The following is a 52,955-nucleotide window of genomic DNA, read 5'->3' as shown; positions in this document are numbered from 1 at the left end:
GAAAGGACAGACTTCCCAAAAATATGACCACCCACGGCCACTATCTCCTCCTCCTCCACCCCCCCCTTCCTTGGGGTCTCACTTGTATTATTTGAGCATTTGACCATTTGACTGGTGAACAAGTCAAAAGGGCAAAAAGAAAAGACAAGAAAGGTTGACCAGGTCAACAAACGATAGAAGGGACGCCCACGGCTCAAATGAAAGCACAGTGCACGCAGGAAGAAGAAAAAGAAAAGAATAAAAGAAAGAAAGAAGAAAGAAGCAAGAGCGAAAAGGAAAGAGAAAGGAAAGTTCACGCATACAGTTTTCAGAGAGCTCTCCAAGTTGGATCTATTTCAATTCGTAACGCCCGATAAGTGCTTATAGCCTTTGTTCATCTACTCGAAGAGATTTTTGAAATTACTTAATTTCAGATTCTTGTCATTTCTGAGATAGTTGGTTAAATATAGGGTAACCGTTTGTTGTAGCTCCTATCTTTGACTGCTTTTCAAAATTGTATATACATTTCACAAGCATTTGTATATTAATATGTCTAGCTTTCCTGTTTGATTATTTTATGGATGGGTGAAATTCTAGCTTTGCTTGGAAGGTGGGGGCAAAGGGTTAGCAACAACGCGGAACAAGGTTTGAAGCTTCTTGGTCATCACCATCTCCCCCCCCCTCTCTCTCATCTTTCATCGCCAATAGGTCCAATTTTTGACTGCTTTTATACAATTTCACATATCATCACTATCATCCTCGCAAGAACCCTCCATATCTAAGAACAATATAATGTCAGATCCCCTAAGAATAATTAACAAACCCAATTTATAAATGAGTGCATCGGATTATCATATCAAGCAATTAAATATGATCCGCTCTCTTGAAATTATGATTTATTGCATCGACTTGTGAATCAATCTTGAAGAAGAGGAACAGTCAGCCATTGGACTGTCCTTGCTAGGTGTGTTGAACTGGGAATAGTGATCCGATCAAGGACCGGTCTTGACTGAGAAAATCCTATTCGGCTTTTCCAATTCTCAGTCAAACTTCCTCTTTCTCTCTTTCATTTTTCCCTTCATTTAAAATCGGAAGGATGGACTTCCCATAAATATGACCACCCACGGTCACTTTCTCCTCCTATCTGCCCCCTTCCCCGACGCTTCACTTGTAATATTTGAGCGTTTGACTATTTGACTGGTCAACAAGTCAAAAGCAAAAGAAAGTTGACCAGGTCAACAAAGGAGAGAAGGGACGCCCTCTGCTCAAATAAAAGTTCTGTGCACGCACGAAGGAAAAAAAGGAAAAGAATGAAAGAAAGAAAGAAGAAAGAAGGGAGATGCAAAAGGAAAGAGAAAGGAAAAAGTTCATGCATAGATGCCTCGGAGAGTTCACGCAATCGGATTTTCTTCGATTCATAACTTTCGGTAAGTCTTTTATTCATCTAATCGAACGGATTTTTGAAGACCAGCCCGAATTTCAGATTATTGTGATTTCTAAGCTGCTAGGTTAAATTTAAAAGTTGTTAAACTGACAAATCATGGAGTTTTGATAGTTTAGAGTATTGTAAAGTTGTAAAATTTTACAAAAGTCGATTTGGACTTTATGATTGTCCAAAATGAAATTTCGAAAATACGTGTGTGTGATGAATCATACTTGACCAACAGCTTTCGGGTGGAATTTTTCGATTGCCGAATAAATTTGGGTCAGCCAAGTTATGGGTCTTCTAGTAATTCGAAAGGTCTTTCTTTTGACTATAAACTCTCTTGAAACCGAGTTCGATGAAAAGGCTTACGGGGCAAGAAAGTTTGTCGTGCGAGTGGTCATTTGTATTACTAGTGGTTGTTCTATGCGTTAGCAGTTTTTTGCTATGATCGGCTGTCCTTGACGTTTTTGTTCCACCCGTAGTGAGCATTTGTAATTTAGTTGAGTCGATTTGAAGTAATGGTTTAATCTGAACGAAATTCTAAAATTTCACGCTCAAACTCCGCATCAAAGACAGTTTTGAATATTTGCTTTGGACAATAGTTTTATTAGTGCATAGAAGTCATTTTATTAGCGAGTAAGCTTAGTTTAGCTTATTCATAGTTAAGGTAGCGTTTTACTTAACTTTAATGCTACTTTTCGTTTATTTGATAGGATTACGACTTCAATGGTCCGAGTAATCTTTGTTATTTGGTTGTAAGTATTCCCAGGTAAGTGATTTTTTTTTATTTTATTTTTTTAAAAATTTCGAGTTTGTAAACTCATGTTTCAAAAGCAATATGGATTAAATATAGTATAAGTTTTGTTGCATAAAAGTTTGGATAGAGCATTTACTACTCTTTGATTATGTTAATATATAAATTTTGACAACCCAATTAGTTATTTATTACGTATAAAAATTAGGGATCGACCCCGAGTCCTTATACAAAAAAATATATTAGTTAAATTGCATATATTTTTTTTTACTTTTTAGGAGCATTTATCATATAGCTTAACTCATTTATTGCATTGAACCGGTGATGGAAAAGTTTAAATTGATGATTCTGAGTTTTAATTTAACAAGTTGGTCTGAGCTCGTGGTGAGAAATAATTTGGCCAAGCCCGCCATTTTGTAATGGCTGGAAATTTACTTATAAGGAGTGATGAGTTGGAAGATTGGTTTACTTTGGAAAAGATTGGTATTTTTCTTCTGATATTTGTTCAAGAGCTGTTTCACCAGTTCTAATTCTTGTGAATAACCTTTCACCAAACACTGCATTTTGGTTTTATTATGAGAGAGTCAGGTTCTGTGTTGAGTTTGGACAGAAATTGTCAAATGCAAAATGGAGTTTTATTCTCAACTTGTATATACAGCCTTAGCAACTTATGCCCAAATGACTCAAAGACAATAAGCAACTGAACACAAATTACGCTAGAATTTAATCAATGACGTAATATGAGCACACATGGTTAGACAACCTATGTTCAAGACTCAAACTATGATGGAATTTAATCAATGTCACAGATTGTTTTAGGTGTAAAGGCGGAACCAAATCAACAACAATACTTCTGTATATAAGCACAACGTTGGAATATAATCAACGACATTGAACTTTGTGGAACAAGATTGGAATTTAATCGACAATGTTGAATCGAACGGAGATACACGTCGGAATCTAATCATCAATAGGAATCTTGAAAGCTACAACTGTTGTGTTTTTCGCGCGGGGGGCCTTCTAAGTGGAGAAACTATGGTATTTATAGTGAGTCGATATTCCTTAATCGGTTGTTCCTTCTTGGGCATTGCTCTTTGCAATCTTCACATGTTTCTTTCCCCCTAGACATCCTTATCCTTTAGCAATTGCTCCATGACCTGTCGACGATGCTCGTGTGTTGACACCTAAATTTTCCCATTTTTCATTTAGGATTTAATTGTCTACAGAATTAGGAATTAGTCGTTTAAAAAAAAACAAAAACAAAACAAAAAAAAAAAACAACAAAAATAGAAAAAGAAGACATGGAAGGGGCCGGGCCGGATTTCGCCTTGGCCCGGCCCATGCCGCTTTCTCCCTCCTCCACTTTCGGTGAAACCCTAGCAATAGCAGAGGGGAGGGGGATGGAGACAGGAGGGACCGAAAAGTCAAAAAGGAGAAGGAAACACAGGGAGAGCTCGGCAAAGAGAGAGAGAGAGACAGAGTTTGAAGGGGGAAAAAAGAAAAACATAGACCGAGCATGGAGAACTCGAGAGAGAGAGAAGGGAGAGAGAGAGAGAGTTCGAGGTGAAGCGGCGGCATTGCCGCCAACGCCGCTGCCGACAGGAGCGACGCTCGACCGACGCCGACCTCGCCACCGCTTGACTCAGTAGCCCCCTCTCTGAGCGACGCCTCCTCGTGTAGCCCTCCGAATGCACCCAATGCCCAATGACCGCACCCACCTCTCCGTCGCGTCGTCGCACTCGCGCCACCGACACGCCCGCCTTAACGCCGAGGCCATCACTCCGCCTGTTACACCCGCAACGACTCCGACACCTCCGCCCGCGGCGACGACCGCCGCGCTCCGCTCGCAAACCAACGGTACCCGTCGTCGCTGCTCCCGACGCCGAACCAGCCAGAGACAAACCAGATTTGGGAGTAGATCGAACTCCGCTGCACCGCTAGGTCGGCTGCCACCGCCGTCCCGCTCTAGTTGCCGTTCGAACCCCCCATTGCAGCCGGTGCCATCACTCACCCATCACCGCCCTCGACCTGACGCCGTTCGAGCTGCCTCGCCAGCCACCGCCGAGCGAGCCCCGCACCAGCCCTCGCCACGCGCTGCCGCTCCTAGCGGCGTCTCCGCCAGTCACCGCCGTGCCGACGCTGCCGCCCGTCGTACTGCCGTTGTTGCCGTTCGAATCACCTTCGCCACCGACACGCCCCGCCTTAACGCCAAAGGCCGTCGTTCTTGCGCCTTGTTATAGCCGCAACGATCTGATACCTCTGCCCGCGACGACCTGCCGCGCTCTACTCACGAACGAACAAACTCCGCCGCCGCCCTCCCGACGCCAAACCAGCCGGAGACAAACCAAATTTGGGAGTAGATCGAACTCTGCTGCACCACCAAGTCGGCTGCCGCCGCCGTCCCACTCTAGTTGCCGTTCGAACCCCCCGTTGCAGCCGGTGCCGTCACTCACCCATCACCGCCCTCAACCCGACGCCGTCTGAGCTACCTCGCCAGCCACCGCCGAGCGAGCCCCACACCGGCCCTCGCCACGTGCTGCCGCTCCTAGCGGCGTCTCGCGACCGCCGTGTCGACGCCGCCGCCCGTTGTACTGCCGTTGTAGCCGTCCAAATCACTTTTGTTGCCGCCGCCAACGCTGCCAAGAAACCCTAGGGTTTCGGCCAAAAGAAACGGGTCGAACACGGGTCGCAAACCGGGTAGGGTTTCTAAGCTATTTGGGTTGGTTTTAGGCTTTTGGGCTTTTAGGGACTTATGGACTAGTGGGCTTAGGAACTTAAGGAGTTGTGCGCTTCATTTTTAAAATAAAAGAGATTGGACCAGAGTGGGCCCGTTGGTTGGGCCCAATCCGAACTGAAGAAAGGCCCGACCAAGCCTAGCCGAGCCGGTTCGACCGGCCCCTATTTGGACCAAACCTGGGTCGGGTCTTTGACCGGACTCGGATCCGCATTGACCGGGTCGAGTCGAACCAAACCCACTCAGGTTCACATTTTTAAATCAAAAATTAATTTAAAATTTTAAAAATATTTTCTTTAAAAAATTAAAACTAAAAATATAAAAATAAAGTTAAAAAAATTTTAAAAAAAATTAAAAAATTAGAAAATAGTTATTTTTCTTTATAAAAAAATTTAAAATTTTAAAAATTAAAACTTTCGAAAATCCAAAAATGATGGGGTTTGATTTGGACTTGCCATGTATTGCCAATTTAGCGTAATTAGACCTTTATGTGCTCGTATATTGATTATGTTGGATGTTTTATTTGCATATCTAATTATGTTTGATTGCATGTGTTTAATTTTATGGCAATTAGGATCTTGATAGTTATGATTATTACTTTAATGATTGCACACCCGCATGATCACCTCATAGGTTAATGGATAAGTATCAAATCAATTCAAACTGCCTGCCAAAAATCATTTTATTAAAATGAACAAGATTAGGTACCGAAAGGGCACTAATTGGTTAATTAGTGTAATCAAGTCCCCGAACCTAGATTCTCTGGTTGCGTAGGAAGTGAGGTACGCTCCTATGCCTCACTTGGTTTCTAATCGACCCCAATAGGCTAGTGGCGACTCCTTTTGTGCAAAATTTATGAAAAATATCCCAGCGTCACGCAGGGTATGGGCTTGGGAGAGCCCGCGCCCAATCATGGGCCTTAAGCCCGTCCTTTGGGCAATACTCCTAAACTTGTTCCCTCTCCCCGATGGTAGGTCGCGACAGCTTGGCAACTCCGCTGGGGACTTGGTTTTAAACCTTAGATGACTTAAGCCAAAATTAATCTTGTTCAAAAGTATTTTTGTTTAGCAGTGAGGATTCTAGGTAGGCCCCTAACATTGTAGGTGTTAAATGTTTTTTCAGAATGGGAGGTATAAGGAGAAGTGTTTGCTCACCTTTGTCTTGCAGGAAGATGTAGGAATGTATGGTTTATTTTTCATATATGAAATGTTGATTGCTTATAAATTGTCATGCATGCATCCCCTGCATTGCACTACACTTTAACACACACAACCTGCCGCCGAACCCAGGCCGCATAGGATCACTTAGGATGGTGTTGAGGTGGATACCACTCTAACTACAACCACGTAGTACGAGTCGCCCACCCCTACCCCGAAATTTCTTTCTTCACATTGAAGGTACCCACCCCGGTCTGTGAGCATGCGACATGGGTTGGTTCTTTGACGAAGCCGGAGTCATGGGTAACTCGACCCAGCCACGATCTTATTGGTTTAGTCCAATGATCCTATGGCTTCATTTTGAGCCGTATAGAGTAGAAATCGAACCACATTCCATGTGCATGTCTATGTAATTGAAAAAAGAAAAAAGAAAAAAAGAAACAGAGACAAAGGTTGGCACCCATTATAAGTATCATTTTCCTTTTTATTTGCCCACTTTATATTACATTTCATCTTGAAATTTGCGGAAATCAATCAAATGCCCTCGGCGATGTGGGCTTATGATTAAAATAAAATAAAATTGGCAGTCACTTTTGATAAGTGAACATTGAAGACAAGTTCTAAACACTTTGATTTGGCCCTATTGAACACGTGGTTTTGTTTAAATTTCAAGTTACGGGCTCGAAATCATTTTGAAAAAAAAAATTCAAGTTGTGATTTTATATTGGGGCACAAAAATTGAAATTGCATTTTTTTATTATTATTTATCAAATTCTCTCATTCTCTCATTTTGGGACTAGAGTGCAAATCATTTTGTGTACAAATTTCTCAAAATAGAAATTACTTCATTTTTCTAGGAGTAAAATTACAAATCAATCTTTCAAAAATCAATGACACTTTTGCATACGAAACTTTTTGAAATAAAGGTGGACATTAGATTGATGGCCATGGATTGATTATTTTAATGATGCCTTTTCTTATAATAAAATCCTGGAAAATACTAAAACCTCGTAATAATGATTATGGGACATGTACCGTCGTCTCGATTTTATTGTAAGAAGCGATCCCATTGAGATATCATTTTTTCTCATTCACATACTAACATTGTCATCTTTTTGCAGGTTTTGCGTGGTGCTTCTTGACATTAGGACAAGAGTTAATTTTTACTCTTATCTATACAAGAGTTTCTTGTATTTTATCAATGTTCTTATTCTTGTTAAGAAACATGTTTTCTGTTTTGAGTTTTGATTGCGAATCCAATTGTTGCTTTTGTAAATCGCGCGGCTCACATTTTTTATGATGGAATTCAATTTCATGAAAATCATAATTTTTTTTTATAAAAAAAGGACAAAAAACAAAAAAACAAAACAAAACAAAACAAAGCAGAAAAAAATTCAGAAGTGTTTTAAGTGAACCTATACATTTACCTTCCAAAATGAATCTAAAAAAAAATTGTTTAATGCCCTCTCTTCACGTAGTCATTTTTTTGGGCTCATGGAACTCAAGGAGCAAGATTGCGTCGATGCTTCATTGGCGCCAATCTTCCAATAGAGGCGGAACGTAATGGAATTCCGTTCAGAGTAGTTTCTTTATTTGGAGATGCCTTAGGCACCAAAATAGCCCATCGATCTCGTTCACTTTGTATGCTGAGACGAATGAAATGAGTTGCCAAATATCTAAAAGGGCGAATTCGAAGGAAGAGTAAACTGTATTGATTTCAATTATTCATTTCTGATACCGTTTCTAACTTGATTTTCTTTTCATTGTCAAGGAGACATCAAGAGTACCAAGTTTTGTAACGTTCCAACAAATGTGATGGAGCACTATTATGTCATGTTCATCTTAAACAAAGAAATATTCAAATGATGAAACATATGGGCAATATTATCCCTTCCTCCATGAGAGATACATTGGGATGTTGATTGCTTGACTTTGAAAAGGATGTATCTCATTCCTAAACTTGATTTCTCTTCAACATAAAAAATGACATGTCCTTTTCTTTGATACAGGATAGGTTTGAACATAACAAAGGATTGTCAAATAAAGAGTGGCAGAGCAACGTTTGATTTAGAAAAAAAAAAATCTCATCTCCCCACCAATGAAATGTGCTAGAACAACATTGTCATATTCATCAATAAGGATGTATCATTCCTTAGTTGAACCTAACTAAGAATAGAGATAACTCATTTCATCTCCCTTTCTTACAGGGTGATAAAAAAAAAAGGGTTACACCTGACCGCGGAAGCAACGCCTTCTACCAAGGAATCAAGAAAACATCAAACACTTAAAGGCAAATACAGGGGAAGGGTATTGTTGAGTTACCAAATACCCATGAAGGTGAATCCAAGAGATGTTAGCGCCAAAAGGATGAAAGCGAGTGAAGGTTAATAATGTATCGTTTCCAACATTTCAATCCCTAAGGATCTTTGCACTAACATATTCTTCTACATTCTTTACAAGATTATCGGGTCACCATGTTGCAGGTAAGTACCCTTCTTCTCAGTCTTTTTTTTTAAGTAAAAAAAAAAGAGAAAGAAAGAGAATTTCCATTACAAAAGAGAACTTTTGGGCTTTTCTAAAGACAAGAAAAAAAAATGAATGATAATTGAGAAAAGAAAAAAAAATTACAAACCTTTTGAGCATCCTTTCTATCTCAAAATTGTTTTCTTGTCTTGTGGATTATTCATTTTGAATCAAAATTTCCTATGGAGATTGATATACTCGAATGATCTCGGCAAAGTGAAATGGAAATGTTAACCATGCCAAACAAGAAGTGCTTAGGATGAAGAAAGGCAAGCTCATGTCCAAACACATCCTTTAAACACTTTTGAGAGTTGAGCATTATTCAAACACTTTTGAGAGTTGAGTGAAAAGAGACATTCTCTTAGGACGAATGATTTATTCGCATTGAGCGCAAAGATCGAAATGATCAAGGCGTTGCCTTCATCAATCCCAAGCATTGCACTAATCTCTTGTTACCCCTTTGGGCTGGAAAAAAAAATATGATCCTTCAAAGTACCCTTATCGAGAACGACCCTACATTGGGGCAACATAGGAGGTTATGGTCGTGTTGTAAAACGAAAGGTTGAGAAAGATTCTATTACTTTCACTTACATCAATCTTCTTGTGGTAGCTTCAGAAGAATTCTCATCGGAGCTTGACTCATCCCAAGGTGAAGAAGAGCATTTCCTTCTCTACCTAAACACCGATACCCATTGCTATAACCAATTTGGGCCTGATTATTCATTTCTGAATCCCGAGCGATGATCATCTCCCTTCACTGGGGCAAGACATAAGAATTGACCAAATATAATTGACAATCACAAGGAAATGTGAAAAGCATCTCGAAAGTCATAAGAGCTACAAAAGTTCAAAAAGCAAAATGTTTAACAAACTAGGGGGCATGAAAAAACAGTGTGCCTGGTAAAAACAAGGCCAATGCTCATCGATGAAAAAGAGCTAAAGGGTTATATCTTATGCGAAAGAAAAATTATCAAAATCCAAGTGCCGGTGAAAAAAGAAAAAATCATCATCGCAAAGGGCAAAGGAAATTAGAGAAAGGAGCAAAGCTCTCATGTAGAAATGATTAGTCAAGAAACTTTCGAGATGTGCAACGTTTCAAAAGCCAAATGCCTTCGAAAGGTCGAGTGACCCGGTCATGATGCTATGATGATCACTGACTCTTAAAAACCCCTTGAGAATTTTAAGCCTTTCAAGCCTTTCCCGAGCCAACATTACAACCCTCTTCCGAAGTCTCTTCTGATTGGGATGGTTTAAGTGAAAATGAGAATGCCACGAAGAAGCTATTGCTTGAAGAAGTGGAAGTAATCCTATCTTGTCTTATCTTTCAAATTCTCGACTTGTAAACCCGACGAAGATAGCAACAAGTGTTCATTTACTGGCCTCAAAGCAATAATTCATTTGTTTAAGCCCTAAACGAGCCTATATTGCGGTCTTTTCAAAAGACCTTTTTGATCGATCATATTGTGCTCATTGCAATGTTTCTGAAAGCCTTTGATCTAGGGTATGTGAGATACCCTCAGCAACTAGTTATCTCCCACATGAATGGATGGGATCAAGCAGCCATTTTATCGAAAGTGCGTGAGAAGCCCTTTCTGACTAAGAAGCTCTAGTTTGGCATGCTTAATGAGCCTTGTTCACAAGTAGTGATCGTCTTGATAAGAACTTGACTCCTAGAGAATTTGATGATTAATGATATATCCACAAGCAAGATGACAATTTTGCGCCTCATGATGCTGATTGAAATCAAATGTTTTTTCCAAAACAGTCGGACTTAGCTTGATTAGCTTGTTCAATTAATGCTACAATATTGCCAATGCGTCTCTTGGTGACGTTTCTAATGACATTCACTCAAGTTGAGTTTGACAGGATTCCTTAGTGAAGCCATGCAGTTTTTAAAAGGGTTAACGGGTGCCTTCTTAAAAATCAAGGGTTCATGGTCAGCCTTAAACCATGCCATCTCCAAAGGTTCGTGGGTCTATCTTTAAACCACAGAGTTGGTGGCTTTTCCTAAACCACATGATTTGTGGGTCTATTCTTAAACCACACGGTTCGTGGGTCTATCCTTAACCCACACGGTTCGTGGATCTATACTCAAACCACAAGGTTGATGGGTTTATCCTTAAACCACGGGATTGGTGGTTTTCCTAAACCACATGGTTGGTGGGTTTATCCTTAAACCACAAGGTTCGCGGGTCTATCCTTAAACCACAAGGTTCATGGTCAATCTTAAACCATGCCATCTCCAAAGGTTTATGGTCAACCTTAAACCATGTCATCTCCTTATGACCCGGTGGGCTTTCTGTAGCCTGGAGTCCTTCAACCCCATTCTTATGACCCGGTGGGCTTTCCGTAGTCCGAAGTCCTTCAATCCCCTTCTTATGACCTGGTGGGCTTTCCGTAGCCCGAGTCCTTCAATCCCTTCTTATGACCCGGTGGGCTTTTCGTAGCCCGAGTCCTTCAACCCCCTTCTTATGACCCGGTGGGCTTTCCGTAGCCCGAAGTCCTTTAATCTTTGGGCTTTCCGTAGTCCGGAGTCCTTCAACCCCTTCTTATGACCCGGTGGACTTTGGGCTTTCCGTAGCCCGGAGTCCTTCAACCCCCTTCTTATGACCCGGTGGGCTTTCCGTAGCCCGGAGTCCTTCAACCCCCTTCCTATGACACGGTGAGCTTTGTTCCTATGACACGGTGAGCTTTTGTAGCCCGGAGAGCTTTGTAGCCCGTAGTCCTTCTTCCTATGACACAATGAGCTTTGTAGCCCGGAGTCCTTCTTCCTATGACATGGTGAGCTTTGTAGCCCGGAGAGCTTTGTAGCCCAAAGTCCTTCTTCTTATGACACAGTGAGTTTTGTAGCCCGGAGTCCTTCTTCCTATGACACGGTGAGCTTTGTAGCCCGGAGAGCTTTTTGTAGCCCAGAGAGCTTTGTAGCCCGGAGTCCTTCTTCCTATGACATGGTGTGCTTTATAACCCGGAGAGCTTTTGTAGCCCAGAGAACTTTTTAGCCCGGAGTCTTTCTTCCTCTTATTGATAAGACGTTCTTTCATAGTTATGAGTTCTTTCCATCAACCTAATACATGCCTATGCACCTAGGTCTATCGTCAAAATAATTTAGGTGTCTTTTGTCTTTGAAATGAACCTCTTCGAGCTCCCATTCAAAGAGGGGCAGCTTGTTGACACGTAAATTTTCCCATTTTTCATTTAGGATTTAATTGTCTACAGAATTAGGAATTAGTCGTTAAAAAAAAAAAACAAAACAAAACAAACAAAAAACAAAAAAAAAAAAAAAAAAAAGAAAAAAAAAGACATGGAAGGGGCCGGGCCGGATTTCACCTTGGCCCGGCCCATGCCGCTTTCTCCCTCCTCCATTTTCGGTGAAACCCTAGCAATATCAGAGGGGAGGGGGATCGAGACAGGAGGGTCCGAAAAGTCAAAAAGGAGAAGGGAACACAGGGAGAGCTCGATAGAGAGAGAGAGAGAGACAGAGTTTGAAGGTGGAAAAAAGAAAAACACAGACTGAGCACAGAGAACTCGAGAGAGAGAAGGGAGGAGAGAGAGAGAGAGTTTGAGGTGAAGTGGCGGCATTGCCGCCACCGCGACCGACGGCGCTCGACGCCGACCTCGCCGCCGCTTGACTCAGCAACCCCCTCTCTGAGCAACGCCTCCTTGTGCAGCCCTCTGAATGCGCCCAATGCCCGACGACAGCACTCGCCTCTCCGTCGCGTCGTCGCACTCGCGCCACCGACACGCACCGCCTTAACGCCAGACGTCGTCGCTCCAGCGCCTGTTACAACCGCGACGACCTCACGCCTCTTCCCGCAACGACTTGCCGCGCCTTGCTTGCGAATCAACAGTACCCGTCGCCACTGCTCCCGACGCCGAACCAGCCGGAGAGAAACCAGATTTGGGAGTAGATCGAACTCCACCGCACCACTAGGACGGCTACCGCCGCCGTCCCGCCCTAGTTGCCGTTCGAACCCCCCGCTGCAGCCGGTGCCGTCACTCACCCATCACCGCCCTCAACCCGATGCCGTCCGGCACCACCGAGCGAGCCCCGCACCGCCCACCGCCGTGCCAACGTTGCTGCCCGCGTGCCCGTCGCCGCCGCCCGTTGTTGCCATCCGAATCACCTTTGCCACTAACATGCCCTGCCTTAACGCCAAAGGCCGTCGCTCCTGTTACAGCCGCGACGACCTGACGCCTCCGCCTACGACGACTCCGCGCGCGCTCGCTCGCGAACCAACAGCATCCGCCACCGCTGCTCCCGACGCCGAACCACCAAGACAAATTAGATTTGGGAGTAGATCGAACTCCACTGGACCACCAAGCCGGCTACCATCGCCTTCCCACTCTAGTTGCCGTTTGAACCCCCCGCTGCAACCGGTGTCGTCACTCACCCATCACCGCCCTCAACCCGACGTCGTCCGAGCTGCCTTGCCAGCCACCGCTGAGCAAGCCTCGCACCGGCCCTCGCCACGCGCTGTCGCTCCTAGCGGCGTCTCCACCGATCACCGCCGTGCCGACGCCGCCGCCCGTCATACTGCTGCTATTGCCGTCCGAATCACCTTCGCCGCCAACGCCGCCAACGCCACCAAGAAACCCTAGGTTTCGGCCAAAAGAAACGGGTCGAACACGGGTTGCGAACCGGGTAGGGTTTCTAAGCTATTTGGGTTGGTTTTAGGCTTTTGGGCTTTTAGGGACTTATGGACTAGTGGGCTTAGGAACTTAAGGAGTTGTGGGCTTCATTTTTAAAATAAAAGAGATTGGACCAGAGTGGGCCTGCTGGTTGGGCCCAATCCAAATTGAAGAAACGCCCGACCAAGGCTAGTCGGGCGGGTTCGGCTAGCCCCCTTTTGCACCGGAAACCCGATCCGGTCGGAGATCGGACCTAATCCATATTGACCGGGTCGGGTCGAACCGAACCCGACCCGGTTGACCTTTTAAATCAAAAATTAATTTAAAAATTTAAAAATATTTTCTTTAAAAATTTAAAACTAAAAAATAAAAAATTTTCTAAAAAATTTTAAAAAATTTAAAAAATTAAAATTAAAACTTTCGAAAATCCAAAAATGATGGGGTTTGATTTGGACTTGCCATGTGTTGCCATTTTAGCGTAATTAGACCTTTATGTGCTCGTATATTGATTACGTTGCATGTTTTATTTGCATATCTAATTATGTTTGATTGCATATGTTTAATTTTATGGCAATTAAGATCTTGATAGTTATGATTATTACTTTAATGATTGCGCACCCGCATGATCACCTCATATGTTAATGGATAAGTATCAAATCAATTCAAACTGCCTGCCAAAAATCATTTTGTTAAAATGAACAAGATTAGGTACCGAAATGGCACTAATTAGTTAATTAGTGTAATCAAGTCCCCGAACCTAGATTCTCTGGTTGCGTAGGAAGTGAGGTACGCTCATATGCCTCACTTGGTTTCTAGCCGACCCCAATAGGCTAGTGGCGACTCCTTTTGTGCAAAATTAATGAAAAATATCCCAGTGTCACGCGGGGTATGGGCTTGGGAGAGCCCGCGCCCAATCATGGGCCTTAAGCCCGTCCTTTGGGCAATACTTCTAAACTTGTTCCCTCTCCCCGAGGGTAGGTCGCGACATCGTGTAGCTTGCCCTTCAAGCAAATAACCATTTCCTATTTTTAGGTACATTTCTCGCGGCAGTTATTTTCGTTCAGATTCCAATGCTAATCCTACTTAATCTTCAAATTCAGCACATCATTCATATAGCCTAACATGTGGTGAATTGGTGGTTTGCGCACCCATGTGATCAACTCGCATGTTAGGAGTAATTTAAAATCAATGCAATTTGCTTGCAAAACATTTTTTTTAAATAAAAGAGAAAATGTATCGAAATGGCATTGGAGAAATCTAGGGTAATTAGGTTCCTGAACTCATTTAATCTATGGTTCCCATTTACTTTACTTAGGTTTCTAATCGACCCACCAAAAATATATTAGCAACGAATCCAAACTAAAAATTATTTGCATGTTAAGAACCTAAACCTTAAGTCACGAGTTAATATGGGTTTGGAAGAGCCTGAATTAAGTTTAAGCTTAATAATATATTAGCCGAACCCCTAGATGGTTTAATTGGCTTCGCGGAATGACAAGTTATATGTGAATGGTTTTAGAAACGTCTTATGAAAGGTATTATGAAATTGTGTGAATATAAATAAATATATATATGTATGTATACATATTGCACCAATCTGGCTTATCAAATGGGTTCCAAAGTAATTCAAGAAATACTTTACAAAGAGTATTTCTAGCAATTGAGCTGAGTTGCAAAAGACTATTTATTTGGGAAGAATTGATTAGGGGAATGCTATATGTTTTGGTTTGCAAAACCAATTGTGATATGGATTGATCAAGAATCAAGTGCTACACAATGACACGAGTCTCGTGAGAGCCACCTCTAGGATCTTGTAGTTAAGAGCCAAGTACTACATAGTGACATGAGTCTCGTGAGAGCCACATTTAGGGGATTGTACAATTGACATGTGTTGGTCAAAGATTAAGTGCCACACAGCGACGCAAGTCTTGTAGGAGCTGCCTCTAGCATCTTATACTCTTGATATGCGTTAGTCAAGGGATAAGTGCTACATGGTGATGCTAATTGTGACATCCTGAATTTTCAGAATTTGTTTTCGATTAAATAAATTGGGCCTTTCATCGACGCGTCGATAGTGCCATTCTCTGAGCTGATCACTCATGAGATAACTAGATTATCTGGGAAATCAAATAAAGAATCTAAATGCAATAGACTTGAGAATTCGACCATGAATTGATTGCTCGACCGTGTTGATTTGCAAGGGTCATTACGACACTGTCGAAATCGATCAGAGACCGGAGATAGCTTGACTTGACTGAGATGTGTGATCAGAGTGTGGGTGATTCCACATGATCGCAAAATACTCGTCAATCGGCACTAGACCAATTTTTCTATCGATTTGGTACCCGGTGTCCGTAATTGATACCTTTAGATTTTCATGACAATCGAAAGTCGCTAATGTGTCGAAGATGTACTTTGTGACTCGAGATAAATCGATCACAGGTCAATTGCACCAAAAATTCCTAAAAGTTACCTAGTAGACTAGGTCACGCTAAAAGCGCGCCGGATTGAAAATAACCGCGAATTTGAACCCGATTTCAGAAATTGAAAGTTCTGATTTGTCACAAGCTATTTTAGAAATGTCAACTCACTCTTCGAAAAATTTTCAGAGATTCCGAGATTTTTGCGAAAACCGATTCGGACGTCAAGCGAAAATAAACAGAAATTCATACGGGCAGAATTTAAGCAAGTTTTGACTTCCGAGCCAAGCCTTTGAGTGTCAGGGATTCACAGAAAATTATGTAGGATTTTTCTTCACAAAATCGGACCTCGAATTGGATAATCGGAGAGGAAATTGAAGCCAAATTAATCAAGAGGCTGAAATTTTGACATTTAAATTGGCTTATTTGTGGGATATTCTTATTAGAAAGTATTGGAGGGACAAGCATTAAATTGAATGGCTAAGTCTTGATTTTTTTTGGCCCCACCGTGACTTCTCCAACACGCCGTCCAGCTGCCCCCCATTTTCTCGCCGACTTCATCTCCTCCGGTTCCTGTTTTTGTTTTCATTTTCTTCTTCATTTCACAACCACCGAAGACCACAGCCCCACGATCTCTCTCCGCTCGCCCATTTCCACTGAGTTTTGTCTTCCCACCACCATCATCATCATCCAACATACACCATCATCTAATGCCATCACCATATTTCCTCCCCTCAGCCTTGCGTCTTCAGTTTCTTCGGTCAAAGCTTCTCCAAACTGGCTTTGATTGTTGACCCGCCAACTTCCCACCGAAGACTGAATCTGCTTCGCCGAGAGTAGTCCAACGCCTCCACCGAATTCCTTGGCTGACTGAGCAGCTCCTGCCGTTGCCACGTCTACCGACGATCTTCAAGCGGCCACACGTCCGAAGCAGCTGCACCGAAGATCCGCATCCCCTCCTCGTGTCTTCAGTCCATCGAGGTCAACTACAGCAAGTGTGATGACCGCCAATCTCCACTTCTTTGCACGAACAGAGGAGTCCATCGAAATTTGATCCAGCAGCTTCATCGTGCGATCCCCTCTCCACGCGGCCAACGTCCAGCTCTTTCTGCCTCGTGTCTTCATCTTCACCGCCAGTAGCAGCTTTCCTCAAGCGCCAGCGAAGTCCAAGCAAGGCAGCACCATTGTCCACGAAGCCAGCGAATTTTGGTCAGCAGTTGGGCCCGTATCCAGCCCGCATCATCAGCCCACGAATTCATCCACAAGCCCATCTTCAGCACAGTGATTTTAAGCCCATCTCCAGCAGATTTTGAAGCCCAAGCTCAGGCCCAAGTTCAGTTGGTTTTAGCCCATTTGAAGTTCAGCCCATTTTGGGCCCGCGAAGAAAGCCCAAGACCGAAACTCAGCCTTGCTGAGTTGTGTTGGGCTAAGTTTAGGCCTGGCCCAAGTTTGTCGACGCCACCAAAAATTTCAATTTCGGCCGCCGTCGAGTCGTTGTCACGGTGAACCGGTTTCCGCAATTAACCGGTTAGTTTATACTCTAAACTCTGCTTAGTAGGCTAATGACGTTGAAGGGGTGTTTAGATTTATTTTATTAGGAATTAGGTGGTTAGTTAGATTAAATTAGAAATGTAATTATTTAATTGAGCATGTTAGGTGGTTAGCATGGTTTAGCTAAGGCCTAAATAAATTGTACTATTTATCTAGAAGGGTTCGGGAATTTTCGGGTCCGTATTGGTATTTAATTTAATAATTTTGGCCAAGGTTAGTATTTTTACAAATTAAATTGAATTAATCAATTAATTTTCGAAATTAATTATTTATTAATTATTTTTCCGGAATTTAGGCTGAGATAGTCGGTGACCAGAATTTTGTGCTGATTGCAATGATGTGGTTAAATTCTGCAATTGAGTGTTAAATTATGCAAATTGAGTGCTGATTGGATTTTTGTCATTTAATTCCAAAAATTGTGAAATTCCAAGATTTATTCAGAAAATCTCGGGTGTCGAGTTTTAACACCGAAAATGGATTTTAAGTACTATATCAAATAATGGGGTTTGAAAAAGATAGGTATTGGTCTTCTGGTTTAAATTGACCGTGTACCCACACACGACTATTTTCGGGATGTTTTTAATACAAAATATTTTAATTGAGGCATTTGAGTGCAATACACATTTATTGGGTGGTCGTGTGTTGATTAAGAGAAGCCATTCCTGGCTGTTAAGCCAGATGTTACCCATTTATTGGGACTCGGGTCGCAAAGAGATTCTGGACCTACGCCCCTTCGGGGAAGCCATCTAATTGAGAGACGTCACCGTGCTCATGGTGGGAGATGAAGCTTGGCTATGCCAGAAGTCACCGAACTTGTGAGTAGGTTGTATTCGGGTCGCAGTAGATTATGGACCTACGCCCCTTCGGGGAAGTCGTCTCTGAGAGAGACGTAACCGTGCTCAATAGGGTGAGACGACGCCTGGCAATGCCAGAAGACCGCCAATAGAGTTGGCCATACCCTTGAGGGGTGTAATTAACAATTGGAACGCATGATGGTTGAGTTTGATATGTCGGATTATGGGACAAAATTGTGTGACATGGTATGGGACGTGTCATAACGATTTGGCCTTATAATTTAAACTCCCGTAATTTATTGAGTTGAGTGATGCGTTTCAATTGCTGGATGTATCGATTCTATACATAATGTATATGAAATGTGCTTACCTGCAGGGTGGAACTGAGGCGAGGTAAGTCCTCTATGCTAATTGTATGATTGCGTGGTTAGGACTCTTCTTGGCGTATTTCCTCCTAATTGGGGTTTAGAGTTTAGACTCGCTGAGATTTTATCTCACCCCGTTGTGGGACAATATTTTCAGGGGTCGTCGAGTGGAGGACCGGGAGCCAAGATGAAGTGATGAGAAGTGTAGGTCAGCTAGGGCCGTCTCTTTTTGGGAGGTTAGTCTTTTGTAGTCTTTTGGTCATAGACCTTGTGCCTGACATTATGTGAATATAAAAGTCTATTTGTTTTGTGAATTCATATCCTGCTTTTCTATGATGAGATAATTATTGTCAGGGGATTTATTTTCGCTTCTGCATGTGCTTAAAAAAAAAAAAAAAATGGGTCGGCGACTCGTCTTGGGAAGTCGCAAAATTTTATCGACCAGAGAGGGATGGGCATGCGCTCGGGGTTCGGGGCATGACACTAATCTCTTGGAAGCAACCTCAGAGCCATGTACTCTTGATATGCATTGGTCAAAGATTAAGTGTTACATGATAATATAAGTTTCTTGGGAGCCACCTCTAAAGGCTTGAATTGGATGTTGAGCATGAAATTGATGATTGATGTGTTTGTTGAGATTGGTCAATGAAATGAACCATTGACATGTGAATTGATGAGATTGATCAATAGACTTCAACATTGATATTTGAATCATAGTGGTAGATTAAATGAGTAATTATAATTTGCATAAAGCTTTGTTGAAACAAAATAACTTATATTTGTTTTGATATGTATATTATATCTTGGGATTGAAGTTTGAGTTTCTAGTAATACTTATGTATGTAAGTATAGTAGATGCTCGATTTTCTCAAAAGAGATACACTAATCACTAATCTGCGGTAGCTCATCTCATTCGTCTTAAATGCTTTCAAGTTCCTCAGTTAGTGACAGGTTGGACAAAAGTACTATCGATGAGAAACTTTTGGTATAAGGATTTTGGGTATGACTTTAGCTAGTTGCATTGTTTCTAAGTAGATACTTGTTGGATGGGCTGACTTCTAAGCTGAGCATATTCCTTTTTAATGGATGATAGAAACGTTGATATTATAATCAACCCGTTCTGTTATTATATATGTGTAGAGGAAAATATATATTTTTTGATACAGGTTATTTGTTGTATTTGAGGCTACGTCTTTCATATAAAAGGACGGTTGTGCCATTCTCCATTCTTGTTAGATTCGGGTGTGACATCACTCCCGATACTTCTTCGATCTTCCTTCTTCTAAACCCATTCAAGGCACGAAAGTTCTGTCTCTCTTTTTTTCTCGTGTTACGAATCCTTTTTCAGATCTGTTTAGACCGACCCGGTTCTGATTTAAGCTCCCACCAATCTCAGAGTCTTAAACTTTAGAGAAACCCATCCCCAGTTTTTGCTTTTTAACCGCTTCTCTGGAACCTGCTTCCTGGTCTTCTCTCTTTTGGCATTGTTGTTGCTCGAGGTCTCGATCTTTGATACAACTGGCTTTTGTGTAACAGAAACAGCTCAAAAACCAAGTCATCTTTTAAGTTCTCATTAAGATTTTGAAGTCATCGAGAATATGGAAGATTGGGAAAAAATGAACTTGCCGAATGAGCTAATACAGGGCAGAGAGCTGACCAAGCAACTCCAACGCCAACTCCATTTAGCTGTTTCATCATCTTCTTCTTCATCACACGATCAAACCCAAGAAATGCTCATTCGCGGGATCCTAACCTCATATTATGAGGCGCTGTCCATGCTCAATGCGGAGCCCCCGGTTGGAGGATGTCCGCGCCGGTTGTCTGTGTCGCCCCCTTCACTCGGTGGGAGCCCGATGAGCAGAGGAGACTCAGACCGGAATCTTGATGATGGTTCTACTCCTAGGAAGAGATAATGAATAAATTAATCATCTGATATTTTTCCCTGTTGTTGCATGCATGACTCTGCCCTTGATGTTTGCATGTGGACATGATTGTTGCATCATTTTGTGACGGAAACCAATTGTGTTGCAGAAAGGCGATGCAGAAGTGGACAGAGCGGGTCCGAGCCCCAACACCTGACGATGGGTTCAGTTGGAGGAAGTACGGTCAAAAGGAAATTCTTGGATCCAAGTATCCTAGGTGAGTTTAGAGTCGATCAGTTCTCTAATTCTCAATTGTTGAAGCTCCATCAACCCAAAGATTCACTAGAACATTATTCCTTTGTTCAAAGTAGACCCAAACTTCAATGATCTTGCCTTTCCCACTCCTAGTCCAAATTTATCCCCAGCATGTTACATTGGTGGACTTGAGATAAGCCACATCCTTGAAAACGTTAAAGGAAGGAACTCGATACTTGTCCGCGGGTCAAGTGATAGGAGTAGACAGATTTCTTAAGTTAGCTAGTCTCAAGAAGACTCGATGAAAGACGTCATCATTTAGCAGCATAATGATTTTCATCGTGTCAGTCATAATCCTATGATCGATGGCTTGTTTCATGGTCAGCCATCTTTTTCTCATGTTACAATCATCTGAAAACGATTTCAGTTATTAATGGCTAGTTTCATTTGGCAGCTATTTACGTTGCTATCACATTCCTCTTCCTTAACCTACTATAGTTTGACATATAATTGAGCACTTTCGAAGTAGCTCCGCTATGACTGCACCCAAGTTTTATATGTTTCCTTTGGCCTCTATGTCTAGCTTTCATTGATAATTTTCCCAAACTTCATTTTCAGGGACTACTATAGGTGCACTCATGTCCAAGGTTGTTGGGCTAAAAAGCAAGTGCAAAGATCCGACGACGACCCCACTGTCTTCGAGATCATGTACCATGGAAGGCACACGTGCATTGACCACCCTGCCACTGTCGTCCCTCCTTCTCCGCTGCCTGAAAATCAAACTGATTCCAATGCCTCCATCGATGATGCCCCTCTCCAAATCAGGGAACTCCCTGTGTTTGTCTCGGCCGCAACTTCAGGGAACAACTCTCAAGCAACAGTACGTTTGAATTCAGATAATCCCCTTTGTGGCATGGAGTTTGCTCACGAGAACATTTCCTTTGAGAGAAAATTATCAAAAAAATCTTCTAACTTATTGCATTTGTGACAATTTAATCATAAACCTTTCAATTGTGCCAATTTAGTTCTAAACATTTTGACAATTTAATCCTTTCATCTAACTTTGGCCAAAAATTACTAATGTAGATGTTGACCGTCTTATGTGACACAACTGACGTTGATGTGAACAATTTTTACAATTTGTGAAAAATTCTAATTTTTAAATTTTCTTTTTTTCTTCCTCCACCAATTGCAAGGCCTTGGCGATGGCTAGCAACCGGCCACAAGTGAGAAGGAGCCTTGTTGGCCTCAAGCAAGGCTTGCAATTGCTTGGATCAGGCAAGGATAAAGTAGACAATTTTTACAACTTTTTAAAATTTTTATAGTTTTTAGATATATTTTTATTTTCATATTTTCTTTCTTTTTCTTTTTTTCCTTCCCTCCGTCAATGATAGGCCTTCACGACGGTTGATGACCGGCCACAAGTGAGGTGGAGCCTCATTGGCCTTGAGCGAGGACCTTACCGAATCTAGCAAGGTGGAGCCTCGCCTCAAGCGAGGCGTGCACTTGCTGGGATCGGGCGAGGCTTGAGCCGCTAAATACCAACAAGATCTGCCTTGCTCAATCTTGACAAGCTCGGGCCTCAAGCAAGGCTAGCTCTTGTCGGCCCTCTCCTATAGCTGGTCGCTGGCCTATCGGCAGAAGAAAAAAGAAAAAGAAATGAAAGAAAAGAAGAAAAAAAAAGGAAAATGGAAAGAAGAATAATTCATATTTTCAATTTTATTTAAAAATTTATCCACTTAAGCATGAACCATGCCATGTAAAATGGCTAGTGTCCACGTAAGCAATTTCTAGTTAAAATTGGTCGAAATGACTAAATTGACAAATTGTGAAAAAGTTTAGGATTCAATTGATACAACTAAAAATTTATCACTAAATTTGCATAAGTGTAATAGGTTTATAATTATTTTGATAATAATTCCTAAATTTATAATTATTATTAAGAGACGGTAAAGAAATAAATCATCTCTCTCAAGAAATCATTTGCATTGTACTTTCTCAATTCATGGGAAATAACTTGATTTCTCTTTGTTCTTGTGTTCTCATATCCTCGTACATGTTTAAGCAATGAGTCTCAAAATGATTTTTTTTTTTTTTTTTTGCTAACTGCAAATATTTAGAGGTTAACATGATTGGTGATGTTCTTTGTCCCAGGGACACCAGAGACGATTACCAGAGTTGAAGGTAGCTTATCACGGAAGAAAGTCGGATGACAATGAGATGCAACGACTTGTTGAGGTCAACATACCTTTCTTTCTCCCTCTTACGTTATTATTAGTTTCTAGCCTATGTTTGCCTCCAATAGGGTTACAAGTTATGATTATTGGACATGCAAACTTAACTAAATATAATTACGAAGGTTTATGTCTGGAGGTTAAATCACAAAACCCCATTATATCCTACTTTCGTATTTATTTTTCACATAGATGTTAAAAGATTGTCATGAAGCACTTGCTAAAACTAATTACTTTTCGTCTCCAGCTTTTTCATAGTTGTTGCATGGATCTTATCTATTGATTTTGAATAACAGAAAAATGACAAGAAATTTTATTGAGGTGTTTCTAGTGGTTTAATCTTCTCATTAGATAAAAATACAACTCAAATACATAGTGAAGTTATGGAATTAATCCCACTGGGCTATGCCCAAAAAAAAAAGAAAACCCACTGAGGACTTCTCAGGTGCCCGGCCAGGTGGGCTACGGGTGAGGAGTCCACCTTCTGGCCCACCGAACGACGGGTAAGGCCTCCAAGCAGATCAATCTGACGTTGGGCATGGTCCACATGGACTCGAGATATTATTTCAACACCATCAATGTTGTTTACATATTGAATGTACTAACATTGCTATAATTGCCTACTATTTCAGGAAAAATCGATCTCTGATGAGCCCGTCGCTAGTTCAATTGATACATCCATTAGTTTGGGTTTGGGCCTCTATTCTCATACTGCTGACGATCAGAAAGGTAGCTTCCATTCCTCAAAGAATCATTATATGTTAAATGATTTGGGGAGAAGATTTGCAACATGACACTGATATAACCTTAGCCCATACAATTTCAACCTTGCTTTGCCCTAAAAAATGAGTTTTCTAGTACTATTTATTTAGACAATAGCAAATTTCTAAGCTGAAGGTGACTAAAGAGACGAGAGTTTTTCTGTGCTTGTGAGATTGCTATCTCGATGCTTCTGTCAATAATATTGCATTTATACATCCATCAAATTGCTATTGCTTGCTATTGTTGATAGCATAAAGTCTAGAAGTGCTGCTATTTCTAAGGGAGCACATCTTGTGTATCAGGATTTATTTTGGGCTAAAATGGGCTCTTTCTCTTTGAACTGATCCAAAGTTGATAAATGGGGTTACCAAGTGATTTTGTTTATGGTGAAGAAAGGAACTGATTTTGGCTTTCTGTTTTCAAGCTATCCACTTGGATAAGTGTAGACGTATTATCATGAAATGTGTTTGATAAATTGCGGAAAAAAAAAGTTTTATATATCACAGGGCAGATTATGATAATGATTGTGCCTTTGCCTCGTGAATTTGGTTCTACACAGATCTCAAGCCATTATTGGGGATTGACTTGTGTCATACAAGGGCAGGCTATGTCACGAACGAAGGATCACTATTGAGTGATCTGAAAAAAGAAGAAAATGCAATAGTGTCGAGTGCAGTGGAAAAACCAGTAGCCATGCAGAAGCAAAGGGCAGAAAGTGATTTTGTGCCAATGCAAAGCAGTCGAGATACAGAGACTGAACTATTTCCTTGGATAATGAATAAGGACGCCAATCCTCATGCTGTTTTGGGAAAAGTTCATTCATATTCATCACACTCAGAGTCAGAAGTTGGTTCACATTACTCAGAATCGGAAGTTGGTTCACATTGCTCAGAATCAGAATCCGAAGACACTGATGAAGAGATGAAGATTGTCTCAAGTCTAGAATATCATAGGAGAGAAACATCGGAAAGTGCACTTTTGCAAATGTGGAACACTACAGAGCCAGAGGTTGAACCCTTTTCCTTGAAAGTAAACGAAGACACTGCTTCTGACAAAGTTCATTCATATTCCTTAGAACAAGAATCTGAAGTTGATTCATATTGCTCAAGACCGGAATATGAAGTTGGGGATAAAAAGGCGAGGATAAAAGCTAGTCCAGAATATAACGATATTATACACATACCAAAGATGAAAAAGGAAAGTTCTTCACATGCTACTTTGGATGATGCCGATGCCTTAATTGATATGTTAGGCAGTGGTGGAAAACAAGAAGGGAGATCATCAGAAGGATGGGGTGCAGTTAAATATGACTCTATAGTCGACCATCTCATTAAGTCCATAAAAAAATCTAACGTTGAAAAAATTGGAATATATGGCAGAAACGAAGTTGGAAAAGCTATTGTCATTGGAGCTTTGAAGGAATCTGCAATTTTGAGAAATCTATTTGATAGAGTCATCTGTGTTGCTGTTCCTCTAAACTGTGACATGGAAAAGGTGCAAAAGGAGATTGCTGGACAAATATCTTCTGATTTAACTGAAGCCAATGCAGTTGATATGCCACATTCGGAGGTGAATGCATTGGAAGGCCTCAAGTTTTTGCTCATTCTTGTTGGCGTTAACCAACACATGAAGCTAGAGACATTGAGAATTCCGGAAGCAACACTACCAGTTGGTAGCAAAATAGTCTTTGTGACTGGATCAGGACGATTGTGTGATGAAATCGAAGTGGATAAGAAAATAGGCTTGGATGATCTGTTGCTGTGCGAATTATTTCGTCAAAATGTGGGTGAAGTTGTTTATTATCCTAAAAAGGCCCTAGCTAGAGAAATAGTTAGGATGTGCAGGCCATATTCACATGCTGTTATTCTAGTGGCGAGGGCACTGCAAAATGTTGATGACATTTTAATCTGGAAACGTGCGCTTGAAAGACTGAATGTTCGACCTACAAGTCATGAAGCAGGTTTAGAAGCTCTTATGGTTAATGTGTTAAGATTCTGCATTGACCAACTAGAAGATGATAAAACTAGAAGATGCTTGAAAAATCTTGCTCTTTGTAACAATTATGATGAGATTGCATCAGAGTTTGCCATAGACCTATGGGTCAGGGATGGTATCTTAGACGCCCATGATGAAGGCCAAAAAGTCCTTAAAAATCTTGTCAATGCTAGCCTACTCGAAGTTGATGAGAATAGGCAATTTGTGAAGTTTCAAGACCAGGATCAGGATATATTAGTGGACTTAATATTTCAGCCCGAGGAAAATCACGTGTTTCTGATGCGGGGTGGCTTGGATTTGACAGAGCCACCAGAGGTTGAGGAATGAGAGAGTGCAAAAGAGATATGTTTGATGCATACTGGAATTTCTGAGCTACCAAAGGAACCAAGGTGCCCTTCACTTTCGTCGTTATATCTGCAAAGAAATTACAAGCTGAGAAAGCTTTCTTCTTCATTTTTCAATCAGATGCCTGCTCTAGAAGTTTTGAATCTGTCTAGAACCCGCATTCGATGCTTGCCAGAGTCTATATCTCAACTTGTCAGCCTCAAAAGACTCTTCTTGAATGATTGTGTCCTTTTGAGAAGGATATCGCCAGCAATTGGAAGGCTCAAGCAACTAGAGGTATTTGATCTTAAGGGGACAAAGATTAAGAATCTTCCCAAGGAAATTGAATGTTTAATTAATCTAACTTGTTTGGGGATCTCAATTTCTAGAACCGAACCTTCAAATGACTCTAAAACAGTGATTCCTCATGGAGTAATATCTTCTCTATTACACTTGGAAGAACTTAATCTCGATATGGATACCGATGCTGAATGGTGGGATACATGCGCTAAGGTGTTTTATCTCGAAGTTTGCAACTTGAAAAGGTTAAGTGCTTTCAAGTTTTCCTTTCCTACATTGGAACTTTTGAGGCAATTTAATCAACTTAGGAAATCGATGGAGCATCTATCTTTAGCTCAATTCAGACTTTGTGTTGGTAATCATGCTTGGCGCATCATGAATCGGCTACCATCAGATATTGAATTTGAGCTAGAACAGTGCAACCGATTCTTGAGGTACACAAATGGTGATGGTGTCATCATGGATATTAAGGACATCCTACAACAGTCAGATGCTTTTTTCTTAGAAAGGCATGCTAATCTCAAGAAGCTATCTGAACTAGGGATAGATAACATGGACCAACTCAAGTGGTGTGTTCTAGGGGAGTGTAATGAGATTGAAGTGCTTGTGGATGCATCGATACCCTTCATCAAGAGGCTTTAATCAATCTCACCGCAAAAGCATATGTCTTGAATCGCTAGAGTTTCGTATGTGTATTACATGAGAAACTTGAGAAACATTTGGAAAGGCTCAATGCAAAGGGATGTTTATCTTCTCTCAAGTTGTTGACATTGTGTAAATGCCCCGAGTTGACAGTTATTTTCTCAAGCGAGATGCTTGATAATCTCAACAACTTGGAAGAGGTCACAGTTGAGGACTGCCCAGCCATGGCAAGTCTAATTAGCTGCCAAACTTCTACTGGCAAAGTCCAAGAGATGCCTTATTTCCTCCCAATTTTGAAAAAGTTGTCTCTCCATTACGTACCTACACTTTCCAGTATATCCCGTGGGCTACGGATCGCACCAAGGTTAGAAAGGTTGAGTTTTTATGATTGCCCGAGTCTGAAGTCTCTGTCGACTGATGAAGTTTCTAGTGAGCATTTGAAGAAAATCAGGGGGGAGAGGAGTTGGTGGAAGGACTTGGAATGGTGCGGCCATAAGCCAGATCACTTGGACGGTATTTTCATCCCAATTGACACATGCGACATCCCTAACTCTATGCACAAGCGTGTGCGCGGGTGCGATTCCAACTGTTGGAACTGCCCGACAAGTCAGTGGGAACTTCAATTATTTAATGAGTATTGTACCTAATCAATATCGCTAGTTAAACTTTGATAACTCCTGCCTACCTAATGGCATGCTTTATTAGTCGGCTTTTATGTGGTCTATAAGTTTTTTCTTGCCCCCTTCCATTTCTCGCCCTCAAAGAGAGGCCCATGAGATAACAAATGACCGGGCAGGGGCTTGAATGGCCATTATAAGGTCGATTGAAGTAATGATAAATAGTGGAATAGGAGATCTGCACTTGAAGAATTTTGTCCCTATGTGTTTGATTTTGCCAAAAGCAATCAAAATGGACATTAGAAGCTAGCTTCCCATTCCCTAAGTATAGTCCTCACTTGCTATTATTAGAATAGTGAGTTGAGTCTCTTAGTCAGAGAAGCAACGGCCACAGAAGAATCTTTTCCCGTCGGCAACCCATAACCTTATCGGCTATTAGACATGTGATTAGTTACTTCTGGTAAGGAAAAAAAAAGCAACTAGTACCTCTGTTATATGAAAAACGTGAGTATCAATGGACAGGTAACAGGTTATTTCTATATGTGATGAATCATTGGCATCCCACATGACAGAATTACTTAATTTATCTTTACAACTAGATTATTTTCATATGGTTGAGTAATCATTGGTATATCAAGTACGATGATAAGTGCACTTTCATTATGACTGAAATCTTTTTATACTAGAACAGTAAGTTTCAGGGTATCAACTACCACTCATATCTTTTCATGGATGTGGTACGTCTTCATAGAAAAATGACTTTGAAACTATTAGCAATTTCGGTATCTGATCTATAGGAGTGGTCACCGGGCTGTGCTTGGGCCAGCATATTATTGTCTTGGGCACGGGCACTATTCCTAGCACAAGTCCATTTTTTGGTAAATTAATTAAAAAAAATTATGAAAACTTCAATAAAGTTAGACTGATTTATTTTTCAAAATAATAAAATGATTTTAAAAAATAGTAATTGAGCAAAACTTTCAACACGCCTCTCATTTGTTGTGTTAACAGCGGAAATCGCGCTTCCACCATGACCGACGGGATAGAACCTCAGCACACCCATCCCCTCACATGTCTTCCTCAGCATCTGGTACTTTAAAGTACACCTCGTTCTTACGTCTAAAGGGAGTTTTTAAGCTTTCCTACCATAAGGCCTGTATAGGACCTCCAAATCCTGATGCTTGACTTAAGTGGATCTAAAGTATCGATACATTGGCCACAAATATGTAAAATTGGTGGAGACCGTCTTTCATGCACAAGTTAATGCAGTTACACATACACGACATTAGGAGTGAGCATTGGTCTAGGATTAACCCTAAATCGACCTAAGACCAACCCAACTTTGTCTAATCTAGTCTAATTCCTAGGGAGATTGGATTGATCCTTAATCTTGAGATTCCTGGATAAGCATCGTGTGGGTTAATCTTCGGTCTTGGAAGTTCAAGGTCGGTCTAATCTAGACTAACCTTAACTGTACATAATATGTACAATATATATTATATATCTAATATATTATTTATAATGCTTGTGCATATGGTGTTATGAGTATGATTGATAGATTATTACAAAAACTTTCCATCTTCTCCCATATCTTTATGAGCGATCTTAATTGTTTTTTTTTTTTTTGCTTTTAGCATGTGTGAAATTTATATTGTTTTCTTATCTTAAATTTGTTAAGTATGTAGTGATATTTATAATTCAGTTGCACAATGCCATATTGTCGATAGATATGTAAATTGAAATGACAGGTTTGCCTTTTCAAATAATACAAAAAATGAAACAAAAAAATTACTAATTTATCCTAAGTTGACCCTGAAACCGAACCGAATGCATCAAGTTGATTCGGTCCTCAGGCCCAAGCTCAATAGGATCGGTTTTCGTTATAAAAAAAATGAAGACCAATACTGTGCGGGTTGATCCTAAGGTTAAGTGGTAGACTGGCCCAACTAAACCATACTCACCCCTACATCGCATGTGCATGAAAATCCATAGCAAATCGAATTTAGCTAGTTGGACGAGACTCTGGATTAGGGAGGTGTTCATGTTGGCATTATCTAGCATGATGCTAAAGATTTTATTGGAGATGGCATACTAAAAATTTTGTTGGAGATGGTATACTCATTAATAGCTTTCATTATTTTAGCAGTCACATTTTAGGAATCATGCTAGAATATTTACTTTTAAATGTAAGAGTTTGGTGACATAATCCCATTCATCATTAACCCAGTGGCCGATGATGACACAATATGTATAATTCTTAAGGCTGGTACATAAATCTAAAGTTAAGGAGATTCGAAAGCTAGCTGTTGATAGCAGATGCATTAACACCACCATCTTCTCTTTGTATAGTGACTTAAGAGTTTCTAGCATTTGTTGTCAGCGGAACGGGTCTGAATTGAGGTTGTAGAGTTGTGTGTACGTAGTGCACAAAATAAGTGATCTTCGACAAAGCCAGAGGGTTGCTCGACAGCAAGACAATAATATGTAAGCTCCCGCCGCCCCCCACCTCGTCATATAATGGGTATCTTGTATGCAGCACCGTACTTGAAGAGCTCCCCCAATCTTGGACATCTCTTCCTCATATCAGTGTTAGTGCGTCCTCAAGTGGCCCATCCTACTCGACGATTCACCCTTTAATATGTCACCACATATCGTGGAAATTGCCTTCTTGACATAATTGCATCGATCTTGAGTTAGAATGTCTTCCAAACACCAAACATTCTTCTTCGCGAAACCAATACCATAGTTGCTTGGGGGTGGGGGTTTTCTTGGGGGTATAGGTACTGTCCGAGGAAGCTTCTTGGCAAGGACTAGCTTCTGGTGTTCATCCCTACAATTCTTCCCAATCATCAAGTCATTGTGTCTTGTCATCCTCTAATTTTCGACTTGTTGTGGGGACAAAGTCGGCTTGTTTATGTTGTTATTGTGGAATTCAATGAACAAGATTCCCGTTAATTGCAGAACATCAAATTGAGTTGGAATGGTTGGACACTGTTGTAGTTATTGTTCACACAGTGCGATATTTAAAACGTGATTAAATCGTAAGGAGAAAGGGAATATATGAAATTGACAAATGGTTTTAGAAAGCTCGAGCGTTTGGAAGTTGGGGAATTGTACTGGAACGTGAGACAAAAAAGCCCACTTTATAGAGTTCCCAATTTTTTCTTGTTGGATAACGATCATTGATCAGCCCATACACAAAATGAGGCCCGAACCACCACCCAAAAAGCCTGTGCCTAGCATGGCCCGGTGGCCAGTTCCATGTTATCTGCAATATTCGTTATTAAAAAGCCGCAACAGCCTACGATTTGCAAGACAAGTCATTAGCGAGAAATCTTCAACTGTATCTCGTTTTCATTATATTTATAGATCAATGGTCATAAGCCATCTAAATAAATATTAAATCAAAGAGCCGGCCGGCAACTTATTAATGCATTGACACAATGCCCAACTCTAGGCCTAAGTATAAAGAGGTTAAATGCCCAAATCAGGCCATAATAATATAGTTAACCCATCTAGCCTACTTGATAGGATGTCTAAACAAGCCTATTGATCATAAAGGTCGTAAAAACACAATTGACCCATGAGACGCATCGATGGAATGTTTAAAAAGCTCTTGATTGTGAGTTTCCAATGGACAGATTTTAAGTGGGACTCACAGCTTGAATTTAAAGAATCGGGTGCAGTTACAAATTCACCATGAAGTAGCGTGCGCAAAAGGTAGATAGAGATTCTTGAGGGGGAAGATCATGATTTATAATGGAATGACTCATGACAAGACATTCAACAAAGAGAATGTACTTCAAACAAGAATCATACAGCAGCATCAGGGAGGCCATCAGATTTTGGAATAAGATTATTCAAAGGGAAAAGTACCAAAATAGTCATAAACCTTTTGTATTGGTATCGGTTTAGTTCTAAATTTTTCAATTGGACCAATTTAGTTCTAGACATTTTTACATTGGTATCAATTTAGTCCATCCAGCTAATTTAAGCTGGAAATTACTGATGTGGTCCCCGATCTTATGTGGCGCCACATAGACAAATTTTATAATTTTTTTCAGATTTTTTAAATTATTATTTTTCTTTTTCTTAACCCCTTGGCCGGAGAGGTCGCTGGTCGACGACCATCGCCGACCATAGGTTGGTTGGGGTGAGGGGCCGGTGCCCTCGTCGGCCACTTTGGAGAGCCATGACGCCCTCACCGACCAAGGGGTTGGGAGAAAAGAGAAACAAAGGAAAAAAATATTAATTTAAAAATTATAAAATTTGTCTATGTGGCGCCACATAAGACCACCGTAGCCACATCAGCAATGTCCGGCTTAAATTAGCGGATGAACTGAATTGGTACAAATGTAAAAAAGTTTAGAACTAAATTGGTCCAATTGAAAAGTTTAGGACTAAATTGATACCAATATAAAATGTTTAGGACTATTTTGGTACTTTTCCCATTATTCAGATAAAGTTTTGAATTTCAAATTCGAAGTATATTAGATTTTCTATCTTCAATATTTGTCTTTAATTATACAAGCTTTCCAATCGAATCTTGCAAGCCTTTTACTTTCTATACGAGCATCATTGATTTCCATTGAGAAATTTATTGTTTAAATATAATCATCAAACAAGTACGCATCCAAAAATTTGATCCATATGTGCCTAATTCAATAAAAGTAAGTTGCAATTTCCTCATTTGTTTTCGATGATTTGTCCACACATTTCTCTTTAGTAATTTGAATCTAGAGAGTTCGAGTTATATTAGACTTTAATCATTATAATCATTGAGTTTATGACGATCATAACTTGACAAAAATGAATCCAACATGTGTTTTGGCGACCACAGTGGAAGAATACGAAGACTCACTAAACTACTAGGATCGTGTCTGGGCTTATGGATTCTGAAGCTAATGACTTCAATAATTAGAAACACGGGCTCTTTTTGGCTCATCTTCGCAGTTCATAGGAAGAGTGCACTACTAATATAGATAGATTACTAAATGAGCTCATGATATGTTGGTGTAAATATACTCAATTTCATGAGCTTGCTTTTAAGTACACATAGACCTATCGTGAATATTAGTAAATGACATCCGATAAATCTATGTTGGTCGCAAATCTGGATGAATTACGAAGACTCATTGTAAGCAAAAGATTCAGTGAAAATAGTTTGATGTAATGTTAGCATACCGGTGTGCTTTACCATAAAACCAATAGCAAGTTTAAGGATGTAGATCACTAGAGCTCATCCTATACACGCGACATGACCAAGTTAGGCAAAAGCTATGTACTACTTTTAATGGAATCGGCCCCAATAACAGCAAAGCCAAAATCTATTGCCTCCACGTCTATGTTGTATAAGGACCGACTTACACATTAGTGGGAGTGCTTGCACTTCGACGCCGCATCTATTACGTTTTTGAATTTTCAAGCGTTATCAATATTCAATGACAATATTTGGAAACTGATGTTATTTTGACATGGAGTTTGACGGGTTGTTTGGGGGTCGCGTCTATATTTTCGTGTTTGTTGTACTTTTTCCAAATATTAATTGAATAATATACTATTGATCTTATTTTGTAACTCGTTCAATGTATCACAGAACAAAGTCAACCATACTTTTCTGGTTCAATTGCTACCAGTCTCATCTACCATTCTGTGAGGTATGCTCTCTGAAGGTTATCTTCTCAACAAATTTTGGGATATCAACAAACACACGTACAAAAGAGAGACAAATCGACGTGTTCATCGAGCGAAATTGAGCCATGAGCAGCGCCAGCACAGAACGGAGGCTAGAATTGCCAGAATGGATGCTAGAATTGCTAGAACTACACAAGACCAATCTTAATAAGACCACCAACGCCAGCCAGAGTACGGTTAAGGAGCCAGAACGGAGGCTAGAATTGCCAGAACTACACAAGACCAATCTTAATAAGACCACCAACGCCAGCCAGAGTACGGTTAAGGAACAAGGTTGGGGATATCACAATCAGATCAAAGCATCAAATTGAAGAAGTCGGCTCGAAGGCGGGTGAGAATCATCGAGTGCGATATCAGCGAATTTCGGAAAAACGTCCAGGATCTCACTGGATTCCGTCCGGCCGGAGGAGGAGGAAGAGAAGAAAGGGAAAAAGGTCTCGGCGATGGCGATGACAATAAAGGCCACCCTTGTGGAGAAGGTGTCTCACCGCTTGCTTTCCTTTCAGATCAATCACTGCTATTGGCGAGAGAGGTATATTTTTTTTATATACCAAGGTTCAGTCACAAAATTAATATAATAAATGATGCAGTTGCATAACATTCTTTTACCGTTTGTGGCTTATTAAATGACAAGAGTTTATTCGTTTCTTCGTCATCTATGATACATATCTGTTGATGGGTACATATCACTTATGAGTTTATAATACCTCCAAGCTTAAACAGTCTGATATTATCTTCTTGAAATGTATGCTAGTTTAAGGACATGCGTGTTATTTGATTATGGGGAATGTTTTATTGACTGAACAATTAAATTTCAAAGATTTTTTTATCACAAATATACATATAATGACCTTTTATCATTGTCAGTGTTTCTTCATAAAACCAAATTAATGCAATAAATTTCAAAAAAATAAATTAACCCTTCAAATTTGGGGTTGAGAGATTTAAAGTTGAGAAACTGGATGTCACCTATTCAAATCTCACAAAAAGGCGACTCATTAGACTTGTTTGATATATCATGGGCGTGAATGTTCCATCTGTACTCGTGCCTTTGGAATATAAAAAACTAAAATAAAATAGTTAGGTCGATGTTGAAAAAGGTTCCTCCAATTAGGTTACGAATTAGTTAATTACAAATATAGGCATTGTTTGAATATCGTGATAACTAAACGCTTTATTTATTATTTGATTCATTAAACAACAACCTTGCTCCAACCGAGGATGAAGAAAAATATGATCTAATTATTTATATCTACTAATTTTAACATTAATCTATTTGGACAAGAAGAATTCAAATCACCAAGGGATAATTATAAAAGCAGTTCTTAAACTTTGGTTCAATGTACAAAGTCATCCTTGAACTTTTAATTTATTTATTGCAGTTCATAAACTTTCAGTAAATGTTCAATCTAGATCCTATATTATTATATCCATGGATTTAATCTAGTCTAGAGACTAAATTGAACATATACCAAAAGTTCAGGACTATATTAAACAAATTAAAAATTCCGAGACGACATTGCAGATGGAGCCAAACTTCAATGACAATTTTTGTCATTTTCCTAATCATAAAACTATATTCTGTTAGTAAAATTTTAGGTCATCCAATTGAATTTGGGTCCTTGTGCCAAGATTATCACTTAAAAAAAAAAAATCCTCCAGTTGAAACTAGTTACTACACACAAAGAGAAAGAATTTGGTTAGTTTGTCATCTCATTATTGGATTGAAAAGTCGGATCATGTTTTTCTCCATCTCTTGAAGAAAACTTTCTCCAACCATGTCTTTAATTAGTGGTTATAAACATGAAAAATGAGTGATGCTCATAACTCGTAACCTGCCAAGTAAAGTGCGGCAAAAATATAGCAGAAAAGAGTCTAACAATCAGGGACATGGTTAATGAATAATAGTCCAAAAGAATATAGCATCTATGTAATTATTAGTCTTGCATGATTATCTTTATAAACCAATCACATTCTACTCCCTCAATTTATGGAAAGTAATTAAGTTTCTCTTTTGCTCGGGCGATATCTCTTTTCCTCGTCTGTGGTCGAAATTCATCAACAAAAGGCATCCTCGTCAAGGTTTCTCGAGAAGGTATGTACACGATTAAACAAAATGTCTCAGAATGTCACTTTTTTTTTTTTGGCTGACTACACAACATATATTTATGGCTTAATAAGGTTGCTGATGTTCTTTGTTCCAGCGATGCGAGAGACCATTCCCAGAGCGGAGGAAACTTTTTCAATGCAGGAAGTCGGATGAAAATAAAATGCAGCCACTTCTTAAGGTCACGGTACCTTTCTTTCTCTCTCTTTCGTAATTATTACTTTTTGGCCCAATGATTTCCTTCCAAAAGAGTAATTGCAGATTTAGTTAAGGGTGTGTTCATTTGAGTGAAAAAATCCGCGAATTAATTTTCTAGACTTTCACGCGTTAAATTTACTAAGAATGATCAGTCAAAAAAATATGCATGCTTAAAATTAGGAAAATGAATTTCCTAACTTGAAAAGGAGAAAATATTTTCTTAGAAAATGATTTTCAGAAGAGCATTTTCTTTTATTACAAATTTTTCCTCCAAATAAACGAACCCTAAATATAATTACGAGACTTTGCGAGGATTTGACTTAACCACAAAACTTCATTATATCCTTCTTATGATTTGTTTATTATATAGGTGTCAAAGGTTGTCATGGGGCACTTGCTAAGTCTCATTTATCGTTGTTTGAAAACATAAATAATTATATTTGAAGCATATTATTTGAGATATGTTCTTTTTCAATTTTCAGATAGTATTAATCATGCGTTTTTACTATTTTAGTGTTTGTAAATAATATCCTTAGGAACTTGGCGAGACCCTTTTTCTTTCATTTGCTACAAAATATGCGAATAGAATCAAGATTGACAGCGAAAGAAATAATTCATACAAGAAACAAAAATAGTTCGTTGTTATGATCTATGATCCATGCGGAGAATTGCAGAAAGACACAACTACAATCCATCTTACTAACGGTGGAGATTATAATCGCTCCACGCCTCAAATGTTTGCACACCCCTGGTTTTACATCCATAAACTCACAACCAAGCCCTCCAAGACTTCTCTATTCATTGTGAATAACATTGAGAAATGACAGATAATTCTATTTGAGATGTTTCTAGCGGCTTAATCTTCTTTTTAGATGAAAATAGAACTCAAGTTCATAACGACTTTACGGAATAAACCCTACTGGGTTGTGCCCATAAGGAAGCCCCCTGACCTGGCAGATGACGGGCAAGGCTTCTAGGCACTTCAATTTGATGTTGGACAAGGACTCAAGATATTATTTCAACGTTTACAAATAAATGTACTGAATTTGTTGTAATTGACTACTGCTTCAGGAAAAATCAATCTCGGATCAACCGGTCACTAGTTCCGTTGGATCATCCATTAGTTTGGGTTCGGGCCTCTGTTCTCATGCTGCTGAAGATCAGAAAGGTAGCTTTCACCCTTCAATGTTAAATGCTTTGCGGAGAAGATGTGCAACGTGACACTGATATAACCTTAGCCATCCAATTTCAACCTTGGTTTGTCCTAAAATATAAGTTTTCTAGTACTCTTTGCTTAGACAATAGCATATTGCTAAGCTGAAGGTGAATAAAAGGTGTCATTCTTTTTCTTTTTGGGAAACTTGGGACCATATGATTTACCATTACTATTTGAGAATTACACTTAACCTCCTAGCGTTGTATAGAGAAGAACAGAAGAGAACTTTTACTGTGCCTCCGAGATCACTATCTTAATGCTTCTGTCGATAAAGTTGCATTTATATATGCATCAAATTACTATTGTAGATAGTATAAAGTCTAGAAGTGCTGCTATTTCCAAAGAAGCACTCTCTCAGAACTGAACCTAAGTCGATAATGGCAAGACAATTAATTTCTTCTTTTGGTGAACAAAGGAACTGACTTTGGCTTTCTGTTTTCAAGTTGTCCCCTTAGATCAGTGTACTGCATTATCATGGAATGTTTTGACAAATTGTGGAAGGAAAAGTTGATATATCTCAGGGTAGATTATGATAATGATTGTGCCTTTGCCTCGTGAATTTGTTTCTGTACAGAAATCGAGCGGTTATTTGGGATTGATTTGCTTCACACAAAGGCAGGCTATGTCACGAAGGAAGGATCTCTGCTGAGTGATCTGACAGAAGAAGAAAATGCGACAGTGTCAAGTGAAGCGGAAAAACTAGTACCCATGCAGAAGCATAGAGCAGAGAGTGATTTTGTGCCAATGCAAAGCACTCCAGATACAGAGACTGAACTATTTCCCTGTTCTCCTGCTGCTGAAGATCAGAAAGGTAGCTTTTATTCTTCAAAGAATTGTTACATGTTAAATAATCTGGGGAGAAGATTTCCAACCTGACACTGATATAACCTTAGCCCATTCAATTTCAACCTTGGTTTATCCTAAAAGATGAGTTTTCTAGTACCCTTTGTTTGGCTAGTAGCATATTGCTAAGCTGAAGGTGAATAAAGAGATGAGAGTTTTTCTGTGCTTGCGAGATTGCTATCTTGATCCTTCTATTAATAATATTGCATTTATATATGCATCAAATTACTATTGTAGATAGCATGAAGTCTAGAAGTGCTGCTATTTCCAAAGGAGCACTTCTTGTGTATTGGGATTTATTTTGGGCTAAAACGGGCTCTTTCTCTCTGAACTGATCCGAAGTCGATAAATGGGGTGACCAATTGATTTTGTTTATAGTCAAGAAAGGAACTGACTTTGGCTTTCTGTTTTCAAGTTGTCCCCTTAGATCACTGTAGCTGCATTATCATGGAATGTGTTTTGACAAATTGCGGAAAGAAAAGTTGATATATCTCAGGGTAGATTATGATCATGATTGTGCCTTTGCCTCATGAATTTGTTTCTGTACAGAATTCAAGCAGTTATTTGGGATTGATTTGCTTCACACAAAGGCAGGCTATGTCACGGACGATGGATCTCTGCTGAGTGATCTGAAAGAAGAACAAAATGCAACTGTGTCAAGTGAAGCGGAAAAACTAGTAGCCATGCAAAAGCAAAGAGCAGAAAGTGATTTTATGCCAATGCAAGGCACTCAAGATACAGAGACTGAACTATTTCCCTGGATAATGAAAAAGGACGCCGATCCTCGTGCTACTTTGGGAAAAGTTCATTCTTATTCATCACACTCAGAGTTGGAAGTTGGTTCACATTACTCAGAATTGGAAGTTGGTTCACATTGCTCAGAATCAGAATCTGAAGACACTGATGAGAAGATGAATATTGGAGCAAGTCCAGAATATCATAGGAGAGAAACATCGGAAAGTGCAGTTTTGCAAATGCAGAACACTGCAGAGCCAGAGGTTGAACCCTTTTCTTTGGAAGTAAACGAAGACACTGCTTCTGATGAAGTTCATTCATATTCCTCAGAACAAGAATCTGAAGTTGATTCATATTACTCGGGACCGGAATATGAAGTTGGGGATAAAAAGGCGAGAATAGAAGCTAGTCCAGAATATAATGATATCATACACATACCAAAGATGAAAAAGGAAAGTTCGTCACATGTTACTTTGGATGATGCCGATGCCTTAATTGATATGTTAGGTGGCAGTGGAAAACAAGAAGGGAGACCATCAGAAGGATGGGGTGCAATTAAATATGACTCTATAGTTGACCATCTCATTAAGTCCATAAAAAAATCTAACATTGAAAAGATTGGAATATATGGCAGAAATGAGGTTGCAAAAGCTATTGTCATTGAAGCTTTAAAGGAATCTGCAATTTTGAGAAATCTATTTGATAGAGTCATCTGTGTTACTGTTCCTCTGAACTGCGACATGGAAAAGGTGGAAAAGGAGATTGCTGGACAAATATCTTCTGATTTAACTGAAGCCAATGCAGTTGATATGCCACATTCGGTGGTGAATGCATTGGAAGGCCTCAAGTTTTTGCTCATTCTTGTTGGCGTTAACCAACACATGAAGCTAGAGACATTGAGGATTCTTGAAGCAACACCACCAGTTGGTAGCAAGATAGTCTTTGTGACTGGATCAGGAAAATTGTGCAATGAAATCGAAGTGGATAAGAAAATATGCTTGGATGATCTGTTGCTGTACGAATTATTTCGTCAGAATGTGGGTGAAGTTGTTTATTATTCTAATGAAGCCCTAGCTAGAGAAATAGTTAGGATGTGCAGGCCATATTCACATGCTGTTATTCTAGTGGCAAGGGCATTGCAAAATGTTGATGACATTTTAATCTGGAAACATGCGCTTGAAAGACTGAATGTTCTACCTACAAGTCATGAAGCAGGTATAGAAGCTCTTATGGTTAATGTACTAAGATTCTGCATTGACCAACTATAAGATGATAAAACTAGAAGATGCTTGAAAAATCTTGCTCTTTGTAACAATTACCATGAGATTGCATCTGAGTCTGCCATAGGCCTATGGGTCAGGGATGGTATCGTAGACGCCCATGATGAAGGCCAAAATGTCCTTAAAAATCTTGTCAATGCTAGCCTGCTCGAAGTTGATGAGAATTGGCAATTTGTGAAGTTTCAAGACCAGGATCGGGATATATTAGTGAACTTAATATTTCAGCCCGAGGAAAATCGTGTGTTTTCGATGCGGGGTGGCTTGGATTTGATAGAGCCACCAGAGGTTGAGGAATGGGAGAGTGCAAAAGAGATATGTTTGATGCATACTGCAATTTCTGAGCTACCGAAGGAACCAAGGTGCCCTTCACTTTCGTCGTTATATCTGCAAAGAAATTACAAGCTGAGAAAGCTTTCTTCTTCATTTTTCAATCAGATGCCTGCTCTAGAAGTATTGAATCTGTCTAGAACCCGCATTCGGTGCTTGCCGGAGTCCATATCTCAACTTGTCAGCCTCAAAAGACTCTTCTTGAATGATTGTGTCCTTTTGAGATCGATATCGCCAGCAATTGCAGGGCTCAAGCGACTGGAGGTATTTGATCTTGAGGGGACGAAGATTAAGAATCTTCCTAGGGAAATTGAATGTTTAATTAATCTGACTTGTTTAGGGATCTCAATTTCTGGAATTGAACCTTTTAGTGACTCTAAAACAGTGATTCCTTATGGGGTAATATCTTCTCTGTTACACTTGGAAGAACTGAATCTCGATGTGGATGCCAATGCTGAATGGTGGGATACATGTGCTGAAGGTGTTTTATCTGAAGTTTGCAACTTGAAAAGGTTAAGCACTTTCAAGTTCTCCTTTCCTACATTAGAACTTTTGAGGCAGTTTAATCAGCGAAGGAAATCAATGGAGCATCCATCTTTAGCTCAATTCAGACTTTGTGTTGGTAATCATGCTAGCCGCATCATGAATCGGCTACCTTCAGATATTGAATTCGAGCTGGAACAGTGCAACCGATTCTTGAGGTACACAAATGGTGATGGTGTCTTCATGGATATTAAGGACATCCTGCAACAATCAGATGCTTTTTCTTAGAAAGGCATGCTAATCTTAAGAAGCTGTCTGAACTAGGGATAGATAGCATGGACCAACTCAAGTGGTGTGTTCTGGGGGAGTGTAATGAGCTTGAAGTACTCGTGGATGCATCTAATACCCTTCATCAAGAGGCTTTAACTGAATCTCACTGCAAAAGCATCTGTCTTGAATCGCTAGAGTTTCTATATGTGTATTACATGAGAAACTTGAGAAACATTTGGAAAGGCTCAATGCAGAAGGGATGTTTATCTTCTCTCAAGTTGTTGACATTGTGTAAATGCCCCAAGTTGACAGTTATTTTCTCAAGCGAGATGCTTGATAATCTCAACAACTTGGAAGAGGTCACAGTTGAGGACTGCCCAGCCATCAAAAGCCTAATTACCTACCAAACTTCTACTGGCAAAGTCTCTGAGACGTCTTATTTCCTCCCTATTTTGAAGAAGTTGTCTATCCATTACGTACCTAAACTTTCCAACATATCCTGTGGGCTACGGATTGCACCGAGGTTAGAAAGATTGAGTTTTTATGACTGCCCGAGTCTCAAGTCTCTTTCAACTGATGAAGTTTCCAGTGAGCATTTGAAGAAAATCAGGGGGGAGAGGAGTTGGTGGGAGGACTTGAAATGGCACGGCCATAAGCCAGATCACTTGGACAGTATTTTCGTCCCAATTGACACATGTGACATCCCTTAACTTGCGCGTGTGCGCGGGTGCGATTCCTACTATTGGAACTGCCTGACAAGTCAGTGGGAACTTCAGTTATTTAATGACTATTGTATCGAAAAAAATCGTTAATTAAACTTTCACAACTCCTGCCTACCTAATGGCAGGCTTTACTTGCCGGCTTTTCTGTGTTCTATAAGTTTCTTCTTGGCCCTGTTTCTTTTCTGCCGTTCAAAGAGATGACCGAGAGATAAAGAATGACTGGGCAAGGCTTGAATGGCCATCTTCAGGTCGGTTGATGTAATGATAAATAGTGGAATAGGAGATCTGCACTTGAAGAATTTCGTCCCCGTGGGTTTGATTTTGCTAAAAGCAATCGACATGGACATTAGAATGGCGGCACGGACAAGATAGAACTTCTAATTCTGCTTTCCCAGCAGAATCGATTAGAAGCTAGCTTCCCATTTACCAAGTATTGTCCCTCGCTGTTATTAGAACGGTGAGTTGAGTCTCTTAGAGAAACTAGCCGCGCTGCTAAATAAGCAACAGCCACAGAAGAGTCTTTTCATCGGCAACCCATAGCCTTACCGGCTATAAAACATGTGATTAGTAACTTACTGCAAGAGAAAAAAAAAAACTGGTACCTCTTTATATGAAAAATATAAGTATCAATGGACAAGTAACTAGTTATTTCCTGCATGTGGTCAATCATTCCCCAAGACAGAATTATTTAATTTATTTGTAGATGTGGATGATCTTTATATGGATAAGTAATAATAGTTATATCAAGTAATGACCTAGGAAGCACAGATATTCTTTGGGAGTCTTCGTATCGTATCGGATACTTCGACACGTATTCGACACTCTTGGACACTTTTTGACACTCTCCAATATTTGGTCAACAAGTATTGGAAAATTTGACACTTGATCAACTTTCCCGACACGTTTTGACACTTGAGTCCGAAATTCCGACACTCGAGTTTGGAATTTCAACACATAATTCCGACATATATGGGGTCAATAAAAATATTCAATAAATGAGAGGTCAAAATGTGAATATATATATATATATATATATAAAATAATAATAATAATAATAAAATGGGGAAAAGAAAAAAAAAAACTAATTTTCTCTTCTCACTCTCACGTATCATAACACACAATTCACTCTCAAAGTTTTTTATTCCTCCTCTTCCAACACATGCTCTGACACATAAGTCCAGAATATGAATTGCTTATTTTTTTTTCCTCCAAGTTTTATGGATTATTGAAATTGAGTTGAATTTATCAAATTGAAATAATGAATAATATTAACAAATGGTGAATTAATATTTTTTAGTGTGAATTCATTCTAGGCTCTTTTTATTATTTATTTATTTGTTAATTTGAATCAAAATAATTAAATTGAAATAATCATAAAAATGATAATGTATTATACACACACACACACACACACATTTAATATATAACATGTTTCAATGTGTCGATTTTCTATTTTTTGAGAAATAACGTGTGATGTATCATGTCGGGTATCACGTGTTAGTATCGGTGCTACTTAAGTAATGACGATAATTTTTTTTTTTTTTTTGTTGTAACTGCAATCTTTTTATATCAGAATAGTAAGTTTAAGGGTATCAACCATCTCTCATAGTATTTTTTTCCATAGAAAAATAACTTTGAAATTATTAGCAATTTTGATATGAGATCTATAGGAGTGGTCACCACGCCGTGCTTGGGCCGGCATATAATCGTGCTGGGGCCTGGCATTGTCTGGCACGGGCCCATTTTTTTTGTAAATTAATTTATAATTTTTAATGAAAAATTCAATAAAGTCAGCCTATTTTTTTTTTCGAAATACTAAAATGGTAAAAAAATTAATTGAGCAAAACCTTCAACGAGCCTCTCATTTGTTGTGTCAACGGCAGGAGATCGCACGTTGGCCAGAAATATGTAAAACTGGCGGAAACCGTCTTGCATGCACAAGTTAACGCAGTAACATATACACTGCATGTGCATGAAAATCCAGAGCAAACCAAATTTTGTTAGTTGGACAAAACTCCAAATTAGGGAGGTGTTCACATTGGCATTATCTAGCACAATACTAAAAGATTTTATTGGAGATGTCATGCTCATTAACAATTTTCATTATTTCAGCAGTCACATTTCAAGAATCATGCGAGAATATTTACTTCTTAAATGGAAGAGTTCAGCGACATAATTCCATTCATCATTGACCCAGTGGCCGGTGATGACACACTACACATAATTCAAGTCCATAAATCAAAAGTTAGAGTGATTCGAAAGTTAGGAGTGGACAGCATATGCACTAACACCACCATTTTCTATTCGTATAGTATTTTGTAGTTTTTGGCATTTGTTGTCCGCAGAATGGGTCTGAACTGAGGTTGTAGAGTTGTATGCACGTAGTGCACAAAGTGAGAGATCTTCAATGAAGCCAAAGGGTTGCTTGGCAACAAGAAAATAATATGCAAGCTCTCGCTAATTCCCTGCCTCGTCATAATAATGGGTTTCCCGTATGCAGCGCGGCACCTGAAGAGCTTCCCCCAACCTTGGACATCGTTCCTCATATCGACGCCAATGCGTCCTCAAGTGACCCGTCCCACTCGACGTTTCACCTTTTAATATGCCACCACATATCGTGCAAATGGCCTTCTTGACATCATTGCATTGATCTCGAGCCAAAATGTCTTCCAAACACTAAACATTCTTCTCCACGAAACGGTGCCCCAATTATTGGGGGGTTTTCTTGGGAGTATAGGTATCGTCCGGGGAAGCTTCTTGGCAAGGAGCTTCCGCCGTTCGCCCTTGCAATTCTTCCCAATCGTCTAGTCATTATGTCTCGTCATCGTTAAATTCGACTTCTTGTGGCGACGGGGCCAGCTTGAATATTTTGTTGTCATGGAACTTAATGAACAGTTCCCACGTTAATTACATGGTGAATACCACATTGAGTTGGAATGATTGGACAATGTTGTAGTTATTCACCATTGTGATATTTAGAATGCGATTAAATCGTAACGAGAAATGAAATATATGAAATTGACAAATGATTTTAGAAAGCTCGGCGTTTGGAAGTTGGGAAATTGTAGTGAAATGTGAGAGGAAAAAACCCAATTTATAGAGTTCCAAATTTTTTGTTGTTGGCCACAACGATCACTGATCAGCTTATAAACAAAATGAGGCCCGACCCACCACCCAAAAAGCGTGTGCCTAGCATGGCCCAATGGCCAATTCTATGTTATCTGTAATATTCGTTATAAAAATGCCAAAACGGCAACAACCTATAATATGGAAGATAGGTCATTAGCAACAAAATCTTCAACTGTATCTTGTTTTCATTATATTTAAAGATCAATGGTCATAAGCCTTCGAAACAAAAATTAATTCAAGGAGGAAGCCGGCAACTTGTTAGTGCGTTGACACAAGACCCAATTTTGACCTAAGTATAAATAAGCTAAAAGCCCAAGTCATGCCATAACAATATGGTTAACCCATCAGGCCCACTCAATAGAATGTCTAAAGAAGCTTGTCGATCGTAAAGGTCCTAACTACACAATTGACCCATGAGAGCCATTGATAGAATGTTTAAAAAGCTCATTGATTGTGAATTTCCAATGAACACAGTTTAAGTGGGGCATAACACGTATCGATGATTGATTAACTCGAAACACAAAAGGGAGTCGAAGTATGAGTAAGGAAGGATCTATCAACCAAGGGATATGTTGGAAGATACGCGTGAAGATTCTACAATATCATCCGAAGATCAATTATATTCATTTAATATTGGATCTACATCCAATTAGTATCAGATCTAATCGGATACAAATATTGTAAAATATTCACTTGCTTTTCATATACGTACTTTGTATTATAAACAATGTAAACATTGTACATTGATCAATACATAATACAAGGGAAAATTCTCCGTTCTCTTCTCTCGACTATCTCCTTCTCACTTTCTTACATGGTATCGAGCCGTCTCGACCCCCGACCTAGCTTCCGCATCATTATTCGAATTACCTTCTTTTTCTTTTCTGTCTTTGTTGCTTTGCGACTCTTGCGGAAACAGGAGCGATCTTCAGGAGGAATTCGGAATCTGCAAAAAAAGGGAATCAACCTTACAAAACAGAATTTCACCATGACCAACCCACAAGAAATCATCTCACCTTTTGGAGATCGGTCGACACCACCCGCTTCGTCCGGATCGGACTCATCCATTGTTGATCGCCAGGGCTATCCAAGGTCAAACACCAATTCAGCACACACAATGGCAACAAAATCCGGCTCGGTTCAATCCAGGGTTACCTTTCTCGGGTATCCTTATCAATGGATGCCATACCCATGGATCCAGGGGATTAAACCCGGTACATCACAGCCAGGCTACCGAGTGTGCGGGATCGACGGAGGCCTACCAGCCAACACCGGGCGGGCGCAACCATCGGCCCCGGCGAGGGGGCGGATCGGAAAATTCGAGTGCGGGGCCCACTACAAATTCAGGATTCCCAACGGGGTTTATACCTTTTCCATTCGCGGCCGCCATGGGTCGCCCGTAACCCGGCGACGCGCTATATGTATCCAACGCCGACGGACCGAGTTGCAGATTATCGGTCATCCCCTTACGGGATCCGAAAATTACTCGGGTGGGCACGCGCATTCCGTCGAGCCCTCATAACAAAAGACAAAGAGGGATTTATCGACGGAACCGTCCCGTTCCAAGCGATGAAAAATTAGGGCGACAATGGAAAAAGTGCAATCAATTGGTCGGGGACGTGGATAGGCAAATCGCATCGGCCCGGAGATAGCGGGGGTTGCCCCCAACGAAGATTCGAAAATTTTTGGGATAATATAAGAGAAATGTACGGGAAACTGGATCGGGCGAGAATCTTCTCGCTACATCAAGCTCTTACAGAACTGAAGCAAGGAATCACGTTTGTGACAACGTGCTTCAACAAGCTGTCAGGGCTCTGGAACGAGCTAGAAGCAGCGGAGGAGAAACTAATCGGACCCGAAACAACCATACAACAGTATAAGGCGATAAAGGACGGGAGAAAGCGACTCGATTTCTCCTCATCCTTAATGATTCTTACCTCCATTTCAGGTCACGGATACTCGCAATGGAACCAGCACCCTCAATCGGCGAATATTTCAGCTTGTCGTGCGGGAAGAAAGCCAAGGCTTGCTTCGACCCGAAGGAAAAGGGGCGGAAACCTAGCTCTCGCCGCACGAACGGAGAGAACCTCGCGAACCCTAGAAAGGAAACGCGATGAAACCTAGCGTTCGCGGAAGCTAAGCCTTTTAAAGGTTTTGCCGCGGACGGTCACGATCGCACGCAACGATCGGACGGCTGGAAAGGGGCGAACACATGGAGATGCGGACGGTGGAGATGGGTTGCTCATTAAAGGATCCAACGGTGGGAGTTTTTCGCGAAGCCATGGGCCAAATCCGTATGGGCCTAATTCTCGCGGGCCTAATTCTTTTGGGCGAGCTCTTATGGGCCTAATTCCTATGGGCCGAATTCAAAAATAAGGCCAAATTATATTGTGACTCCGCAGACGACCTCATCACACCATAGAGAATTGCTGGAAGCTGCATGGCAAACGATGAAAAAAAGGGCAAAGAAATATCAGCAAACATATCAACTTACGGGACGAGGCGGGTACAAATCATCCAATCACTCAAGCTGAATATGAGCATTGATGCGGACATTGCACACGGGTGGATGTTCAAAAAAAAAGGGGCACTTTATCTGTGTATTTCTCATTATCGAATAAACAATATATCGAGAAATACTTGGATTGTTGATTCTGGAGCCAGTGATCATATTGCATGTGAGAAAACATTGTTTACTACTATCAAAGAACTGGCTAATCCCATTGTAGTACAATTGCCAAATGGGAATACTTGCTCATGTTACTACAACCGGATTTGTTAATCTTAGTTAAAATCATTCTCACCAATGTGCTATATATTCCCCTATTCAGTTCAATCTTATATCTCGTGTCTAGAGCTGTCAAGAAAACTCATGTCAAGTTTCATTCAATGCTGATAGTTGTCAATTTCAGGCCCTTTCGGCGGGAAACGGTGGGATGGGGTAATCAATCGAGATGGACTATTTTTCTGGAGAGGTTCATCCAAGAATCTGGATTTTTTCATTGCAATAAACAATCATTGTGTAATCGACTACCAATGATAAAAATTTCATTTTCCATTCAGATTGGGTCATAGTTCCTCATTTCCCTATTCTCCATGTCATATTTGCCCACTTGCAAAGCAATCTCGCAATCCTTTCCCATTGAGCAAAAGTCGTGCAACTGACATTTTCTCTTTAATTCATATGGATGTTTGGGGACCGTATCATACGCTGAATCATGATGGCTCTCGTTTCTTTCTTACCATTGTGGATGATCATTCAAGGGCTACATGGATTTTCCTCATGCAATCTAAGAGTCAAGTCATTTTGTACTTAAAAACCTTCCTCTCTCTCCGAAAACCCAATTTGGGAAAATTATTCAAAAAATTAGGACAGACAATGGGAAAGAGTTTTCAATCATGAATGCTCTTCATTATTATCATCTCACGGGATATTGCATGAGAGTTCTTGCATATACACACCTCAACAAAATGGAATAGTGGAAAGGAAGCATCGGCATTTCTTCAAGTAGCCAGGGCTTTAAAATTTCAGGTTTCATTCCAGATAATTTTGGGGGAATGTGTATTGCAACATATTTGATCAACCGTATGCCCACCAAGGTTCTTAATGGTAAAAGCCCTTTTGAAATTCTTTTGGGAAGAAGCCATATCTTAATCATTTAAGGATTTTTGGATGTCTATGCTATGCGTCTATAGTAGGACCTAAGGATAAGATGGGTCCACGAGCTCGCCGCTGCATATTTATGGGGTATGCTACCCTACAGAAGGGATACCGAATATATGATCCCTCCACAGGAGAATTCTTTGTTAGTAGAGATGTTTCTTTCCAAGAAGATTTTTTTCCTTTCTCTATAAAGGAATCGACGAGCAAAAGAACTATTCTCGAGACTCAAAATGTTGAAGAATCCATCACTTTGCTCCCGGATATGTTCTACTTCCCTCCTCGGCTCATACAGTCCTGCTCCACGCGTCCATTACCGCCAATGACACCTTTAGCGAAAAACGCGGATCAAGAACCAAATGAGAGGATTACATTGGAGACCCTGCCTATGGATATTCCAAAAATCCGTCTTCTTCGAGGACATTCAGCCAAGACGGTCCGGACGAACAACACGTCCTCCAACTTGGACCAAGGATTACATATGTGGAGTGAGAAATCCAGGTATTCTTTTTTCCAATTTCCTCTTATGTTTCCTTCGATCGGTTATCCGAGAAGCATAGATGTTGTATTGCTCGCATTTACGAAGAACAAGAACCTTCAAACTATGAAGAGGCGAAATCTGACCCGCGATGGCAAAGGCGATGAAAGAAGAATTACACAGCGTGGACAATCGAGACATGGGATTTTGTTAGTCTACCTCCACATCGCAAACCCATTGGATGCAAATGGGTCTACAAGATCAAATATCGATCGATGGTTCGGTTGAAAGGTACAAAGCCCGGCTAGTAGCAAAGGGTTTCACACGAAGGAAGGTTTTGATTACCACGAAACCTTCTCGCCCGTAGCCAAAGCTGTTACGATCCGTTCATTTCTTTACGTAGCAGCTTACCGGGGCTGGCCATTACATCGGATGGATGTCCATAATGCATTCTTGCATGGAGATTTAGCTGAAGAGATTTATATGGACATACCACGGGGTTTACGGAGACGGGGGAGAATAAAGTATGTCGTCTCCATGGAAATCCTTATATGGGCTCAAGCAAGCATCCGAGACAATGGTATGCCAAATTCTCGAGTCCCGATAGGCTGCTGGTTTTCAACAGTCCAAATTTGATTATGCTTTTTTTCACATGGACCAAAGGTACGTCATCTATATACTTGATGATATATGTAGATGATATCTTGATTATGGGAAATGATGAGAAGGCTGTTAAAAGTTTCAAGAAATACTTGCACTCTACTTTCCATATAAAAGATCTAGGGTCGCCAAAGTATTTTCTTGGAATAGAAATTGCTCGCTCAGATCAAGGAATATGTCTCAGCCAGAGAAAATTTGCCTTAGAAATCATATCAGAAGCTGGACTGTCAGGATGTAAGCCGGCGGTGATTCCGATAGAGCAGAATATTAAATTGACTACAGCAGAATATGATGCTGGAATCTCTCAAGAATCTGATCCTATACTGAAAGATTCAATGAGCTATCAGAAACTTGTTGGAAAGCTCATCTACTTGACTATGACCAGGCCGGACATCGGTTATCTTTGTGCAAACTCTTAGCCCAGCCTTATGCACAATCCAAAGCAGTCTCATATGAGTGCAGCACTCAAAGTGGTAAAGTATTCGAAGAAATGTCCAGGACTTGGAATTCTTCTCTCAAGAAATGTGATATGAAAATGACGGCATATTGCGATGCTGATTATGCGACATGTCCAATGAGCGGGAGATCCATAACGGGGTTCTGTATCAAGTTAGGGGATTCTTTACTTTCATGGAAGACAAAGAAACAACCAACTGTTTCATTATCATCAGAAGCGAGTATCGAGCCATGGCGAAGACCGTATGTGAGATAGTATGGCTGCGCGGATTGCTTCGAGATCTTGGGGTACGAATTGAAGGACCAACCAAATTATTTTGTGACAACGATGCGGCCCTCAAACTTGCCTCGAACCCAATAGTTCATGAAAGAACGAAGCATATAGAAGTAGACCGCCATTTCACGCGAGAAAAGATCCAGCAAGGGATAATTGAGACACTTGGGATCCGAACGTAAGAGCAACCGGCGGACGTGTTCACCAAACCCTTGTGTCAAAGTCAGCACACGTATCTCCTAAACAAGCTAGGCGTCTTGGATATCTACAAGCCACCAGCTTGAGGGGAGTGTTGGAAGATACGCGTGAAGATTCTACAATATCATCCGAAGATCAATTATATTCATTTAATATTGGATCTACATCCAATTAGTATCAGATCTAATCGGATACAAATATTGTAAAATATTCACTTGCTTTTCATATACAGACTTTGTATTATAAACAATGTAAACATTGTACATTGATCAATCTGAGAATACAAGGGAAAATTCTCCCGTTCTCTTCTCTCGACTATCTCCTTCTCACTTTCTTACAGGATAATTAGATCTAAAGGATTGGGTGTGGTTACAAGTTCACCATGGCATAGTGCACACAAAAGGTAGTTAGAAATTCTCGTGGAGGAAGATCATCATGCTTAATGGAATGACTCATGACAAGATATTCAGCGGGGAAGATAGACTTCGAACAAGAATCATACAGCATCGTGAAGGAGCCCACCAGATTTTGGAAGAACATCTATTCAGATAAGATTTTGCTAAAGTTTTGAATTTCAAATTCGAAGTAGATTAGATTTTCTATATTTAGTATTTGTCTTTAATTATACAAGCTTTCCAATCGAGTCTTGTAAGCCTTTTACTTTTTCTATGAACTTCATTATATTCCATTGAGAAAATTATTGTTCAAATATAATCATCAAACAAGCATGTATCCAAGAATTTAACCCATATGTGCCTAATTCAATAAAAGTACGTTGCAATTTCCTTATTTGTTTTCAATTATTTGTCCGCCCGTCTCTCTTTAGTAATTCGAATACAAAGAAACGAGTTATACTAGACTTTAATCATCAAAACCATTGAGTTTCTAATTATCACAACCTGACAAAAACATATACAACACGTTTAGTGACCACAATGGAAGAATACGATGACTCACTAAACTCCTAGGAGTGTGTCTGGACTAGAGCTGGCAAAATGGGTTATAAACCCACATTATGACCCATTTTTAATTAAATGGGTCATATATGGGTCAAGTGAAAGTTAAATATGAGTTAGAAATGGGTCTAAGAAAGTAAAACATAAAAAGAAATGAGTCTAAATGGGTTATTAGGAAACCCACTTTAAACCCATGGCTTTTTTTTTTTTTATGAACTAGGGAAGTCCCGTACGCCGACAGCGCGATAGAGTAAACCCTTGGAAAGCAGGTGAGTCATCACCACTCCTTATGCCCCGGGTAAGTCACTCTTGCGACGCCCAAGAATCAAACTCATTTCCTTGCATTAGGGGAGAAGCTCACCACCAACAGCATCACCTAGGCTAGTGATAACCCATGGCCTTTTTAACTTTATAAAAAATCTAAATTATAATTATTTTTTATATTTCAATTTTTCTTTTCTTTTCTTTTTCTTTCTTTTTTTCCTTCCTTAGCCGGTGGCTGGTAGGGCAATAGCCGGCCACCGACCGGCAAACCTTGAGGCGAGGCGAGGCGAGGCTTGAGCTTGCTGGTAGGTCACCAATGACTAGTGAGGCTCAAGCCTCGCCGGATTTGGCAAGGCTCAACCTCACCGACGATTGGTGAGGCTCGAGCTCGCCGACGTTAGCGGGGGCCTCGGCCTCGCCAAATCGGCGAGATCAAGTCTTGCCCGACACCGGCGAGAGCCTCGCCGATGATGCGGCGAGACTCGAGCTCACCAACGTCGGGCCGGGCCTCGGCCTCACCGGATCGGCGAGATCGAGCCCCGCCCGACGCCGACAAGCTCGATCTCAACTGATCGAAGAAGAAGAAAAAGAAAAGAAAAGAATAATTATTAAAAATTAGAAATTATATTTTTAAAATAAAAATTATATTTTTAAAAATTAAAAAGAATTAATAATTATATTTAAAAAATTTAAAATTCGATTTTTAAAAAATATTTTTAAAAATTATAAAAATTTCCATTAATTTGTATTGCATAAAAATTGTTAAAAAATTTATTGCATAAAAATGTTTTAATAATAATTTTTTTATAAAAAAAAAATATAAAAATAAGCTTTTTAGGTTTAGTTAAAAAATTTCATGTTACAGTTTTAGTTATTCAATGGTATGTTTCACTTCAAATAAGAGAAGCAAGTGTGTAGTCTAATTTTTATAAATATTTCAATTTATAGGTTTTTTTAAATTTTTTATTTTATTTACTATTTTTAATTTAATTTGAAGTTTTAATCCAATTAGCATATAATAGAAGTGGGTTTTCCTATAATATTAATAGGTTTTAGCAATACGGGTCGGATCGGAGTGCAGTGCGGGTCACTTGATTTATACTACATGAATATGGGTCAAAACGGGTTAAATTGGTCAAATATGAGTCAACCCAAACCCGACTAGACCCAAACCCAAACCCAACCCGACTCACCCATTTGACGGGTCTAGTCTGGGCTTATGGATTCTGAAGCTAATGACTTCCATAATTAGGAGTTGAGAGCGGTTCAAGAGCCTCCGAGGCTAGGGATGGTCCTGAGGATGGAAAACCACCACCCGATCCATTGCTGAATATGTACAAGAAGATCACTTTTTCAGTTGACTCGGATTATCTTTAAAAAAGATCAGGAGAAAACCTTGAAGTGCTAACTAATTCGAGCACAAATCTCAAATAAATCTACACTCAGGCAATGTGGCAAAAGAAACAAAAGAAATCAAATCATTTGCTATGTCGATGCGCAAACTGAGAAGGTAATAATCAAGGTTCACAAAGGTGACCTCGTTTTTGTGAACGCCCATTATCAAGGAGACCATGGGGTCACGCTTCACTAGTAGCGTCGTTTTGTTGAATGTCTTTTTATCTCTATACTCTCTGCGCTCGCCTGCCATGCGCTTGTCATACTCGTAATGTGTGGTTCTAGT

General features: G+C 40.1%; 3 protein-coding genes across 6 annotated transcripts; all 3 read left to right on the top strand.

The window, feature by feature from the left end:
• Positions 1–20,342: 20,342 nt before the first annotated feature.
• Positions 20,343–23,477, top strand: LOC104424035 (probable WRKY transcription factor 30). Its single transcript, XM_039317699.1, has 4 exons — positions 20,343–20,471; positions 21,068–21,329; positions 22,604–22,762; positions 23,316–23,477. The coding sequence occupies exons 1-4, from the start codon at positions 20,371–20,373 to the stop codon at positions 23,475–23,477; spliced, it is 684 nt and encodes a 227-aa protein (XP_039173633.1). The 5' UTR covers positions 20,343–20,370.
• Positions 22,950–26,257, top strand: LOC120295567 (probable disease resistance protein At1g15890). The gene is made up of 2 exons (XM_039316797.1): positions 22,950–23,412; positions 24,005–26,257. The coding sequence occupies exon 2, from the start codon at positions 24,139–24,141 to the stop codon at positions 25,765–25,767; it is 1,629 nt and encodes a 542-aa protein (XP_039172731.1). The 5' UTR covers positions 22,950–23,412; positions 24,005–24,138; the 3' UTR covers positions 25,768–26,257.
• Positions 26,258–33,038: 6,781 nt separating this feature from the next.
• Positions 33,039–41,494, top strand: LOC104424034. Of its 4 annotated transcripts, none has more exons than XM_018863802.2 (6): positions 33,039–33,549; positions 35,086–35,112; positions 35,222–35,305; positions 36,394–36,490; positions 37,113–37,349; positions 37,931–41,494. In XM_018863802.2, the coding sequence occupies exons 3-6, from the start codon at positions 35,288–35,290 to the stop codon at positions 39,382–39,384; spliced, it is 1,806 nt and encodes a 601-aa protein (XP_018719347.2). In that variant the 5' UTR covers positions 33,039–33,549; positions 35,086–35,112; positions 35,222–35,287; the 3' UTR covers positions 39,385–41,494. The 4 variants fall into 4 exon arrangements, with proteins under 4 accessions (XP_018719347.2, XP_018719346.2, XP_018719348.2 ...); XM_018863801.2 differs by having other exon boundaries at positions 35,222–35,311; XM_018863803.2 differs by lacking the exon at positions 37,113–37,349 and having other exon boundaries at positions 35,222–35,311.
• Positions 41,495–52,955: the final 11,461 nt, after the last annotated feature.

The sequence above is a fragment of the Eucalyptus grandis genome, chromosome 7 (assembly GCF_016545825.1).
Source record: "Eucalyptus grandis isolate ANBG69807.140 chromosome 7, ASM1654582v1, whole genome shotgun sequence".
NCBI lineage: Eukaryota > Viridiplantae > Streptophyta > Magnoliopsida > Myrtales > Myrtaceae > Eucalyptus > Eucalyptus grandis.
This window is presented reverse-complemented; position numbering and strand designations above follow the sequence as displayed.

Bases quoted from the DNA above. Each gene is read 5' to 3' on its own strand.
- LOC104424035 (XM_039317699.1), top strand. From the start codon at position 20,371: ATGCAGAAGTGGACAGAGCGGGTCCGAGCCCCAACACCTGACGATGGG. The intron at 20,472-21,067 runs GTGAGTTTAGAG...CTTCATTTTCAG, and splicing joins CTTGGATCCAAGTATCCTAG to GGACTACTATAGGTGCACTC. The intron at 21,330-22,603 runs GTACGTTTGAAT...TCTTTGTCCCAG, and splicing joins GGAACAACTCTCAAGCAACA to GGACACCAGAGACGATTACC.
- LOC120295567 (XM_039316797.1), top strand. From the start codon at position 24,139: ATGCAGAAGCAAAGGGCAGAAAGTGATTTTGTGCCAATGCAAAGCAGT.
- LOC104424034 (XM_018863801.2), top strand. From the start codon at position 35,288: ATGCAGCCACTTCTTAAGGTCACG. The intron at 35,312-36,393 runs GTACCTTTCTTT...CTACTGCTTCAG, and splicing joins AGCCACTTCTTAAGGTCACG to GAAAAATCAATCTCGGATCA. The intron at 37,350-37,930 runs GTAGCTTTTATT...GTTTCTGTACAG, and splicing joins TGCTGCTGAAGATCAGAAAG to AATTCAAGCAGTTATTTGGG.